Genomic DNA, 71503 nt, shown 5'->3' with positions numbered 1-71503 from the left:
ATTTTTATAATGACCTACAAACATGGTAAAAAAAGAGTTAAGTTCCTCCTAAAGGTATTGGGCTAAAAGGATGGAACCCAAAAGAACACCTTGAGGAGTTGAATTTCTCTTCAGTGGGAACTATATTGGTGAAAGTGGATTGGTTGGATTTAGAGTGTAAATGTGTCATCTAGTTGAAAGAAAACCAAACTAGATGTCCCTTCACTAATGTCACATGTCAGGAGCTTTAGTTTAACGTGTGGGAATCAACTTCCTACCTTTTCAGTTGACAAGACTTGAGATGACACAAATACCTAAAGATATTTTGGAAAAAACAGTAAACCAAATATCAGACTAAAACCATTTGACAATAGATTTCCTCTTCATTATGGTTTTCTGTAAAGCACTCTCACTTTTCACTTTCACCTTGATCATCATCTTCTTCTTCAAAACCCTTTTGATCCTTTACTTTCACCTTCACCTTCATCCTCTTCTGAGAACTTCTTTTCTAAAAAACCTTTTATCTTCTTTTTTACTTTTGAAGCTGAGAAGCTAAAGAACCCATCTTTTCCTCTCCCAAAATTCCTCTCATTGTTCTTCATTTCATCCATCACCTTCACGAGTAAAAACTGGTAATCGGGTGTTTCACCAGAACACTCGACGACCCTTAGCCCACCCCTTTCCACTTTAAACAAAGCTCATTCATCCTCTTATGATATTAGTGGAGGTCTCAACACTTGTTCTCCACCTTTCTTCTTCATTATTAGTTCTTGTATTGCTTATTTGCCATTAATAGAAGTGTCTTCCTCACAAGTTTACTTACCCCTAATCTCTCATCTTAACTATTATTTTTCACGAAACCCACCCAAATTAGTAACATATCAAAATTTCATAGTAACAAATAAATCTTTTAAAACTTATAAAATGATAAATACCGTACAATAAAGTGTGGTTCATCAGTAGTCACTACCTGAACATGATTGAAGATGGCTGTTACGCGGACATAATAATGATAAGCTCCCTTAGGTTACTGAGCCTAACGTGATTATGTCGTTAGCTACAGTGTCAATCCATGAGAACCCCACAATGTACTATATTGATTCCTACCTATATGTTGGTATATACATGTGAAATCAACAACACTCAAATTCGTTATCTTTGCCCTACCTTTATCTTCTCAATTTTAATTATGAATTACAACGTTATCTGAATAACTAAAAACAAATATTAATTTATGAGTATTAGAAATATGGTTAGTTAATTATATGGTCTTACTTAGCACTTCAAATGTTTTGAAATAACTAATTTTATAATATAATGTCAAAAGTTTTATAATTAAAAGATATCAAATTTAATCTTTATTAATTTAAAAAATATAAAAAAAAATTGTATTTCAAATCCGTAGAGCTTTTTTTTTCTCTAAGAAAATTTGAATTATTGATATGTTGGAGGTTTCTACCACAATTGCAAGATGGAGGACAGAAATCGTTAGACGATCGAAAAATAGTCAAACTAGAATTATCCCGGCCCGATACTAATTATAGTGAAATTTGCAATAATGTTTTGCATCTTAATTATCGAAACTTTTCTAATTAAACACCATAGTACAGAGTGTATATATATGAGAGTGTTGGTTGTGGTTCTCCGATCCATCATTTTTGATTAGGTTAGGTATATGTTGGTCGTTGTAGTGTGTTATGTTTATATATAGCTTCTGTCTTATCATTTCATCACTACTTTTGTTTCCTTTTAAGTTACACTTGGGGTCTTTTGTTCACATGGTGTGACACATGCCATGCTTCAAGAATCAAGATACACACTCTCGTGCCCAAAAAGAATACAATTATAAAGACTCTCATTTTTATTTTTAAAAATGTCTTAATTTTTGTAGTCCAAATTTATTAAGTTAATATTATGGTGTATTATATCTTTTAATCAACAGTGAAACTTTTTTATATAATACAAAAATTCATTAAAAAAATATCATGTGAAATGTATATGTTTCTCTAAGTGTTTTTTTATTTAAATAAAAAATTTATTATTCACATATTTAAATTAGAATACAGAAATTTACTGATTTGTATATTTAAATATATTTTCGAAGTCATAAAACTTGAAAAAAGTTTGTTACATTTTGGAACATGTAGCCTGTGATGTTGAAGGTGCGCAAGGGGAGTATGAGAACAGAGCAGTAGTGGAAGCAGAGAGAAGAAATGAGAGTTCTTGTTTTCTCAGTGTACTGAATGATGAACCACGCTTTACACTGTTACAACAATCAGATATATATATATATATATATATATATATATATATATATATGTTCATCTAACCAACTAAGTTAGAATAATTAGGAGCTAACTAAAAATTCTGTTATAGGCTACTTGTCTAACTAACTTGTTGCTACAACTAATGAATCAATTAACTAATTGCTATGCTAGTACATCAAGTAACACCCTCCCTCAAGTTAGGAGTGTGTAAGTTGACCGGTCCTAACTTGCCAAAGAGTGTGGAGAACATGGACGGAGGCAGCGGTTTGGTCAGGATGTCCGCAACCTATTCAGTGGTAGAGATGGGAAGAAGATGAATAAGACCTTCTTAGAACTTGTCGCGCACAATGTGGCAATCGACCTCTATGTGCTTCGTGCGCTCGTGGAACACCGGGTTGGAGGTGATGTGAATTGCAGATTGGCTGTCACAGTAGGTGCTAATGGGCTTGGTGAGAGGCATTCCCAAGTCCTTCAAAATGAAACTGAGCCAAATAGCCTCCTTAGTAGCAGCGGCAAGCGCTCGGTATTCAACTTCGGCTGAACTGCAAGCAACTGTCACTTGCTTTTTGCTCTTCTATGAAACCAGGGCAGTGCCGATGTAGAAGCAGTAGGCTGTCACAGATCTTCTTGAATCAGGACATGCCACCCAATCAGAATCAGCAAATCCAGTGACACAAAGATCAGAGGTGGCCGAGAACACTATGCCAGTGGCAGGTGAAGCTTTGGTGTATCTGAGGATTCGATGGACAACACTGAGGTGAGAAGTAGTGGGGTGGTCAAGGTATTGACTCAACTTTCCAATGGCAAAGCTAATGTTAGGTCGGGTGTTGGTCAAATAGAGCAATTTGCCAACTAACCTTCGATATTCTATAGAATCTGAGAGGGGAACACCTTCAGTTTTGCTGAGTTTGGTACTGCAGTCCATAGGGGTAGAAGCAGGCTTGCAGTTCTCAAAACCAGCATCCTTCAAGATGTCCATAGCATACTTTCTTTGATTAAGAAGAATGCCCTCTTTTGATCGCGCAACCTACATCCTAATAAAGAATTTCAAATCTCCAATGTTCTTGATTTTGAACCTATCATCCAAGACTGTTTTGACAGCATTAATTTCTCCCAAATCATTTCCAGCCAATATCAAATCGTCAACGTAAACCAACAATGCGGTGAATCCAAATCCAGTTTGCTTAGTAAAAAAACTATAATCAGCCTTTGACTGAACAAAACCCAACTCAACTAGAACAGATTTCAGCTTTGTATTCCACTGTCGACTTGCTTGTTTTAGACCATAAAGCGACTTTTCAAGCTTGTACACTTGGCCAGCTTTGACGTCCAACCCTTGAGGTGGTTTCATGTACACCTCCTCATCCAAATTGCCATGCAAGAATGCGGTATTGACATCAATTTGCTTGAGGAACCATCCCTTTGCCGCAGCCACAGCCAAGACAACTCTCAAGCTGCCCAGCTTCATCACAAGGCTAAATGTGTCCCGATAATCAATCCCAGGGACTTGGGTGAATCCCTTTGCCACTAATCATGCGTTGTAGCATTCAATGCTGCCATCAGGGTTGTATTTCACTTTGAAAATCCACTTGTTGCCAATTGCCTTCTTGCCGGGTGGAAGTGAAGTGAGCTTCCAAGTTTGAATTTGCTCAAGAGCTTGGAGTTCATTCTTAATAGCATCAACCCAACAAGATTGAGTAATTGCTTCACTGTAGTGCTTGGGTTCAATGTTAGAAGATATGGTTAGAGAATATGTAGTATGTGATGCAGAAAAATTTTCATATGACAAATAATTCGATAAAGGGTACCTTTCAGATTTTCGGAGTGGAAGCCGAGGAATGGTAGCATTTAGACAATGATAGTCTTGCAAATGTGATGGTGCTCTACGAATTCTTGTTGATTTTCTTAACAGGCGCAGTGGTGATGCATGTTGAGGTGCAGGTGTGTGATTTTGTGGCATATTTGTTTGATTAGGTGATGGAGATTGAATTGGTGGTGTATGTGCTGAATTGAAATTTTGTGGGGCATCATTATTATTATTGGAAGTCTCAGAGTGTGAGTTGGATGCATGTGATGCTTGATGATTAGTGTGTGCTGTGTGAGGTTGAAGAATGATGTCATATGCAAAGGGGTCAGTTTTGAACTGAATAGAAAATGCAGTATGTGTGCTTTGGTCAGGGTGTGTGCTTAAGTATGGAAAATGATCTTCATAGAAGGACACATCTCTTGAAGTAAAGATCTCTCTAGTCTTTAGATCAATTAAGAGATATCCTTTGATACCCTCCCTGAAACCCAAAAAATGCAGACCTTCTGGATCTTGGATCTAGTTTCTTTCGATTTGCTTGGAGTGTACTGGCATATGCCAAACACCCAAAAACTCTTAAATGAGATATGTCAGGTAAAGAGTTATGCAAAGCTTGATAAAGTGATAAATTGTTCAGAAATTTGATGGTAATTTATTCATGATGTGAACTGAATATGAAACTACATATTGCCAAAAGCACTTGGGGACATTTGAGTGAAAGAAAATTGCTCTAGTTATTTCAAGAATGTGTTGATGTTTTCGTTCAACAATACCATTTTGTTGAGAAGTTTCAATACATGATCTTTGGTGTAATATACCAGTTTCATTGAAGAAAGAATGCATCAAAAATTCAGTTCCATTATCGGACCTTATACATCTGATTTTGCTGTCGTACTGTGTTTTAACAAAATTTACAAAGAATTTAATGAGATCAACAACTTTAGTTTTGTTTTCATGAAAAATACCCAAGTGAATCTTGTTTTATTGTTCACTATGGTTAAGAAATATCTATGTCCTCCCGTAGAGGGAATGGCCAGCAGGCCCCAAACATCCACGTGAATTAAATCAAAAGAAGTTAATGAAACGGTGCTACTATTATTGAATGATAATCTCTTTTGCCTTGCTAGGTGACATGAGTCACAAGGCTGTACATCAGTGTCACAATGAATGAATATGAAGATTTTCTTCATTTCTTTCATTCTATGAAATGGTGCATGGCCTAACCTAAAATTTCATAGCTTTGTGTTTGAAATATTCAGTATTGGCATGTCTACATGAGTTTTATTTGATACCTGTGTAATTTCTGATCACGCAGCATCACAGTTCAAGGTATAAAGGCCACCACACACTCTAGCTGCTCCAATCATCTTCTTCGAGAGTAAATCCTGTATCTCACAATCGTCATCAGTGAAACTCATTTTACAATGCAAATGTTTTGTGTCTTTTGATACTGATATCAATTTGAAATTGAAAGATGGGATGTATAATGCATTTGTGAGGTACAGTTTGTTTAAAAATTTGATAGTTCCAGCTATATTGCTAATGATTTGTGCACCATTAAGCAACCGAATGATTATAGGAGCTATCTTGAAATGAGTTTGAAAATCTTCTAGGCAATAGGATACGTGAACATTAGCTCCTGTATCTATTATCCGAGAACCATGTTTTGATGCAGAAATGTTTAAAGCCAACACGCTTGACTTAAAATGCATGATATGCACCAAGTTACCTTGATGAGGTACTTGTTCCAGGGTTGTGATTTGGTTAGCACTGTGGATCTGCTTTGCCTCTCCCCTGTTGAGTAAAGCTAGTAGGGTTGATTTCTGCTCTGGAGTAAACTCAACATTGGAAGTTCCATTTTTTTCCTCACAGCCAGAATCATCAATGCCATCGCCATTTATTTCAGCACTGAAATTCACTACTCCCAAACCATGTTTGTCTATCTAAGATGAGGGGAAAAACCATGTTTCTTGTAACATACATCCACTGTGTGGCCTCCTTTACCACAGTATGAACACTGCATTCTATCTCTTTCTGTTTGTCCTCTCACAGAGCCTTGGAATCTACCTCCTCTACCTTTTCCTCTCCCTCTGCCTTGTGAGGTCTCAGCTGTGTTGAAGGAATTGGTAGAGTGTAATAAGATCTTGGGGTCTATGGTATCATCCATGGACTGGTTTTGCCTTTCTTGTCTAGTCATCATGGAAAACACAGCCTTTAAATCTGGCAGTGGCTCCATTAGCATGACCTGAGCTCTACCATTCGCAAACTGTTCATTAAGTCCTCTTAAGAATCTAGTTACATGATCTTCCATTCTATATTTTCGCATTTCTCCTAATCCACAAGTACACACAGATTCACAATTGCAGGGTGGAATTGGCCTGAAATCATCAAATTCTTCCCACAGTGACTTCAGTTTTGTGAAGTATTGTGTCACGCTCATTTCTCCTTGTCTTGTTCCGTATAGCTCCTCCCATAGCTCATATGCAACCTTGTTCCACATCACGCTTTGGGTGATTTCAGGGTTCAGCAAGATTTTAATCCAGGCTAAGACATATGTATTACATCTATCCCACAGTTCAAATAATGGATCATTCTTATCAGGTTTCTTTAAACTTCCATCAACAAATTTCAGCTTGTTTTTCGATTTTAGGGCTAACAACATCGCATTGCTCCAACTACTGTAATTCTTGCCATCAAGAATGGTATGGATGAGGGGAATACTAGTATTTTCGGAAGGATGAAGGTAGAAGTGGCTCGATGAATCTTGGCTAGGGTTGCTGCCATTCCTGTTGAGGTGAGCCTGAATCGATGAGATATGGTTCAAGAACGTCGCGATACCTAGAGGATCGAGGCCCTGGAAGGAATTGCCTTGGTTCATTCGGAATTGCTCTGAATTTTGAGTTGGATCCATCACTAGGTTTCAGATCGTGCACTTGATGTGTGCTTCGATTTGAATTCTGAGCTTCTCTTTCCTCAATCGTTGTTCCTTCTATTCTCACCCCTTTGGGTTCCACGCTCACCACACCATGTTGAAGGTGCGCAAGGGGAGTGTGAGAACAGAGCAGTAGTGAAAAGCAGAGAGAAGAAATGAGAGTTCTTGTTTTCTCAGTAGTGTACTGAATGATGAACCACGCTTTACACTGTTACAACAATCAGATATATATATATATATATATATATATATATATATATATATATATATATATATATATATATATATATATATATATATATATATATATATATATATATTGTTCATCTAACCAACTGAGTTAGAATAATTAAGAGCTAACTAAAAATTATATTATAGGCTACTTGTCTAACTAACTTGTTGCTACAACTAATAAATCAATTAACTAATTGCTAAGCTAGTACATCAAGTAACATGTGAAAACAAAGAAAATTTATACAATTTTTGGACCTTGAGATTACAAAAATGAGACATAAAATAATCACATATTTTCGATCATAGAACTAGTGAAAATGAGCCTCAAAATTCGAATGTAGCATACCAAAAAAAAAAATTATACAATTTTTAGATCTTGAGATTGAAAAAATGAAATACAAAACAACCACATATTTTCGATCATAAAACTAGTAAAAATGAACCTGAAAATTCGAATGTAACATTTCATTCTGTTTTATTTTTGCTGTCTATAGAAGTAAACATACTTTATTTTTTCAGTTTATTTTCATGGTCTCTACCTACGAAAATACAGAAGAAATTTATATTTTCAAAACTTCGAAAAATATAAATTTGTTAGAAACTAAAATATTTAATCTAAAACCTTTTAGAACTAATTTGAGTATTCATCTTTTTCTCAATCCCCATTTTTCACAATATATGTATCACAAGTCAATTTTAATTTTGAATACTATTAACACTATATGTAAATTTTGTTTGAAGTAGCAATAAACTAAAAGAAAAAAAAATTAGTAGTTAAATTTAAATATACGTATGACGTGTAGCTTTAAATTTCAGATACTACTACATATAAAACACATAGGGAAAAAAAATCACATAGACATATCGCTTGATTAGTGTACTAGTGTTTTATAGACTAATTCCGCTAGAGAATCAATAGGGTATTTATATAATGTGTATAATGGATTGTTTATTTAGTCTAATATGAGTTAAAAATGAACATTTAAGATAAAATACTATTAATTTATCAAACACAATACATTCATATTATCCAGAATAACCATATGAGTATCAAGAATAATAAACATCTGATATCCTACTGAATCGAACACAATACATTCCATTGTACACATGGTACAAATACTCCAATAGCTCCCTATATTTTCTCTTTATAGACAAGTTACAATCTTACTATTAGTTTTATTGTTACGCCCTATTAATAATGAAATAATTTTTCAAATTAAACTAAATTAGACTCATTTAATATTAGTAATTAAATATTATTATCCTTATTATTTGGACAAATTTATTTAGCAATTGGGGTGTAATCTTCAATTCCCACAGTTAGCAGTTAACCTCAATGTAATTATTAGCAATGAAATGAAAATTCTTTGTGACGTGAACCATGATGACTTTAAAGAATAGGTAGATCCTAATTAATTATAATTTTTTACGTTTGGAAAGCAAAAGTCACACCTCACAAGTCACAAGGACCGCACCCATTGAAACCTAGCTTAACTTGGCCACTAATGTCTCTGCCACAAGATTTGACCATCATTATATTAATTAGTACAACCGTCTTGCAAGAGGAGGATTAGACTTTGATTTAGTACTAATAACCACTAATAAATTATATGTACTATATATGTACGTAGTCCGGTATATATAGCTGTTTAAAATCGGCTATATCAAATTATCAATTAGAAATTTTATATTTTTTATTTTCAAAATACTTGACCAAACTATATTACTTAATAATTTTAATTTTAATTTGTGTATGTCCCTTTATTTGCTAGTCCTTGTCCCTGTAATATTAAAGCACTCCATATAATAAAATAGGGAGCATATCATATTTTTTAGAAAATAATATAAATAAAAAATAAGTTATGTGGGCTATAATTTTTGAAAAAAATAATATTGTAATTTATTTTTTAAAAAAAGTTAAAGAATAAGGTTAACCTGATTAGTAGAATATTTTTTCAAATTCCAATTATTTATATAAAAATATAAAAAATTTAAAATTAAAATTTGTTTAATTAATTAAAAATATGACACTTATTATTTAATAAAAATATTTAAGAATAAACTTTGTCAACCAAAAAGAAAGTTAAAATATAGTCAATGGATAGTTAAAAGAATGAGCAATGTATAGTAGTTGGTTTTCTATCGTTACAAGAAAAATTATTTTGAGAGATAATAATTTATTTGTTTCAACAGCAACAAAAATAATTATTAACACATTATCTGTAATTAGGTATTAGTTATTTTATATTTTTGTCATTAAAATATTTTAGTAATAATTATAATAATTATTGATAACTTTTTTTGGTAGTTAAATTTTTATAACTTATCATAATAATAATAATAATAATAATAATAATAATAATAATAATAATAATAATAATAATAATAATAATAACTAAATTAACTAACAAAAATAATAAGTATAATACTATTAGCACTAAAAAGTTTTGAAAACTTTTCTTTTTCTGCTTGCCAATAATCCCAAGAAAGGCATAAATATATCCAGGTTGTCATCAAAAGCTAGTGGTGCACTGGTGCGTATAGGACAAAATACTGCAAAAGTCTTACAGATGAGACGACCTAACTTATTAATTAAGAATTCATTTCATTACACTTCCGAGTCTTGTATATATATATATTGCACGAAAAATGCTTAATACGGTAAAAAAATATATTAATTATATAAAAAATATTTAGTACAGGAATCAAAAAATATATTATGTATGCACATAATATAATGTCAATCATTAATCAAATTAAATTAATATACACAAATTTTTTTATTAAATAAAAAATTAAAATTATTTTTTACATGTTAACTATTAATATTAAAAAGTTTTTTTTATGTCATATTATATAATAAAAAAAAATTTTATGTTCATTGTATACAAAAAAAAATTAGGTTTAGCAAAAAAAAATACATAATAAAAATATTTAAATTCATACATTTCTAAGTATGTCTACTTTCAACTCAAATAGATGTGTTAATATAACTTTAAATATACAAATATCTCCAACTTATTAAATATCTATTAATAAATATTAAAAAAATTTGAATAATCACATGATTAATATCATATCATGATCATCTGATAAAAATTGGATAGAAAAAATACATGATATAATACATAATATAATCATGTAATAAAAGGTAAAGTGCCTAAATAAAAATAAATTGCATTCATATATATATATATATATATATATATATATATATATACCCGTTAGTATAGCATATTATAAATTTACACAATACATATTTTATAAAAAAATAACTAAAGTATTATATGTTTAAAATCTTATTACTTAATAAATTTAACAAAATTAAATAGTCTTTTTTTTTTTGACAATCTTATTTATAATTCAATGAGCATATTATACTAAAAAGAAAAATTTATTAGTCAAGTTGAATGTAATTAATTATTTAGTTTTAATTATGTATTATAGTAAATATTATATTTTTTTATTGACTAAATGTTATATATACAAAAAAATTAATTTATTAAACATTATATATATTTTCTAAAGAATAACCCATTCTACTTTTGGAATGTATAATACACAATGCTACATTAATATAATTGAACAATACAATGAGTTAAAAAATAAAAAAATAGATAGATAAAAAAAATACTATATAATTTATCTGTATTTGAATAATTTTATAAGTTCAAAAATCATACATGTTTAACTTACATAAACCACAAACATTAAAAACACCAATAAATTTTGAACGCTTACATCACATTTTTTTTTTAAAATGCTATAAATATTATATAATTACATGATATTAAATTTCATGTTGGGAAAGTCTAGGGACCAGCATATTTATTAAAATCTGGTTAGCGCTTAGTCAGCAAAAAGAAAATGAGTGATTTTTCACCATTAAATAAAATCTAACACCATTAAATATACTATTGATGGCTAATTGATGGCTACAACTCACAAAATCTGCTGGCCCCCTAACACTCCTCTTTAATGTTAATTTATATAATTACATGAATTCTTACTTTTATGTGTTCCAAGTACATTGCCTGTGCGAATTACGGAAAATACTTAATATATCTTGTTTAATGATACATCTATACAAACACTTGGAATATAAAAAGCATTCAAATATATCTAGCAAAAATGAAAAATCTTAAAACACTTTTAATCAAAATGAGAATAACTAACTGTCGAGATCATGCGACATTTAGAATCGTCTACATTGTTGCATCTTCATGTACTTGATAAATCAAGTAATAGTAGCAGAATATAAAGCAAAGAATTTTACATCATAATCATAATTAACAATTTATTAGAATAGGTATGTTTTGTTTTCTGCTAATGGTGTCAATGCAGAACATATCTACATCTCCTTCTTTAAGGAGCATTTAAGAGACAACTCACTTTAACATCATAATATAGATCGTAAAAAATATAGTAAAAAAATTTGACATACTATAAGGAGAAAAAATGATGTTGCTATTAGATATGTTAAATGAGTAAGTTTTATAGCTTCAGCACCCTTATTATTTGGTAATGTATTGACAAATTCCTACAAGAATTTTATTATATTTTTGGAATTAACCTCCTCAGTTTGAGACATATGATGGACCCACATCTTGATTCTCTTTTATTTTTCCTTTCTTTTTATATTTTGATTCGTACAGTTTCATTTTCTTGTCTGTCCAAAAGGTCAAAGTTCAACTCTTTCTCTTTATATTGTCAAGTCAGGAACAATCGACAGATCGAGCAACTTCTTCACTGAATGTAGTAAAGCAAGAACTTTATCTATGTGCTTAACTTGAATACTCATCAACTCACTGCAACAAATTTTCATCTCAACAACGGCATAATAAAAAACTCCAACATAAAAAGAAAAAAAGAGATAAATGTCCAATCGCCCAATGACCCACGCCCAATAAAATAAAATAAAGTATGAAAGAAAAAACAACAACAAAGCTTTCATATATTAGATGATTAAATATTTCAAATAAACCATGGTTGTAAACATGACTATTAAAATTTAATTAGAAAAAAGAAAGACCCTCAGACATGATATGAGGAACAAACAAAGAAGCAATAGACATGAAAGCAAAACAACATTATAGTTATTATTTGTCGAAACTATAGATAACTAATGAGTGTAGCACATAGTCTAAACAAGCAAATTAGTTTATTATTTGTAAAAATATGAATACAAAAGTAAGACGACAAATCTTATCAGCTACACTACAACTGTTATAGCAGAAATTGAAGGGTGAAAGGTCCAGATCACAATAGAACAAAGGGTAAAATTGCATTTGAGTAAGCTTTGCATGCAATGAGAACAGAGCAATATTGTATAATTGTGCGAAACTAACAAAAAAATACTTATTAAATACATATCGTAATCATGTGATAAAAATTGGGTGACTAAAATGCACATAAAAAATACATGATATAATACATAATATAATCATGTAATGGAAGGTGAGGTACAACAACAACAACAACAAAGCCTTCTCCCATTAAGTGGAGTCGGCTACATGAATCAAACGACGTTATTGTGCTCTGTCATGTATCATGTCTACAGAGAGACCGTTTACATGTAGATCTCGTTTGACCACCTCATGGATGGTCTTCTTAGGTCTTCCTCTGCCTTTCGCCCTTTGTCCATCTTCCATCTCATCCACCCTCCTGACTGGATGTTCTATCGGTCTTCTTCTCACATGTCCAAACCACCTGAGATGCGATTCAACCATCTTTTCCACAATGGGTGCTACTCCAACTCTCTCCCTTATATCTTCATTCCTTATTTTATCCAATCCCATATGACCACTCATCCATCTTAACATCTTCATCTCTGCCACACTCAGCTTATGTTCGTGCTCCCCTTTAGCTGCCCAACACTCCGTACCATACAGCATAGCCGGTCTTATAGCGGTGCGATAGAATTTACCTTTAAGTTTTAAAGGCACTTTTTTGTCGCATATAAAACCAGATGCACTCCGCCATTTTGACCAACCTGCTTGGATCCTATGATTTACATCCTGTTCAATCTCTCCATTATCATGTATGATGCACCCAAGATACTTAAAACTTTTAACTTTTCGTAGGATGTTTTCTCCAATCTTCACCTCTATATTGGGGTTTTCCCTTCTCAGACTGAACTTACATTCCATATATTCCATCTTGCTATGGCTTATGCGCAGACCATACACTTCCAGAGCTTCTCTCCATAACTCCAACTTCTTATTTATGTCTTCCCTTGACTCTCCCATAAGGACGATATCATCGGCAAAAAGCATGCACCATGGCACAGGCTCTTGGATGTGCTCTGTGAGTACTTCCAAGACTAATGTGAAAAGGTATGGACTTAAGGATGATCCCTGGTGTAATCCTATACAATAGAGAATTCCTCTGTCACACCACCTTGAGTCTTCTCACTAGTTGTGGCCCCATCATACATGTCTTTAATTGTTCGAATATATGCGATCCTTACTCTCCTCTTTTCTAAAACCTTCCATAAGACCTCCATTGGTACCCTATCATACGCTTTTTCCAAATCAATAAACACCATATGTAGATCCCTTTTATTACTACGATACCTCTCCATCATCCTTCTTAATAGGTATATCGCTTCAGTGGTAGATCTGCCTGGCATAAATCCAAATTGGTTCTCTGTTACTTGTGTCTCTTTTCTCAACGTCCGTTCTATCATCCTTTCCCATAACTTCATAGTATGACTCATAAGCTTAATCCCTCTATAGTTTCCGTAACTTTGTATATCCCCCTTATTCTTGTAGATAGGTACCAATATGCTCTTTCTCCACTCATCAGGCATCTTCTTTGACCTTAAAATCTCATTAAAAAGTATGGTTAACCAGTTGATGCCTTTTTCTCCAAGACCCTTCCAAACCTCAATCGGAATATTATCAGGTCCTACTGCCCTGCCATTTTTTATCTGCTTTAGAGCCTCTTTTACCTCGAAATCTCGAATCATTCAATAGTAGTCAAAGTTTTAATCTTCTTCCCTTGTGCATAATCGACCAAGGCTCGGAAGAGTCTTCTGTCCCTCATTAAATAACTCATAGAAGTAGCTCTTCCACCTTTCATTAATCTTCTCCTCTTGAGCCAATACCTCTCCATCCTTATCCTTTATGCACTTAACCTGATCCAAATCTCTCGTTCTTCTTTTCCGGCTCTTTGCGATTCTATATATACCTTTTTCTCCTTCTTTCGTGCCCAAAGACTGGTAGAGACCCTCATATGCTCTTGTTCTTGCTTCACTTACAGCCACTTTTGTCTCTTTCTTAGCCGCCTTATATTTTTTCCAATTATCTGCATTGTGGCATAAAGACCACTCTTTAAAGCATTCCCTTTTTATCTTTATCTTTTCTTGTATACTCGCATTCCACCACCAGGACTCCTTGTCTCTTGGTCCTATTCCTTTAGATTCACCAAAACTTTCTTTTGCTGTTCTTCTAATAACTTCTGCCATCTCCCTCCACATCTCTTCCGCGCTTCCATTCCCATCCCACTTTGCTTCTTCTCCTACCCGTCTTAGGAAGCTTCTTTGTTCCTCACCTTTCATCCGCCACCACCTCGTCCTTGGGTTCTTCGTATGATGTCTTTTCCTCAACTTTTGCTCAACGTGAAAATCCACGACGAGCACCCTATGTTGTGTTGTCAAACTCTCTCCAGGGATAATTTTATAGTTAATGCAAAATTTTCGGTTGACTCTCCTCAACAAGAAGAAGTCGATTTGAGAGCTTGTCATGCCACTCTTATAGGTTATAAGATGTTCGTCTCTCTTTTTAAAATATGTATTTGCGATGAGAAGATCAAAGGTTGAGGAAAAGTCCAAAATAGTTTTACCCTCGGCATTGATCACCCCGAAACTATGGCCTCCGTGAATACTCCCATATCCAGTCACTTCTCTCCCAACATGGCCATTTAAATCTCCTCCTAAGAAAATCTTATCTCCCAAAGGTATGCCTTGAACCAAACTCTCTAGATCCTCCAAAAACCTTATCTTGTGTTGTTCGTCTGAACCCACTTGCGGTGCATAGGCGCTAATCACATGGAAAGCACCTCCCTCCACCATAAGTTTGATAGAGATGATCCAATCTCCCACCCTCTTGACATCCACTACGTCCTTCTTCCACTGCTTATCCACAATTATTCCAACCCCATTCCTATTCTTCACCTTTCCTGTATACCAAAGTTTGAAACCAGAAGTATCCAACTCCCTAGCCTTTGCACCAATCCATTTCGTTTCTTGTAGGCACATAATGTTAATCTTCCTCCTTGTCATGGTGTCCACCACCTCCATGGACTTTTCTGTTAAAGTGCCTATGTTTCATGTCCCAAATCTCAACCTTCTGTCGCTTCGACCTTTACCTTTTACTTTGTGAACTAGCTTATTTATCCTCGTCCGTTCACGAAAATGTGAGAACCCTTGCTCATTTAACACTACATCCGGGCACCGATGCAGCGGCTCTTGCTTTGACACCGTACTCGAGCCATACGGCGCGTTGCTTCCGGACAACGACCTAGCTTTAGCGCAATAATGTCTTTGGTTCATGTCATGGGGTTCGGCTATATTTTTATGTTGGTTGCCGAAGACCTAACACAATCCTCCTCCTTTATCCGGGTTTGGGACCGGCTATGTACCGCAAATGTAACATAGGCGGAGTTGGAAGTGAGGTACCTAAATAAAAATAAATTGCATTCATATTACAAATAAACAAATATCAATAGATGATACATATACATATATATATATATATATATATATATATATATATATATATATATATATATATATATATATATTAGACCATGCATAATTAAAAAAAAAAACTAAAATATTATAGGTCTAAAATCTTACTATTTAATAGATCTAACAAAATTAAATAGTCTCTTTCTTTTTGATGATCTCCTTTATAATTTAATGGGCAGATTATACTAAAAAAAGGTAAGTTAAGTTGAATCTAATTAACAAATTAGTTTTAATTATGTATTGTATCAAACATATTATATACATATATACATATATATATATATATATATATATATATATATATATATATATTAGTGACTAAATGTTTTATATATTGAAGTTAATAGACCACACTTTTATTCTTTAAAAGAAATTAGTTGATAAAATAAATTATTATAACTGGGTATTTAATATTTAAATTAATTAAAATTTCTCAAAAAATACGTAATAGTGAGGAATTAAAATAATTTAGGATGAAAAAAATATATGACTCCCTTGAAACACATCTTAAAAGTTTTTACTCACTTATATTATTACCTTTTGTAAAAGTAGTTGTTGTAATCATTTTTCACTATTCTTATATATTTAGAGATTGCTTCCTAGGTTCTTATATTTAGAACTACAATTTCTCAAAATTTAATCATTAGAAACAATAAACTAAAAGATGATAAAAAAAATACTAAAAGTAATGAAAGTTATTGGAATTTTTAATCATTCATGTATTTAATAGAGTACGACTCTCTTTTAAAATTATTATATAATACTTCATCTACTATTGAATTACCTAATAGGAGAAAAAGAAACAAAAAAAAAATGTTTAATATATCATAATTCATTTATAAATTGCATAACCTAATAAATGCAAAAAGAATAGCAAGACAGGGAGTTAAAGGAAAAAGTCTTAATACAAAACATATACATAAAACTCAATAAATAGAAAATAGTTAGAATGCTTAAAATATATTTTATACAAATAATATAAATATTTATTTAATATTTACTCATAATCATATTTATTATAATTATTATTAGTAGTAGTAAACAAAAGATAATATGAGAGACATGGTATTTTAAGTTTTTAAGTGGTTCAATAACTAATAGTTTCATTAAGTCATCAACATCCCAAGATGTGAACTGCAAACTAGGAACTTGATGAGGAGGAATTTCCATAGGAATTTTCTTGTATTATTCCTTTTAGGTGGTTCTAAGTGAACCTTTTCATTGCAATTAGAAGAACTTAAGGCTCCTATTAAACGATTCCGTTAGTAATTAGAGGACCAATCACATCTGTTTGTATCTTATCACTATCAAAATGAAGGTGCAAAATTAAGTATGGAAAGAAATGTGCAAAATTAAACATATAAAATGCTTAGAATAATGAAACTACTCTTGGTAAACATACATGCAAATTATATGTTTATTGAGTGTAAAATATCTGTAAATATAGGTACAAATTATTGCTAGCCAGAAATGATAATATTTGCAGGCTACATAGCATTGCTCAATTCTAAAAATGAAGCAGATTTAAATTAGAAAAAAAAAACAGCACACACAATCAAGCAGAATCACAAACATAATAATACAAATTCAGTCAACATGTCATTGCCCTCACATTTCTTAGAGATATAAGGCACATAACAGCTCTTACCAACATATTATCACCATTCCGAAAAGGATCTTTGAAGATTTTTTGAGGATTGGACAAATTAAAAAACTAAAATTACTCTTTAAGCCTGTGACCATACAATTAGATAGCAAAAGTAATAGAAATATTAGTTTGAGAATTCTTACTATAAGAATATTTCACTATCTGCACTTGTTGTTTGTCCAGTGTCAAATCCATCATAGTTTCACTTTGGGATCTCAGGATGTTCAATAGGCCTCGGTATTATCTGAAAAGTTTAAAAGTTGGATTGCTCATGAACAATGCTGCTGCATAAATAAGTTCCAAACAATGATTGTGAATCACATACCTTTATTTTACTCCTTACACGTCACTAATGTGCTCTATGCTTTCCTAGTCTTGCTGCATGTGCTCTAAATTATCGCTGCTCAATTTTTGCTACTGATCTATTATATTCAACCGTTTTCTCCTTTGAATCTACCACCACTACATTGATAACCACCACCTCCATATTCTGCTCCACCACCATAGTGATCGCCATCTCATCCACCGCCTAACTCCTATCTCAATGTTCATTGCAATGCCACCGCCACCATGATGATGGATTCAAAAAAAATAAGTGAAGAAACAACTATACAATTCCACTAAACAATAAATGTTGGGGTTATAAATATATCTTTTTGTTGCCATTCAAATTTTAAATTTTAAATTTCTAAGTTTTTGTTACTTGTTAGGTGAAGAGAAAATAAATATAGAAGTAGAGAATGGATGAAAAATAATCAGTGATGAAAGAGAATTAATTGAAGGAAGAAATAGTCAGAAGTCATGGAAAATAAGAAGTAAAATTTACTTGAAAAAAATAAATAATTGAATGGGAGACTACAAATGAATTAATTGATGTATACAGAACACTATAAAATATTCAATTCTTAAGTCCTCTTTATCAAGATATTTTGAATCACTACCCGGAATGGATAAGGTTTTGTGTCTTAGAGTTTCATAATTGAACACCTCACTGAAACTGTAGAATTTGATGAAGCAAAAAAAATGATTTTAAAAATAAAAAAATTCAAAATATAGTAGATCTGAACAAAAATTTGAAAAACATCAAACGAAAAACCTTGAAATTGAAAATTTCTGAAAATTGAATGTGATCAAACCTTGTTTTCAAAGAGTTTGTTGGGCAGTCCATTACAAATTATCCAAAATCCCTATAGTTGTAGCAGATTTGCGTTTACCATCCCTGCCATACATGCCTCCTTGGTTACAATCCCAAGCCATGTGACTCATCCCACTATAGTTGTAGCAATCACAACTATAACCATGCTCTCCACCGCCACCACCATGATCACGATGACAGATTGTAAAAATAAAAAATGGGCGAAGCAACCAGAAGAATATAATGAATAATGGAAGAAGGGTTATAAATATGCTTGTTTTTTCTATTCAAAATTTAAATTTGAAATTTTTTGTTCTTCTTATCTTACTTGATATTAAAGGAAGGAGTTGAAGAGAAAGAGTTGTCAGAAGAAATAAATGTATGTAGCAAAGAATGAATGAAAAAACAGAAGGACATTAAAGGGATCAGAGAAGTTGAAGGGAGAGTTGTTAGAAGACATTAAAGACATTGAAGCTAATATTACTTGATACATAACCCAAAATCCCAAATATTGATGCAGAAGAAATGAGTAAATGAGAGACCACAGATGATACACCGCATAAGGATCACCATAATGAATCCAACTCTCAAGCTCTCTCCTGTAAAACACGTTGGATTTCCACTACCTGACAACCCTCTATTAATAGTTTAGTATTAGATATGTCATGGTCTGAAAATCGGATCAGACTGGTCACTCCGACTGGTCTAACTGTAAACTGCTAGTAATTATGATCTGATTAATCTCTTAAAATTGCTGTTAAAAAATCGGTGAATTGCCGAATCAGCTGGAAATCGATTAGTTGTTGACCGGTTTGAAAGAAACTGCGTTGTTTTGACAAATTTGGCTTACTGAACCTGTTTTTCACTCTCACTCTCATTCAGTCATTCCTTTCACTCTCAGCCTCAGTCCCCCTTCTCCAACTCTAGCCTCTCTTCGAGTCTCTGCCGCCGCCCATCCGTCGAGCTATTGTCGCCGTCCGTCCGTGAATCACAGAACTCATAGCCCTTTCTCCCGAGCCCCTCTCTCCCTTTCTTTCTTTCATTGACATAACCAAAAAACATTAGCCATCTAAGCCTACACCACCGCCGCAAGGAGTAGCATACTACCGCCGTCCGTCACACTCAAAGTTCGTCGTCCATCGGCCCATCTAGCTTCACTCGTGCTCCAAGTCTCCGACCCCTGTTCGCTGTCACTATCGCAGCTGCTTCCTCGAGCTCAGCCACCGTTTCCTCATTCACCAATGGTGGGGTCGTCGCTTGTTCTTCCCTTACTCGTCGTCATCCTGCTCGCCGTCGTCCATCGCGTTCAATCGCTCTCCATTATACTCTGCCCTGCTTATATCGAAGGTTAGTGCTCTTCATTTTTTTAATGCTCTATTCAGAATCATATTGATTATTGAATGATTATTGAATGTTGTGTGTTTTTATTGAATGATTATTTGATTATTGATTACCTCTGAATGTTCTGTTGTGCTGCTGTTTTGTGTTTTTTTTTTTGCATACTGATGTATTGCTGGTTTCTGTTTTATTGTTTTGTGACTTAATTAGTTAATTATGCTTAGGCTGTTCTATTCAAAAATCATATAGATTATTGAATATTTTGTATTTTATTGAATGATTATTTGATTATTGATTAGCTCTAGATGCTCTGCTGAACTGCTATTTTGTGATTTTTTTTTGCATACTAATGTGTTGTTAGTTTGTGTTTTACTGTTTTGTGACTTAATTAGTTAATTATACTTAGATTGTTCTATTCAGAAATCATATTAATTATTGAATATTTTGTATTTTTATTGAATGATTATTTATTAACTCTGAATGCTTTGCTGTGCTGCTATTTTGTATTTTTTTTGCATATTAATGTGCTGCTAATTTGTGTTTTACTATTTTGTGACTTAATTAGTTAATTATGTTTAGATTGTGGCTCTGGTTCTATTAGGTCTCAAGGATTTGGATGAGTGTCAAACTCCACACTACAAAAAAAGAGTTTAAAATGGCATTGATATTACGGCGGCTTTAAAGAACCGCCGTAATGTCCAGATATTATGGCATTTTTTGTTGCTGCCATAATTGATTTTGTATTTGTGGCGGTTCTGATGATTAGGGCGGTTTTGAACCGCCGTTATCACAAATGTATAAAATCAAAACTTACCATCCCCTTCTTCATTTACTGCCGCTCTCTGATACACGATACACGATTGATGAAGGCTCGTTCTCTGATCTCCCTCGCTCGTCTCGTCCTCCGCTAGCTACCGCTGCTTTCGACCTCCACCGCCGCTTCCTCAGATCTCAGAACACCACAGCCAACTGCTCCTTCACGCTGCCGATCTCGATGTCACCGTCGACTGCTCCTTCTCGCCGCTGCTACGCAGATCCTCTCCTCCCACAGCATTGCCATCGCCTCCACCTCCTCCATTGCATGTATTAAGTTTTTAAATTAGGGATTAATTTGTTCAATAATTAAGCACTTGAGGTTGAAATTTCATTAAATACTTAATTCTTTTTCAGATTGTTTGGCCTTGGCTGTTGGATGCGGCAATAATGCACGAGAAATTTCTAACGTTTTCTGCTGCATGTTCACGATCTTTGCTGCAGTGTTGAATTTTGAGCCATTGTTTTATTCTCTGGGTAAATTTCCTTCTCTTTTTTTCCCTTGCAACTCTATAACTGACTCAGTCGGCTGTTAGGAATTAATTAAAGTGGTTACAGTTAGCCCTAAACCCCTTTATATTGCAACCTTTATATATATTCGAGCGTGATATGAGTGTTTGGTCCATTGGATGGGACTCAAGGCTTCTTGCTTGTGTTTATTCTGTGAGTAATATATTAGACTTATTATCTTGGTTTAATTTAATTATTATTATTAGTATGGCGATTTAATTTATAAATAATTTAATGCTCTTCAACCAGGGAGTGGTGTGTTTTGGAATCGCATATTATGTACAAGGAGTTGTGACCAGGGAACGTGGACCAGTTTTTATGACTTCTTTCAGTCCTCTAATTATGATTATCACTGCTGTATTGGGTACCATTGTCTTGGCTGAGCAAATTCATCTTGGAAGGTCAGTTCCATATGAAAGTCTATAATAGGGTTTCATTAATTATGTTTAGTTCTTGCTGAGACACTAGTCAGTTAATAAATATACTAACTTGTTAATTTACAACGTAATTGGAGCTATTGTAATTGTTTGTGGGCTATACTACTTTGCCGCCAAGCATATATAGATCACTATAATGCTAGCTAGATAACCACGTTCACATTATAGATTAATTAGCTTATAAGAAAAAATTAAAGAACTAGTAGAATTTATTATTTTTTGTTAACATTTTAAGTCATTAATTCAATTATTTTAATTTAGTAATTTAATAATATTTATTCTGTTTTTTCATTTATTTTGTTTTTCAAAAGAACTAGCAAGACTTCTCTCAATGACTAATGGTGATCCTCATAATCAATCTAGCACAACTGTGTTAAAGGGAACTATTGGATATGCTCCTCCAGGTATAATCTGTTTCATCCAATCTTATAAGGACTTTTTAGTTTAAATTTTTATTCTTTCTTTCCATTTTCAATGTTTTTAAAATTGTGAAAAGGAAAAACTAAAAGAGGAAGTGAAAGCGAAAAACATAATTTTATTGTTTTCACTTTTTAAATGTGATATTGGCATGTTGTTTTCAGAGTATGAAATGAGTTGTGAGGTGTCAATGCAAGGTGATGTGTATTCTTTAATGTTGACTGCTCTATACGTTTGTTTCTCTTTCACAATGACTGCATTACTGATTCGTTGCTTATGAGAATGGCAGTTTAGGCCTTTCTTATTCTTTTTCTTTTTTTTCCCTTTCTTGCCTTTTTGTGAACGGGTTTTGTTCCTGTATGGATACCTGGAGAAGGAGAGCTTAGTCTCTGGAAGTTGGTTCCGAGCTATTACCTTCGGGGCCGACTTCTCAAGTACCGTGATAAGCCGAGCTTTTCTCCAAGAGTGAATCACGTAGAGCTTTGAGCAAGAAACAAGGGGGGAGTATACCTGCAAAGGCACTCCGAAGCTTAAGTTAGTATTGAGAATTTCTTATTCCTTTAGAATAGAAGATCATACCTTTTTATAGATGATAGTGTATAAGTTGGTTACGTTCCTGCTTTATTGCCCGTATTCAAGAGCAATAATAAGGGTGAATGTTAGTTTAGACGTTTCATTTTGTGAAGTAGTCCGGTGAGCTGATTTGTAACGTTACTTTCCAATAAATGACATTGATTGCCGACCAGTGACTGTAACGCCGAATAATAACGTAAATTGCCGAGTTATGGTTTATAATGCCGACTTTGTAGTGGTCCCGATCATAGCCCCCAAGCTTAGCCTGAGAGTATGTTTTAATGAAGCAGGTTGAGCTTTAAATGAAGCATAAGTCGGCGGTTGTGTATTTGTCGGCGAATGTGCTGGACCTGGAGCCCCCAGCTCAAGTTGTTTTATTAAAAAATGGTTAAAAAATAAAAAATAAATAAATAGGGAACAGTTTTTTAAATGTAGAGAGAGAAGTAATGATGGCATTAAGTGTGCTGTCGTTTCCTAGGCTACTCTTTGGGCGGTTGAGGTGACTGAGTGGACTTTGTTACTGAAGGGGTTATTGTAACTCCTTGGAAACTGTTACTGGAAATCCACTTAGTGCAGTGTCTTCATTTCTTGGGTTAGTGAGATAAGGTTGGCTGTTGGAGTTTTTTCAAAGAAGAGAATGAGTAAAAGAGGTATGTGAAAAAACTTTTGTTATTTGCTTCTTCATTGAGTTTCGTTTCTTCTTCTTCTATTTCTGTTTGGTTGCCATTTGATGGGTTTTGAGAAGGAGAAAAAAGAGAGGATAGATTGGTCATATGATTGGGTTAATGAAGATGTTAGGAATCGTGTGTCATTGTTCTTGGATCAGGAAGTTGTAGATGAGGTGGATAAAAGTAAAGTTGTTAGGTTTGGTTCTGGAATTCAACTGGAGCTGCTGCCCTGTTCTGAAAGTGATAGGGTTTTTCATAGGGGTGAGGGTTTTGAATACTTTTTTATGTATAGTTGTGTGCTTGAAGAGTTGAAGGTTAAGCTTCCATTTAGTGATTTTGAATGTCAGGTTTTGAAGCAGATGAACTGTGCTCCTTCTCAATTACATCCTAATGGGTGGGCCTTTCTTCGTGCATTTGAGGTTTTGATGGATTTTTTGGAAGAAAAGCCATCTGTAGAGTTATTTTTCTCGCTTTTTCAAGCGAAGGGTGTGTGGAAAGGTGGGTGGGTGAACTTGAATAGTTCGCCGAGGTTTGCTATATTTAAGCTGTATAAGTCATCGTTTAAGGAATTTAAGGAAATGTATTTGAAGGTAAGGAGTGTTGAGGGGGATTTTCCTTTTTATGTGGACGAGCATTTGGGAGAGAAATTTCCGATTTGGTGGTGTTCTGAGCCAAATAATATACTCGGCCCGGAGCTTATCAAGCCTAGGGATGAGTGTATTATTGAATATCTTATTGAAGCTATTGATAGGAAGGAATTGATCTCGGTATTTGAGTTGTTGAAGTGGGAGGAAAATAAACAGGCTGTTGTGGATTACTTAGGTGAGCTTGTTTGGTTTAATTTTGTATTCGGTCTTTGAAATGCATTGGTGAGAAGTTGTTTTTATTTGTTTTCAGGTGGAAAATATCCTGGTGTGTCTGCGGCGGAGCTGAGGTCTCGTGTGAGAAGTAAAAACTTGGATAAGGAGGGCTCAACGTCAAAAGTTGAGAAAGTTGTAGGTGTGGGTGAGGTTGATCAACCAAAGCCGGGGAGGAGAAAGGTTATTGCTAGGAAAAGGAAGGGCGGTGTGGTGGATTTGTCAGACGTTTCTGAAGATGAGAAAGATGATGTTCTGGTGGAAGAGGTTCATAGTTTTTATGATAATCAGAGAAGGTTACATGATTTTGTGGAGCGGAGTGAGGGGTCTTCTCTCTGGGGAAAAGATTATCCCTTCATGGTTACTGCTGATGAGGTGTGTCAGACCCCGTCCGATGTTATTTTGGCGGAAGAGGTGGGGGATGTGGCGATTGACCAGTATATGCAGGTATTTTATGTTCTTGAGCTATAGTGTTTGAATTTTGTTTTGGTTTTATGGAAAATTGTGATAATGGCTGATTTTCAGGTTGTGGGCCTTCGGTTGGCGAGTTTAGGGCGGAGTCGTGAGAAAATTCATCGGAAGTTTGTTGAGAAAAAGGAGGATCCGAGTTTGAAGGAAGAGTTGGCTATAAAGGTTGCTAAAGTTTCTGAGCTGGAGGTGAAGTTATGTGATGTGGAGAAGCATTTGAAAGAAGTGAAGGAGAGTTATGCCAAAGATGTTGAGGATTTAAAGAAGAAAGAAGCTGACTTATCTGCTATGAGTACTCGTATGATTGAGGTTACTGCTCGGTTGAAGGAAGTGGAGAAAAATAAGCAGGGAGAAATTCTTGATTCTTTCCTTGAAGGGTTTGAGAGGGCTGTTCTTCAGGTTAAATTTCTGGCTCCGGAGGTGGATGTTTCGGCAATGGATCCAGGCAAAATAGTGCAGGATGGTGCTATGGTTGAAGATGATGGTGCTGCTGAGCAAGGAGATGAAAATGTGTAGTTTGTAGACATATTTTGACCATGAGTCTGGCTTTTTGAACTTGTTAACTTATGTTTTGCTACTGTGTTTGAGGAACAAACTTGGAAATTTCTGTTTAGTTATTGTTTCTGCATGCTATGACTATAATATGATGCTGATATTTGGGTTTATATCTGGTTTGTAATGGTGCCATTTTGAGATGGTGAAATACCATGAGATTTAATCGAAATGTGGTAGTTTGGCTAGTTTGGAAGCCGATTTGTAAGTATGAGAATATTTGTGTTAATGACAGAAATTGGTCGGGTATGTGGTGATATTTGAATCATAGGATTCGTTGAGTTTAATTCGGACATTTATCTGATTGAGTTGGGTTTGGATTCAACTTGGATTGATTTTTTTGGTGACCGAAAAGATCGGAATCCGAGTAAGATCGGTCATTTATCTGAAATAATGATCTGAACCCGAGATTGGATCGGATATATATCTGATGTAGCAATCTGAATCCGAGTTTGGTTCGGATATTTGTCTGATATAATGATCGGAATCCGAGATTGAATCGGATATTTATCTGATATAAAAGTCTGAATCCGAGTTTGGATCGGATATTTGTCTGATATAATGATCGGAATCCGAGATTGAGTCGGATGTTTATCTGATATAATAGTTTGAATCCGAGTTTGGATCGGATATTTGTTTGATATAATGATCGGAATCCGAGATTGGATCGGATATTTATCTGATATAATGGTCGGAATCCGAGATTGGATCGGATGTTTGTCGGATATAATTAAGATCGGTCTTTTGATTTTTGAGAAATTTTGAAAAAGTAAAGAATAATGTTGACTGGAAAAGGGAATTTTATTAATGTAAGACCTTTGAATTTAAAGGCCCAGGTAGGCTAGCCTCGTTAAAACCTCTCCAAGCAAAACCCTTGTGGGAGAAATCTTGGTAGTAGGAAAAAGAGTACTTGCCTGTCCCTGGTATTAGCTGTAATATAACTTTAAGGAAGATACATTCCAAGTGTTAGGGAGATCATTACCCTCTAATGTTTGTAGTCGATAAGCTCCGTTGCCGATTACTTTTGTGATTCTGTAAGGGCCCTCCCAATTAGCTGCTAGTTTGCCATGCGCTGTAGGTTTCCTAGCTTGTTCTGTTTTTCTGAGTACTAGGTCGTGGACTTGGAAAGATCTTGGTTGTAGTCTTTGATTATATTTACGGGCGATGTGCTGTTGCATTGCTAAATGTTTGATTGCTGCAGATGATCGGAGATCTTCAATGAGATCAAGTTCGGCTTGCCGAGCTTTGTCTTGTGTAGTTAGGTCGGCCAATTCTGTGCGTAGTGAGGATTGGGAGATCTCCACAGGTATCATTGCGTCTGAGCCGTAGACCAAGCGGAAAGGTGTTTCCTTTGTGGTTGAGTGAATTGTTGTATTGTACCCCCATATGATTTCTGGGATAAGCTCGGCCCATAGACCCTTTGCATCGTTCAGTTTCTTCCTTAGCGCGTGTAATATGACTTTATTTGCGGCTTCAGCTAGCCCGTTTGTTTGTGGGTGTTCTACTGACGAGAAGTGCTGTTTGATTTTTAAGTTCTGCAAAAATGATGTGAATTTTTGATCGGCAAACTGGCGACCATTATCAGTGATAATGTGCCGAGGAATGCCGAATCGACAGATAATGCATTTCCAAACAAAGGAAAGAATTTGTTGTGATGTAATCTTGGCTAGAGGTTGTGCTTCTATCCATTTGGAAAAATAATCAATTGCTACTACAAGGAATTTTACCTGTCCTGCAGCTGTGGGGAAAGGTCCGAGGATATCAATTCCCCATTGGTTGAATGGCCAGCTAACCTCTGAGCAGTGTAAGAGTTCGGCCGGGAGATGTGTTATCGGGCTGTGTTTTTGGCAATTGACACAATTTTTGACTTTTGTGTGACAATCTTGCCTGATAGTCGGCCAGTACAATCCAGCTCTGAGGATTTTTGAATGTAGACTTCGGGCTCCGAGGTGTGTTCCACAGACCCCTTCATGTGCCTCCGCAAGCGCAAGCTCTGCTTCTGATCTGCAAAGACATCTAAGTAGTGGACGAGAGAATCCTCGTTTATATAGGCAGTTATTATAAATTGTAAAAAAGGAAGCTTGTCGTCGAAACTGTCGAGTGTGTCCGACGTCGCCTGGCAGGATCCCTGTTTGGAGATATTGTATGTATGGAGATCTCCAGTCTGCTTCCTGTGTCACACTTAAGACATGGGTTATTTCAATGCTCGGTTTAAGTAATGTTGATTGATAAAATGATGACCTGTCTGGTTGAGTACTGGCGAGTTTAGACAGAATGTCAGCTCGGCCGTTACTCTCCCTTGGTATGTGCTGTATTTCATATTTGTTAAATTTTGAAAGTAAATTTTGGACGACATCCAGGTATTTAGAGAGCAAGGGATCTTTTACTTGGTATAGCTTGTTTACCTGTTGGACGACAAGGAGGGAGTCGCAGTATACCTTAATTTCGGTGATGTTAAGGTCGGCAGCGAGTGTAAGGCCGGCAATTAGTGCTTCATACTCACTTTGATTGTTGCTTGCTTTAAATGAGAAGTGGAGGGAATGTTCGATGACGTTGCCGTGGTCATCGTCAATTATAATACCTGCGCCACACCCGTGTGGGTTGGAGGATCCGTCGACGTATAAAGACCATTCAATGTAATCTTCAGTTATCTTTGGGACTGAGAACTTGGCAATGAAGTCGGCCAAGAACTGTGATTTGATGGATGCTCGGCTTTCGTATTTGATGTCAAATTCTGACAGTTCCACCGACCATTTGACTAGTCGGCCAGCCAATTCAGGTTTCTGTAGTACTTGTCGTAAAGGTTGATCTGTCCTAACATGGATTTCATGGCTCTGAAAGTATGGTCGGAGTCTTCTGGCTGAGAAGACAAGTGCGAGTGCTAGCTTTTCAATGGTCAGGTAACGGAGCTCTGCGTTCTGTAAGGTCTTGCTGGTGAAATAGATTGGGAGCTGCTTCTGTTCCCTTTTTGCAACAAGAGCAGAGCTTATAGCCCAGTTAGTGACAGACAAATATAATAATAGTGGCTCCCCTTGTAGGGGTGTGTGTAAAATTGGTGGTTTTGAAAGAGTCTCTTTTAAGGTTGTAAATGCTTGTTCACATTCATCAGTCCATTGAAAAGCTCTTTTTGTTTTTAAGGTTTGGAAGAAACATGATGATTTAGAAGCTAGGCAGGGCAAGAATCTAGAAAGTGCAGCAAGTCTCCCTGTTAACCGCTGGACTTCCTTGATGGTTTGTGGGCTTGTCATGTCTAAAATTACTCGGCATTTCTCAGGATTTGCCTCAATACCTCGGCTAGTGAGCATGAAGCCGAGGAATTTACCACTTTGAACCCCGAATGCGCACTTTTCGGGATTTAACCGCATGTTGTATTGTCTTAGTTGCCCGAAGATTTCTGTGAGGTCGTCAAGGTGGTTGTTGCCGATCTTTGTCTTGGCGACCATATCGTCAACGTAGACCTCAACGTTCTTGCCGATTTGTTTGGCGAAGACTTTGTCCATTAGACGTTGATACGTTGCACCTGCATTCTTAAGGCCAAATGGCATGACTTTATAACAATAGTTTCCATATTCAGTAATAAAAGCTGTCTTGTTTTGATCGGATTGATGCATTTGGATCTGGTTATAACCAGAATATGCATCCATAAAGCTAAGTTTCTCAAAACCAGAGGCATTATCAACTAAACAATCAATAGATGGTAAAGGGTAGGAATCTTTGGGGCATGCTTTGTTGAGATCTGTGAAATCAACGCACATGCGCCATTTACCGTTATGTTTTTTAACCATGACGACGTTCGCCAGCCATGTTGTGAATCTGATTTCTCGGATGAAGCCCGCGCTGATGAGCTTCTTGGTTTCTTCTAGGGAAGCTTGCTTTCGGTCGTGTCCGAGGTTTCTCCTTTTCTGTGCTACAGGTCGGATAGATGGATCTAATGCTAACTTGTGGGATATGATGGATGGATCGATGCCTGGCATATCGGCTGGGGTCCATGCAAATAGGTCGGCATTTTGTTGTAAGAATGCTTGGAACGAAGATTTTTCTTCTGAAGATAATGTTGATCCGACGTATGTAAATTTATCCGTGTTTTCTGTGAAGTAGATTTTATCCAGGTCTTCTGTTGGGGTTGGCCTTTCCAGTGTTCCTGCTCTAGGATCAAGGTCTGCCAACATGTGTTGGTTGTTAATGTTGCCGATGTTGTGGATTTGGGCCTTTGTGTTACGATGAGGTTTTTTGAGGCTATTGTTGTAGCACTCCCTGGCCTCTCGGGCGTCACTATGAATGGTTGCAATTGTGTTATCCTGCAAAGGGAACTTAACGCAGAGATGAATTGTAGATACTATAGCACCGAACTTATTTAAAAAAGGTCGGCCAAGTATAATATTATAGGTACTGAAGCAATCAACAACTAAGTATTGAATGTCCGAAGTTTTTGATGAAGGGAACTTACCAAGTGTGGTTTGTAACCACACAGATCCCATTACCGGGACTCGCTCACCTGAGAATCCTACTAAGTCACCAGTGGAGGGTCGGATGATATTATCGCTCAGTTTCATTTTCTGAAAGGTCGAGTAAAAGAGGACATCGGCGCTGCTGCCTGGGTCGAGCAACACCTTTTTAATGAGGAGATCTCCGAGCTGTAGGGAGATTACGACTGGATCATCCAGATTTGTTATGCTGTAGTCATGATCGCCTGTTTGGAATGTTATCTGTGGAGATGTAGGTGGCGATTGGTCGGTGTTGATGGAGAGGATAGCTCAGTAAGATCTTTTCCTTGCCGAACTTGTGGCTCCTCCACCTGCAAAACCTCCGGAAATACAGTTAATTGTACGTGATGGTAATTCGGGATGGTTATGGTTTGGTCGGTCTCTATCTCGGTTATGTTGTGCAGCCGAGCCCTGATCTCCTGGGGCAGATAGTCGCCGCTGCATGTGTCCGCCGATGAATTTGTCCAGATGACCTTGCCGAGCTAATCGCTCTAGCAGGTCTTTGGCGATGATGCAGTCGTCGGTATTATGTCCGTGCTTCTGGTGGAAAGAGCAGTATTTCGAGCGGTCTGTGCCTTTTGAATCTGGGTAGTTGCCAGCTTTTCGTGGTGGCTTGATTAACTTCGAATTCAAGATCTCCTTGATGATGTCATCGCGCTTGGTGTTGAATTTGGTGTAGGTCTCATATCGTGGGATTGGTTTGAAATTCTTCTTGCTGTCCCGTGGCTTGTCGTCGTCCTTATAGTGAGGCCTTTCTGTTTTCCGAGCTTGTCGAAGTTCTTCAATGTCAATCTGTCCCCTAGCTTTTTCGCGGAATTCGGCCATAGTTTTTGGTTTGGCCACAGCAATGGTTTCTTGGAACTTTCCTGGTCTTAATCCACTTTTGATGGCGTGCAGTTCTACCTCGGGGTGGAGGTCAGGTATGCTTATGGCTATCTTTGTGAAGCGCGTGATGTAGTCCTTGAGGCTTTCATGTTGGCCTTGCTTGATTGTGTTCAGGTAATCGGAATCGTGGAGGTAGATGGCGGATCCAGCAAAGTGTTCCTCAAAGGGTTTTGATATGTCTCGGAATCGAGAGATAGAACCTGCAGGCAAAGAACAAAACCAATCAAGTGCAGGGCCGTCTAAATAAGATGGAAAACAGCGACATAAAACTTTATCAGATGCACCGTTTACTATCATTATGGAGGTGAACTTTTTGATGTATTTCTTCGGATCACCTAACCCATCATACGGAGTTAAGGTGGTTGGCAGGGTAAACCTTCGGGGTAGCACGAAGTTCATCACTTCTGCCGTGAATGGTCCAGGGGAGGTTTCCTGATCGTCATCTCCGATGTTTTTCTGAGTATCTTCATTATGTTCAGGCTGCTCCCCTTCGTTCCGAGCAGTGTCTGAGACATGTGTTGGCCCTGACTGCTGCTCGGCTTCTTCTGTCCGTTCTTGTCGATCATTGTTTTCAGTTCGAGCATTATTCAAGTTGGCGATTTGATTTGCCATTCTTTGGTTCTCTTCAGCCACGACTTGTCGCAACTCGGTCACCATCCGGAGCAATTCGGATGGCGAGGGTGGAGGTTGTTCAGTCATGACTTCAAGATGGGAAATTTGAGGCCGATAATATAGGAAGAGAGTTTTATATTCTCGGCCCCACGGTGGGCGCCAATTGTTCCTGTATGGATACCTGGAGAAGGAGAGCTTAGTCTCTGGAAGTTGGTTCCGAGCTATTACCTTCGGGGCCGACTTCTCAAGTACCGTGATAAGCCGAGCTTTTCTCCAAAAGTGAATCACGTAGAGCTTTGAGCAAGAAACAAGGGGGGAGTATACCTGCAAAGGCACTCCGAATCTTAAGTTAGTATTGAGAATTTCTTATTCCTTTAGAATAGAAGATCATACCTTTTTATAGATGATAGTGTATAAGTTGGTTACGTTCCTGCTTTATTGCCCGTATTCAAGAGCAATAATAAGGGTGAATGTTAGTTTAGACGTTTCATTTTGTGAAGTAGTCCGTTGAGCTGATTTGTAACGTTACTTTCCAATAAATGACATTGATTGCCGACCAGTGACTGTAACGCCGAATAATAACGTAAATTGCCGAGTTATGGTTTATAATGCCGACTTTGTAGTGGTCCCGATCAGGTTTGAATATGAAGATTGACATATATAATGCTAAGTCAACTAACTGTCTAACTGTAATTATTTAGATTTTCTTTATTTAAAAAATAAATGTATTTTCGTTGCTGTGTGAATGAATGCTTATGTTGTGTTTAATAAAATGACAGGGTTCAATTATAGCTTTTACTATGGTTGTTATTATACTGAGCCAGAACCTTTTTTTAATTTATATCATAATAACCTTGAAGCAACATTTGTATCATCCAATTTCTTGATCCTTTTCTTTGATTTGTTTTCCTTAACCTCCTCATTTTGTTATATTGTTGTTGAGAAATGAAAATGGTGTTTAACTTAACAATTTATTTGTCTCTAGTGGGTGCTAATTTTCTAGAAAGTGCAGCCGGAGAGCATCGAGTTCAAGAACATCAAGAAAATGAAGAACAAGGCATGCATAATATTCTGAATGACTATCTTCTCATCTGCAGGAGAATGGGGGTAAGTATTTTCAAATTTCTCTCATTGCATAGGCAGTATGGTTTGTGAAACTCTTTGATCTTTGGCTAATTATGATACAGGCAGAGGCAGAGAAACTGCATATTATTGATAAGGATTGCATTGAAAAAGGGATTGTAGAACTTATCTGCAAGCATAATATCAAGAAGCTTGTGATGGGAGCAGCTTCTGATAAGTACCATTCTAGGTAAGAAGATTACTTGTAGTATTCTCCAATCTCGATAAGTTGATATTAATGTAGTATTCTCCAATCTCCAAGGTTTTTGTCATTACTAATCTTTCTAGCTGATTTATTATGATTTCTTTGTCATTACTAACCTTTCTAGCTGATTCATTATTTGATGCTCCAAGTTAGCTCTCATATACAAGCTAGAGTTTGATTACCTAGAGTTTGATTTTGGTTTGTTGATTCAAAATCTGGTATTTGGTCTCAATACAAAAAATATTGGTCAAAATGGCACTAATTTTGTGGCGGGTTAAAAAAACAAAGAATGCTGGTTCTTTTGTGTATTTTAATTTTCATTGATCTTTTGTGATGTTGCTGTTGTATTTTATAGATGATGATTGAGCATATATGTGGATGCTTTTTTGGATCTATATAGTCTTTTTGTAATTATATACTACTTTGAGAAGGTTCTTTCTCTTTGTTGCTTAGGTTTCTGGTGGTCTCATTCATAGTTGACCTTGAATTGTTCATTATGGTAAATTATTAGGTGCTTATGCATTGTCATTTGCTTGCAGGAAAAGGAAGCGTCCTTGATTTTGAGTATAGATGCCTTTTGTAAATTAGTAAAGCAGCATGCTAATGTAGCTCAGTTAGGTACCATGTAAAGACACTATTTCTCCTTATCTTCATTCCATACTTATTCATGGATGCCTTACCTTATATGCAACATTTTTGGTGTGATTAAGCATTAGGGAAAATGTTTTGTACTCCAGTAATCGCATTCCTTGTTTTGTAAATATAATTGTCTGTTGGAAATTGCAACATATTGCTTTATTTTATTTACTATCCAGTTTGTGTGGTGCAGTAAATGCTTTTCTTATATGCTTGACTGTTCTTTTCCAAGTGCTTTGTATTGATAAGGATTGCTAAAGGCTAAAATGCCAATACTTAAATTTGCAGGTAAATGACCCCAAGGTCCGCAACCTGTTGCTGGGGGGCCAGAGAATTATATGGAGGTTTGTCGATCTCATGAAGCTATTTCTTGATTGAATCTGTCAGTCAGAATTTTGGGGGTCCAATTCTGTTAGCACTCAGATATTGTTAGCTTGATACATCAAAGTTACTTTGAATTCTTGTCTCAACCTTCTCTAGCCTCATTTTTAACATCTACAACACACTCTTTCTTAGCATTATATTCCTACTTAATAGCATCCTGAAATGTTGTAGGTTCCCATCGTCCATAAAAGCATCAAAATTACCGAAGTACGAGTTCACTCCAACTAAAGGATCTCTGACATCTGGAAAACAAAATAGTCATCAAATTGATACTCCTGCTCAGCCCCAAACTCAAGTTGACATGGTATATAATGGGTTTTCTTTACGGTCCTTTTTGTTCAATTTTCTAATCTGTCTTGAATTGTCTTTGATAGAACTTTATTTCAGAATCTTTCAGCAAAGTTATACTCAGCACTGCGGTTGCTGCGGGCAACTATTCTTGGTGAATCTGGAGACAATGTCTTGGCTCACCACGTATTATGGTTAGTTACACAAGTTCTCTGTATAGAGCTCATTTAATCTTGTGCAGTAATGGATTATGAATAGTTTAATTCAATTGAAATTTTGTCTTTGAATGCTAAGCATCTGATGAGCTGCTGTTTCTGTTATATATATATATATATATATATATATATATATATATATATATATATATATATATATATATATATATATAGTAATTCTCTGTTGAAGTACTAAGAACAAAGGAAGAACTCCTTGAACTCAATGGCATGAGCAAGTAAGTTCATTCTACGAATTAATCAAATGTACTGGTTAACTGAGTCGGCATTCACAGATGTTTCTGTTTAACACAGGGCCAAGGTAAGCAATTATGGTGATCAGATACTGGAAACCATTGAAAATACTATTAATGAGTATTACAAGTTGGATAAAAGCAGCAATGGCAGTGCTGATTCTGCAAAAAGGAGACGAGATGCAAATGGAGGCCTAGATAAAAATCTTAAGGATGATGATGAGTTGACTAAAAAAATCAAATTTGTTGAGCTTACAGTGATGATGAGTATGAACAATGAAAATGTTGGAATGATCTGTAGCAAATTTGTTGAGCATCTCTAGGAAAACTCCCAATGTAATAGAACTAACAATATTTCTTAGTTTGATACTTTGTATAGGAGTTATTACTTTTTATTTGTAATACTAAAAAATCATATATTATGTTTAATACTTTTGAATTATATAATATTTTGTCTATAGATTATGATTTTGTTATTGTGGAATTTTAATAAAAAAATTATTTATTTAACAAGATAAAAATAATAGTAAAAACGGCAGTTAAAAAATGTCATTTTAAACGAAAAGAATGCCATTAAACCATGGTAAAAACGGCGTTTAGAAATGCCATTTTAAACGAAAAGAATGCCATTAAATGCAGGTAAAAACGGCGGTTACAAACCGCCATTTTAAACGAGGAGGATGCCATTAAACCTGGGTAAAAACGGCGGTTATAAATGCCATTTTAAACGAGGAGTTAAACCCAGGTAAAAACGGCGGTTACAAACTGCCATTTTAAACAAGGAGGATGCCATTAAACCCAGGTAAAAACGGCGGTTACAAACTGCCATTTTAAACAACAACAAAACTGCCGTTTTATTTGGTTAAAATGGCGGTTAAAAACCGCCATTTTAACCGCCAAAAAACCGTCGTATTATCCACTGGTTATTACGGCGGTTTTCAGAAAACCGCCGTAATAACCAGAATGGCGCCCAGAATTCCGGCGTTTCTTGGAGGCGCCATTTTCGGCAATAATGGCGGTTGTAACCGCCGTAATTACCTTAAAAAACCGCCATTTTAACCCTTTTTTTTTGTCGTGCCACCGCCACAAAAGAGTACTCATCTGGGTGAGGGTGGCAAGGATTCAAGAGACCAAGCCCTTCACCAATTATACCATCTTTCTTAAGTGGCAGCATATGGCTTGCTATAAAGAGTGCCAAACCTTCTCCATGATAAGTCTTGTTTGAGATAACAACAAAGAAAAAATTGATAATGAAATTATATCTTTGTTCTGAATTATTTTTCATAAGATGTATAGATTTGGTTGTGAGTCTTTCAAATCTCTTGGCATTATCTGTTTTCCTGTGAGTTGGATATGATCGAAAGATCATGAGTTGCATTTTCATCAGGATTTAGCTCAGGAGATTAAGTTGGGTTGAAGTTTTTGTTGAAGTTAAAAGATCGTATATGAGCATTTACAACTTATATTATTATTATTACAAGTAACACAACAAAATGAAAATCACAATCAACTATTGTAAAATTTAGGTAACTGAAATAGGATAAAATAAAAGCAAAAATATATAAAGACTTATTAAAAAGTGCCAGTGAAATACTACTTCTGGTACATTTTTATTTGATGACATTATTGTTGGGTCTATACATAACCACTAATTTAACATTGTCATTACATTTTGATGAATGTACTTCTACTATAAAAAAGAAATATTGTCGAGCTTTTGACATTGTTATTTCATGTAATGCATTAAATTTGAATTTGGATGTTGTCTGAAGTTTATATTAGACTATAATTATATTTAAGAATGTTTATTTATAATTTATTTATTATTTTATTATAAAATAATTTTTTCGATTGAACTACAGTTGGACCAATAAACTATTGATTAAAGCGGTTCGGAGAGAGAGTAGTATATGAAATATAGTGGCAAAATATTGTATATAGGTACGAAATACCAAATGGATCAGTTCAATAGTCATATCTCTAAATGGATTGTAAACCCTGTTAAATTAGTAAATAATTAGTCAATAAATTAGTTTTTAACAAAAAAAATTAGAAATGTGAATATTATATTAAATTAGAATAGAGCTCATGAAAACGAAAATTTTGACATTAATTTCGAAGAAAACGGTCCAAGATTGGACCGAACGGGCCGAACCGGATCCAAACCGGGCCTGTGGGCTCAACCGGCCCAGCAATTAAATGAACCAAAACCTCTCTTCTTCGTCAATCAGCAGAACAGTGCTGAAACATAACAGGGAGAGGAGAAGAGAAGTTAATTTCCCGAAACCCTTGCGGTGATTTCAAAATCCCGTAACTCCTTCGTCTGAGTTCCGATTGCCGCACCATTTGCGGTCACGCATCCATCGCATCGAGCTCTATGTTTCTACCGAAATAATTTTATAGGTAAGCCATTAATCACTCTCAGTCACTCCTTTTTCCCAATTTTCGAAAATATTGTAAGGGTATTGAATTTCTTTACTTTTTGATGTTTTAGGATCCAATTAGCTTAAGAAAAACGTTCACTCTTGCTTATATGAAGCTTGGATAAGGTGAGAATACCATAAATTCGATTTAAATTACTAAATTTATATTTTGAGTATTAAATTGGCTATATATGTTTTATGAATGTGTATTAGGTTGTGAATAAATAATTAGAGTTTGAAATTGTGGACGTTGGAAATTTGGTGGAGGCTGGGCATTAGTATTTTGTTGAGCTTTAAGGCTGTGTTTGTGTTGGGTGAATTGCATTGGTCGCTACGTGGGAATCGGCCAAGGTATAGTTTAGGTTTCTTGCATTTAATATATAATGTTCTGTGAAAACTTAGGCTAGATGACCTTAGGATAAGTTGAAACGCATGAAAATATACAATGTGTAGTGTTCTTAACATTTATGGTGAAAGATGGATATGTGATGGTAATTGTGGATGTATGGACAATAATGTGATAATTGTTGAGTTGATGATGATGTGGTTATGTTTACATTGATTAAATGTATAAAGAGATTATTGAGGTGTGGAATTGAGCTATGTTGTTGTGTGATGGATGATAAGAAACAGTGAGAGATCATGTGGCTGGGGTATAACATGTAATAGAGTTGATTCCAAGTGTGAAATGGCTGATTTGTGAATGAAAGAAAACAATGAAATGGAGGTTAAGGAGTTTTGCAAACTTTGGTTTTTAGCCGAACTTCGACGAGGCATAACTTTGATTTCAGATCCTCAATTTGTTTCAAACTTGTTTTAAAGTGAAAATTGGGTTCATGAAGTTTATGCCATTCGAAGAACGGGTGGAAAATATTTTAAATCGAAGAAGTTATGGGTGTTGGAAGATTATACCTAAAAACTGGTTTTTTCACAATTCTACAGCTTTGCTACTGAATTTGTTTTTTTTAAAGAACATACGTCCACGCGTACGCGTGGCCCACGGGTACGCATGGCATGGATTTTTGGCAATGCGTACGCGACTGGTCTTATGCGTACGCGTAAGGAACTAGCAAGCGTGTCCATGCGTACGCATGACCCATGCGCACACGTGACATGAAGTATTCATTCACGCGTATGCGTGACAAGGGGACGCGCGCGCGAGCTGCATTTTGTTACATTCCCACGCGTACGCATGGCCCCTCTTCTAGCAAACATGATTTTTTGGGTTTTAAACTCTGTTTCAAACTTCTGAACCTCTATTTTCATTCTTTTCGTCATAAATAGTAGTATTAAACCTGATAAATCAGATGAAGTTAAGAAATGGGGATAACTTGAAGGTGAAGTAAAGCTGAAGAGTGATGAATTGGTTATGAGATGTTACGAATGATCATGTATGATAATTGGCTTGAATAATCAAATGAATGATATCATGTGTGATACTTGACTTGATTAATTAAATGATCTGAGATACGAGACTCCTTGGACAAAGTACCATAGCTTGCCACCACGGTACCAAGTCGAAAACTCGATACTCTGTTGACCCTACAACGTAAGGGTAACCGGGGACTTATAAATTCTCGGGAATATTAACCCCCATTGATCAATATTAATTATTTGAGAAAAAACTATGCATAGACTCTTGGGGATGCACGGCGGGGGACAGTCTAATGGTTTAGCAAACTGGACTTATCGGGTTGTATTGATAACTGACAGATGAGACTCATTAGCCATAGGACAGACATGCATCATATGCATACTACTTGAATTACTTGTTTGTGCATTAACTAGGTGTGCCTAAGTGTACTTGCCATGCTAAATGTATATTTGTTACCTGCAATATTTGTAACCTTCTTATGCTTGCTTTTATCTGTTTATTTGTCTATGAAATGCTGACAGAGGTGGAGGTATGGAGGAAAAGCAGTATGAGACTTAGATTTAATATTGGGTTAAGTTAGGCTTGGTTACTTTTAGAAAGCCACCTCTTATGGCTTTTGTTTAATACTTTAAGATCTATAATCTGAGTGTCGGCATTCTAGGATTGTCACTGGCATTCCCAGGACCTTATATATTATGTGTGTGGCACCTTTACCATACTGAGAACCTCTGGTTCTCACCCCATACTATGTTGTTATTTTTCAGATGCAGGTCGAGAGAGATCTCGTTAGGCGTCTAGACTCCTGAAGCGAAGTGGTTACTGGGTTATTTTGTTGTACAGTGATGTATATATATGTACTTAGCTTTCTCTCTGCATAACTTGTTCTTTTTTATCCTCTTAGAGGTTTATGGAGAAATAGGATTTTGTTTATGTACCTCTGGGTTTTGGATGTGAATATTCTCTGGCCAGCCTTAGTTTCGCGGGCTGAGTTAGGAGCTTGTTATTTTGTATCTTTGGCACTCTATTCCTACTTTTATTATCTTATGTTTGATAGTTATAGTTTTCTTAGCACGCAAGTTAACTCGTTTCTTGAGCGTTGCGCTTTTATTTCGCGATTTTTATTTCATCTATTCTTCAAGACTCCTAGTATATTATAATATTTCCGCTATTATATATATATATATATATATATATATATATATATATATATATACATTATATAATAGAGGTCATAATACCACACCACCTTTGTTTTACGGCTTAAGCATAAAGTTCAGTGTGGTAGGGTGTTACATGCATCATATATATATAATTTAATAAATAAGATCTATTAATTTTCATCTAATGAAGACCATTATATAAATATTTATCTATCCAGATTATTAATGTCTTTTTAATAATTTTATAACGAAAAACAGTTTAAATTAAATTATAAAAGATTTATTTCTCATTATTCATAATAATAAATTTTTAAATTTAATTAAAAAACTTATTATATTAAATTTTTAATTGAATAATATATATAATAATAATAACAAATATATAATAAATTAAAATCATGGCTAATAACTCTAAAATCATGATAAATTAAAAATGCAACTCCCTAATTAACTACAAATATTTTTTCGTGGACAATGTATGGTTGCTACCATTATTTTGAAATTTAGCCACAGTTTTTTTCGTGACTAAACCCCTTGTTTTTTGTAGTGTTATAACAGAGTACTTACGTCATTTGATGAAGTCCAGCATTCATTCGATCGATTGATTTTGATCTGTTTGAATGGTTCTTCAATTATGATGAACGATTTTAATTCATGTATATTTTTCTTTTTATATTTTTTTATATAATTTAATAAGGTATCCTCCTTGAATATATTTATAAAAATACCTATATTATCCCGGCTCTCTCCAAAAAATAGGACATTATTTATTTAGTGTGTGTGTTTTTTTAAAAAGAATTTTAATTTATTTTAAAATTATTTTTCATGACAAATATATTATTTTATTTCCAAGAATAATTTATTTCTATGAATATTTTTTGCCAAAAATATAAAATTTTATATATTCTCTTTATAGCTTTTGAAAATAAAAAAAAAAAGAAATAACTTGCAGTTCAAGAAATTATTTTCTTGACAAGTAGTTACAGTTATGTTTTATTATATTCTTTGTTTACTTTCTAACTCCAACAACAACAATCAATCAGTTTGTTCATATATAACTAATATAACTTACCCTTTCATTGTATTGTGTTTGAAGAGAGAAAACGAGTGAGGTGCAAACATTATTTGGCGCACAATGAAGTATATTTTTATTTTTGTATGTGTAAAGGATTAGGCTTTATTTTAATTTGAAAGAAAAAGTGAGGAATGAGATGAGAGGAAGAAGGCATATGAAGGGAAATTGAAAGGAGAAATCAATAAATAAAGGTGTAAAGGAGATGAGAGGATAGAGAAGATAGAAGAAGGGACAATGATGAGTTGAATGAAATGGGATCCACATCCACTACTACTCAGTCTCAGGCCACCACACCACTCTCTCTTCTCATTATGATCAACCATCAACCACAGCCACCACCGCACGTGCTTTCTCAATCAACATCTTCAACGTTTTTTATTTATTTATTTATTATTTTTTTCTATTTCAAATACCAAAAGTGACTCAATATTATTTTCATTAAAAACCCTAATCAAAGACAATATATATATCTTTTCAAATTCTAATTTTTTATACAATTTATTCGAGAAAAGCTTAGTTCAGTTAACTTGGAAAAAAGATGTGAATTGAGCTAGTAAAAATATTAATAATTTAAAAATTGGAATAAGTCTATCTAATTCAAGCTGAATAATAACGCGTAAATTAAATGAAGAGCAATGTTAGAGACCAGCAATTTTTGTTATTAGTAGCCATCAAATAGCCATCAATGATGATTTAATGGTGTGAGATTGGTATGAAATTTTATCCAATGGCTCACATTTTTTTGTTGGTTACATGTTGGCCAAAATTTAATAAAATTGCTGCCACTAGATTTTTCCTTAAATGAATTCGAGTTAAAATAGAGTATGAATTAATTCGTTTAATTTTTTTAATATATAAATAAATAAACAATAAACACTAAACACATTATTTACATTTACACACACTAAATGAAGAAAATTATGCATGATGCTGGTTTAATAATAATATAAGACTCAGTTTATATTATACACTATTCTGGTTATTATAGATTTTAAGATTTGTTATTGTAATTTGTTCTTGAGGCTTTTAGTTTTAGTTAGTTTAATATAGAAATATGTAAATGAAATGTTGTACGAATATCTAGGTACTAAAATCTTAAAACTATCTAGTACTTTAAAAATACATACAATTTAAAAAATATAAACGTTTTTTTAACTCGTCGGTTTAAATGAACAAGTCGAACTGACATTTTTTTTTACTCCTAAAAAAAGTAAGTCAACTCATTTTTTCAATTTTACCTTGCTTTCGAGACTATTTATCTCAAAGAGGAATGTTAGGGGGTCAGCAATTTTGGTGTTTTGTAATTATCAATTGGCCATCAATAGTATTTTTAATGGTGTGAAATTACATCTAATAATGAAAGATTACTCACTTTTGTTTTGATGATTAAGTGCTGGCCAAAAAACACAAACATTACTGACCTCCTAGAATTTTCTTATCTGAAATTCGCTCATTTGCTCATTTTGATGACTCTAACGTGGATATGAAAAAAGAATAAAATATTATGAATGTTTTATTAGTTAATTTTTTTTAATCTTCTGCTTCTAATGTATTACTTTTTAACTTTTTTCAAATTTATTTACAATGGTAATTCCATAAAAGCTTGCTATATGAACATTTACCACATGAGTTTTGCTAGGGAGCCAATAAAATATTTGTACAATGTGTATAATGGGTTATATGAGTTACAAAATAAACTTTTGATCTTTCAGATCTAAAGTTCTGATACCATGTCATGATACCACTCATCTCAAAAATTTTTGCTGATGGAAAAAGGTAGCACTAATAGTTATATCTCTAATATTTTCTAAACTTCTATTGTACATATTGTACAAATATTCCATTGGCTCCCTATACTTTCTCTTACCATATATATCATTACCTTCAATATTAATTTCTTTATTGAGTATTAAGAATGGATAACGTGATTCACTTTTAAAATGTTAAAAGTTACAAGACACAAATATGACAAAAAAAAAAAAAAAGAAACAACATTTATAATAACACCAAATATTTGAGAAAAGAAAAGATTTAACCTTTATTATGTTTATACTGATTCTTGATAAACTACTAAGTGTACCTTTTTATTATAAAAGTAGATAATTCTTATATCATTTTAATTATTTTATCAATCACTTTTAATACTAAAAAAATGCTTAAATTTTAGTGATGCATATTACATTCTCATGTTATTTCTCTCCCTCAATTTCAACTCATTTTCGAAAAAATAGAGATTTACTAATGGTTTTTGAATATAATAATGAATTAATTACACATAGGTTAAAATGATGGTTTATATTGTTGAAGGTTAAATATTTGTAGAGAATTGAATAGGTATATATGAAAAGAAAGAGATAGTGGGCATATTATTGGTAGTGAATATGATTATATTGTTGCTTAAAGGTTGCAATGGTTGGGGTTGTTATCTCTCTCCTTTATCCTGTGTCAGTGTATAGAGTGAGAGAAAGAGAGGAACAAGTCATATCTCAAAGGAATTCCATCCCCATGCCATACATGCTCCACTTTCATCTCCGCTGCTTATTAACATAACCTATTCCTTTTCTTTCTTCTTTTCTAATTTATTTATATTAAAAAAGAAAGGAGGTAAACCCCACACATATTTTATTTTATTTTTCTTTTTTCATAATATGAGTGAGAAAACGATCATGGAGCCTGACCACCATCAAAATGGGATCCGCACCAGACCTAATTTTCCACTCCAACTCTTAGACAATAAGAAAGATGATCTTCAGCAGCCGCCGCCATCAGAGGATGGACCCGCCGCTGCTGCCAAGAAGCTGCCGCCAAAGCGAGCTTCCACAAAAGACAGGCACACCAAGGTCGACGGTCGCGGCCGACGCATCCGTATGCCGGCTGCAGCCGCTGCCAGGGTGTTCCAGCTGACGCGAGAGCTCGGCCACAAGTCTGACGGGGAGACCATCGAGTGGCTCCTCCAACAGGCTGAGCCCTCCGTCATCGCCGCCACCGGAACCGGTACTATCCCTGCAAATTTCACTTCCCTCAACATCACGCTTAGAAGCTCAGGATCCACCATCTCTTCCCCCTCTCACTACTTCAGAGGCGCCACCGCCACCGCTACACCGTACCTTAGCCACGCAGCCAGCTTCTCCGCCGCTAGGAGCCGCAGCGAATGGGTGAGGAACGTGGCGGTGGAAGATTATTCTAGAAGACTCATGTTCTCCGGCAGTGACAATAGTAATAATAATAACAACAACTCTGCTGTCTTGAATTTCAACAACGCTGTTAATGATATTATGCAAAGCAAGCAAGAGGCTCGGGAAGAGCCCTGTAGCGGTGACGGTGGCGGCGGAGGAGATGCTTTGGGGAGGAAGAGAAGGCAAGAGGAGGTGTTCTCACAGCACCAGGGTACTCAGATGATGGGTAGCTACTTGTTACAGTCGAGTTCAGGGTCAATTCCGGCGACTCATGCTTCTATTCCGGCGACTTTTTGGATGATGGGCGGCGGTGGAGTTGGTGGTGGCAGTGGTAATAATGGCGGTGACCCAATTTGGGCAATTCCAACGGTTGGTAACAATAGTAGCATGTATAAAGGGGCTATGTCTGGTGGCAGCGGCAACGGTGCCGGCGGCATTCATTTCATGAATTTTGCTTCTCCAATGGCTCTATTGCAAGCTCAACAACTAGGAGGAGGAGGAGGAGGAGGAGGCGGCGGCAGTGCAGTGCTGAGTGAAAGTAACCTGGGAATGCTTGCAGCTCTTAATGCATACAGGCCTATTATGGCTAACGGCAGCGGCGGCCAACATTCACCCCATGGAGATGGAGGTGATCAACAAAGTCAACCCTGACCTGAGGATCAAATGGTCGTTACAGATTTAAAGCAAGTATATGAGCTCATCATATATATATTCTACGTTGTTCGTTCTTGTTATAATTTTATTTTCAATTTTAACTGCTACATTAGTAATTTAATTAGTAAGTAATAGTGGTTTCCACTTTCTCTAAGTGTATTATATATAATATTAAGTTTTCTTAATTTTAATTTCCATTATGCAGGCACAAGTTTAGTTGCTTAGCGAGTTGAATGTTGTCGGTTTTGGTGTGATTTTGCTGAGGATCCATGTATGTTAGTTAGGGTTTGAGAAGAAAGCATACATATTTATATACATATGTTTTTACCATGGCAATCAATTCTGATCTTCGACTATTTTGGCTGTGCCAAATTTAAAGGTACCGTCCCTATTATTGGTATTTATTACTTCATTATCAGCACCTAGATTGTGGAATTGTAATTTGTTTCTTATCATATGGCTTAGTAGTCTAATGTCTATCCATAGGTAAGGTTTAATTTATGGATGTTTATGGTGTAGTAATTTAACAAAGAGATAGACATGCGATATATATAAATTTGGCTCATTAATTGTTTTCATTTAGAGCTAGGAAATTAAATTATGGTAGGTGATCGATCATACTAATTATTATAATAATGTACGAATGGTGGTAAAAGTATGAAGATATGATATGGTACGAAGTCGTAGTCTTTTTACTGCAACAATAATGGGGTTGAAAAAGAAGATGATGCCCCTCTATGCAGAAACTGTCACATGCATGGTGCATTATCCCTTATGGCTGCTGCTGCTGCTGCGTGCAGTAGTTGTGAATTATGTGTGTTGTACTGTGTACTACTGCATAATATATATTTATAGGGACCAATACATGCATTATATATATATATATAAAAATGGCCATGCCCATAATTAATAGGTTGTTATTAAACTAACTCATCAGATGCAAGTATTGGTCAAATTATATATTCTTTCTCTTTCTCCTAATATAGGACGACATGTATCTAGTCTAGTGAGACAAAGTGATCTTATACAGAGATTTAATTAAAGAGTATATTTATATAAGCCGTGTAATCATATATATGAAAAATTTGACAAATTCTCATTTAGAATATAAATTGGCAAGATCCTAAAATTGAATTTATCATGAGTTTTTTTTAATGCGTTTACTAGTTTATTATGAGTTGAGTTTTATGATTTAACTTGTTTGTTGGACATGTGATGAAGTTATATATATGAGTCATTGGACATTTTGTACCTTCTTCCCTCCTCCATTATTATATATGAACTACTGTAGTTTTCATGAATTGTAAGATTAGGTTGTGTTTTTCATGAACGATAATAAGATGAATATAATGGCATGTGAAACTTGCAATTCAGCTTCAGCCCCCACCAGCTTTATCATTGCTTATATCAAAATGTTAATGGGTTAGGCTTTTAGATGGCTAAGCTTCTTTTTAGATTTTCCGTTTCGCCAACTAATATGATACTTTGATTAATCTTCAGACAGATCCATAGGGTGCTTTAATTTGGTTTGCATTATATGAATTGGAAGTATTATACTTTGATTAATCTTTGATGTTATGAGAAAAGCTCTTAAATGCCTAAAATAAGAAAATAAATATTTTTAGTTTATTACAATTGAGATTAAATGAGTCTAACTCAACTCTAAAAATTAGTTTAAAGTCAATGATAAATTCTTAAGAATAGTTGTATGAAGCGTAAACATTTAATTTGTAGACAAATGACTCAATAATATTGAATCATATAACATATGATTTAAGTCTAATAACCTCAAATTAAAGCTAACTCAAGAGTTAGAGTGAAAAATGTATTGCACATAATGAATTACTAATCTTATTTTTTTTACAGATATTTTTAAATTGAAATGGAGAAAACTATAATTATATTTTGATAAAGAAAATGATTGAACTTTCATGAACTATCATGTATGATCTAAAAAATGAACGAGTTTTTTTTTTTTTTTTAAATAAATTCAGTTAGATAAGTTTTAACATTTTTATTTCACTGTTATAACATATAAGATATCTTCTTTTTATTCTTAACTTAATTCCATAACTAATTAAGTAACGTTAAATAACATGCATAGTGAATAATTATGGATGGACAGCTCGTAATCGAGTACACTTGTAGGTAGGAACTAATTAAGATATATAAGCTAGTACCTTAAATAGGAAGTTAATTAAAAGAATCGAATCTTTTGGTTTTAAAAAGCTACTAATTCATATATATAAGTAGCTATGGAGAGTTTAATATTAATCAAATCTTAAAAATGTTTTATGCATTTATTTAATTAAATATATTTTTTTGGAAAGTTTATTATTTACAGAATAAAAATGTTATAACATGTTTACACTGTCGATGATGCAAATATAAATTAAATGTTAATTCTATGTTTTTATGGAGATATAATTATTTATCTATAAATTTTATACAAATTTAAAAAAAAAATTGTATAATTTTTTTTTTTTTTTTGAGAAAGATGGTTTCATAGGCAGTTTAAAATTTTAGTTAAGAATTTTATCTTTTGTTTTCACAAATATCATCAACCTATTTAAAAGATAAAAAGATTCCGGCGTAGTACTAATTAAATCAAACTAAATACGTCATACCCACAACTAATCTAATTAAAATGTTTAGATATTATTATTATCCGAATATTATTACTATGTTGTAGATTTTGTTTTGAATATCGAAAAGGAAAAGTATAGGTAATTAACAACATTTTTTAATAATATGTGAATAATATGAATTAATAGAGTTAAAAGAGTAAATTAATCTTAAATTTAATTAATAACATTAAATTAGGATGTAATATATTTTTATTTGATTGGTAATTGTTTATATTGTTCAAGATGATCATTGTTTATCTATCACTCCCCCGAAAAGGAAAAATGAGCTAAATGACACCTCATAATAAGGTTAATTACTATATAGACAGAGAGAGGGAGGGAAAGAGAGTGATTGAAGAAAAGATATATATTCTCCAATCTCCATCCATCTGTGAATTAAACAATAACTACAATCTGATTTTCTTATATCAATCATCAAAAAATTAAAGAAATGCAAAGAAAGTAATCATGTCGGTTCTTCAAGGGTTAGTTGGAAAATATGATTTTGAAAAGTTTCAATTGAGTGAGCACAATTATTTCGTATTGTTATTTTTGCTATTATTCTATCTTTTTAGGCATAATTCAGAATATTAACTTTTTTTTAGATAAAAGAGTATACTATTAAAAATAATGAAATGACTACTTATATTACTATACAACCTGTTTTAGAGCTGGAAAGTAAGGAAAGCGGCACCCCTTTTATTTGTTGAAACACTAATGGAATTATTATATCAAATTGAATTAATTAGTTGTTTGGAGAAGCCAACTATATAGCAATAATGGGAGTAATTTTTTGTGTAATGTATATGAGAAGATTATTTAATATATAGTTCGAATTTTAATTTATTAGTGTTTTTCATTATTGTTGTGTACACTCTTTTTTGGTATTTAAAATAGAATTCAAAAAGAGATAGAGTATAAAAAGTCTCATGTTTTAGATTTATAGTGAATTTACGTTCCCATGACAATGAGAATATGAAAAGTTGTCTATATCTCACAGAAAATATAATTATTAGAAAAAAAATCCCTAATCACAAATTCACAATAATGATGAGAGTATATATATAAAAGATTTTATTAAAATAACAAAATAACAAGTTTGATATAGATTTTTTAAAAGTGAAAAATTGAAGTCATTGATTGAGTACTTCATGTGGTCATAGTTTATACCTTTATGTTACGTACTTCTCATCCATCATCGGTAGTCGGGATTTTTTTATTCTAAATTAAAAAAAATATTTTTAAAAAAAATCAGACTTTAATTTTGGAATACATTTTTTTTATATTTAAATTGAGTTTATTGCACTCCTAGCAAACCTTACTAATTTTGTAAGATTTGTCATATTTTGATGATGATAAATTTTTTTATCATGGTATATACTTTTTTTAGAAACGATTAAAGAGTATATATTTTTTCTAAATTAAAAGCATAAAAGCAATTGAAGAGTATAAGAATTTGAAGTTTGTCGGAATTACGATGAAATTTATAATTTTTATACAGTTCGCCGGGATATGACAAACTTGCTAAAAAAAATTAAATTCAAAAAATTAAAGTTTGAATAATTTTTAAATTTTTTTTTTATTTTTTCAATAGAAAAATTCCTTCATAGTCGTTACAAAATGTTCAATATTGTATGGAGTCCTCTTTAACAATAAATACATATGGTTAAAAATATTAAATGTGTGGAACCCACCTACCGGTTTACTTGTATTAGTTGCGATTTTCTTCAGACTTCAGAGATGATAGTGAAAGATAACATTAAGCTAACGATCAACTTGAATTTATGTTAATTAATTATGAATAAAAAATTGATAATTAATCATATTGGTGGGAGATTATTGGAGAGTTAGTAGCTAGCTTTTAGATTTGATGAGAATAGGTAGCTAGAAATGTAAAAGTTAGGATAATAAAAAAATTCTTCTCTTCTATTCCACAAACCATTTTTACTATCCAAATCAAATCAAAGACTATCTCTTCTTCAGTTGATGAAGGAATCAGATTTTTTCATATAATGAATCTGTATACAATATCTATTAGAAGCATTCACATGCTAGGTGTGTATTAAAAATTTTAACTATTAAATTAATTATTAATATATAATATATTAAAATATAAAATATACATTAAAAATAAATTAAATAACAGTACAACATATATATTTATACAAAAATAATAACGACTAATTTTTAGTATGCTCATAATATTTTTAAATATTGATATATGAATAATGTTTAACCAATAAATCCAATATATTATAGTAAATTTATTATTTTAGGAATTTGCAATATAATTTAATTTAATTATCCTCACACGCATCCATTAATTTGGAAATACAATAAATATAAGATTGATTTATGCTGCTCTACACAAAAAGTTTCCACAGGATAGTTCAAAGCAATTAACCAAATCTTTTTCAATAAAAAAAAGTAAAAATTCGTATAAACTGTTTTAATAAAATTATTGTTAAGTACAAGCAGAATCTGAATTGATTAAAAAATAGGAGTGCATATATAAATTTGAGATTGGCAAGCAATATTTTTGAGCTTATATTATGTTCTGCAAATTTTCTTTATTCTTGATCAGAAGATACCATCTTTTAACGGCAATGTTTTTATAATCACTGCGTACGTGAAATTGACGAAAACAGACTATTGGATACAAACAGAAAATCATTAAGGTTCATCACCAAATACAGTTACATTCATCAGAGTGTGGGGTCTAAGCTATAAATATATTATTATTTCAAAACACACAGACATACTCAACCACCCATCTACACTCAGTTTCTATTCTATGTTAAGATCCATTTTTAATGATATTCTTCGCTAGAAAGAACCATATATTGTACCATTATAATACATAGTAGCAATATTGTTGCTAGCTAGGTGCATATAGCAATTTTAATATTTTGGAAGGTTTAGCAAGCAACCATAGATGATGATGATAATAATATATCATGGTTTTAATTTTTAAGCTTATGCTGTTTTTTTTTTTTTTAAACATCCATAATTACAACAATTATAATCATGACTTTAACCGCAATTTAAAGACTTTTATATATATATATATATATATATGGAACGTGCGGATAATAATTAGGATTTAGTTATTATGTGTTGTGATAAAATTATGAAAGAATAGGAAAAGAAAATATGAAGAATTTTATTGTATGTTGATTGAATGAATTGAATTGTAAATTATGAAAGTAAAACTATATATATATTGGCTTATGAAAGATGAAAGTAAAAAAAAAAAAGATAAAATAAAATAAGAAGATAATATAAAGATAAGATAATAAAGATTAAAATTGTAACTGAATTTATGTATTCTGTTAGGTTGAATTTGTGGGTCACGAGACTTCTTTATTGTTGTCATGGATTAAGGTGGAATAGTAGTTTAATACGCCATCGCAAGCTGGTGGATGTAAGATGTCAATAATCCACAACTTGCATAAGTTCCGATGAAATTGTTGAGGAAGACACGTTTGACGTGGTGACGCAAAGGAAGATGCGTACGGCGGAGCTAGAGCTGCCGACGGCAAAAAAAAAAGGAGATGCTGTGTTTGAGGGAGAGAGAGCAAGCAGTGATCTTCAAAAAAAAAAAAAAGGAACCTAGAGTGCGATAAGATTGATCTTTAGAATGCGCGAATGGCGTAATAAGAATGGTCTTTAGAGGGCACATAGAGCGCAATAAAAGAGGACGCGTAGAACGCAATAAGAGAGGGCGCGTAGAGCGCGATAAAAAAAGAGCGCGTGGAGCGCAATAAGAGTGCAGATGGAACTTCTAAAACAGAATGTAAATTGAACCGTTGAAACAGAATGCAGACGAAACTGTCGGAAGAAAGGAGGCGCAGATGGAATTGCTGGTAAAGAACCGGGGTAACCAAAGCTGAGGTAGGATTCACTAATAAGGATTGGTTGGATCTTCAATTAAATTGGAAGATTGATTATTCATTGTGGGAGGAAATCGAAAAAGAAGCAAGGTGATTTCTCACCGAAAAGATGATAACTTATATATCCTCCTCTTGAGCTCTGCTGACATCCATGAATAAACCAACCAATTTAGATCCTAAAACCCCTTCAACCTCCCCTCCCACTATGAATAATCAACATCCCTACTCTGTCCTAAGTCAAGGAGAAAGGGCACACGAGCAACTTCATTAGGAACCTCTTTTGGACTTTTCGTCAACCTAACACTCTTCTTTCATGGCACTTCCTTCCAATAAAAAAACTCGTCCTTCAAACCAACTTGAGCTTTTGTCAAGTCCAACTACTCATTATCTTTGTTCTTTCAATACTTTTTCTATTGTTAACAATTTTTTAAATCGAGATTCATTTCTGAACACTTGGATCATTGATTTTGGTGCCACATATCACATTACATCAAAATTGTCTTGGTTTATTTCTTACACACAAATTTCTCTTATTATTGTTCATTTACCAAATGGTTCTCAAATTACTATTTCTTATAAAAATATTGTTCACTTTTCACCATCCTTGGTTCTTCATGATGTTCTTTATTTACCTCATTTCAACTTTAATATTATCTCCGTCTCAAAAATTACTTCAGCATTCATATGTGAACTCACTTTTTCATCTTCTTCTTGCACTCTACATAGCAACAATTTGGGGACGATTAATTTGGACAGAATGAGAGAGGATTATATGTCTTTGAACCCAATTTCGGTAAAAATCCATCCACTACACATTCCATAAATTTCATCCAATCCCCACCCATTACACCTTCAAATATATGGCATTTTCGTTTAGGACACCTTTTTGGACAAAGACTTAATCATTTATATAAATATTTTTCTTTTATCTCTATGCATCATGACGAGGCTTGTGACATTTGTCATCTTTCTAAACAAAAGAAACTTTCATTTTCTCAAAGTTTTAACAAAGTCAATGCAAGTTTTGATTTTTTACATTTTGATATTTGGGGCCGTTTCGACAAAATTCTATTCATAATCATAAATATTTTTTTACTATTGTTGATGATTTTAGCCGCTTTACATGGCTTATTTTGTTAAAATCAAAAGGAGAAGTGCAAAATCATGTAAAGAATTTTATTACTTTAGTTGAAACACAATTCAACTCTAAAGTCAAAACTGTCCATTCTAATAATGGATCAAAATTTATTTTACATGATTTTTATATTTCAAAGGGCATTATTCATCAACATAGTTGTGTTAAAACCCCTCAACAAAATGGACGAGTAGAACGCAAGCATCAACATATTTTAAATATAGCTCGTGCTCTTATGTTTCAATCTAATTTATCATTATCCTTTTGGTCTTATACTGTTAACATGTTATTTATTTGCTTAATAGAGTTCCATCATCTGCAATTATTTTTAAAGCACCATTTGAGATTTTATTTAATCATCCACCAAATTATCATGACTTTAAAGTTTTTGGATGTTTATGTTTTATTTCTACCCTAATGACAAATAGATCAAAATTTGATCCAAAAGCTAAAAAGGGTGTTTTCATTGGTTTTCAAGATGGTTTTAAAGGATATATCATCTATCTTTTGGATGACAAAAAGATTGAAATTTCTTGAAATTTTATATTTTATGAATTAGTCTTTTCTTTGGTCCACACAAATGGCCCAATTTTTCCTTCTAACCCAACAGCAAATTCTGAACCAAACAATTTTTCAGTCAATACACATAACCCAAAAACACCAACCCTTCCAGTTGAACCCTCACCCATACCCATTGAACCAACTCCATCTAATTCTTTATTTCTCCAACAACCTATCCTTTTTTCACACTGTCGTTTCCTAACCAAGTTGAACCCGTGACCACCGAATCTCTTTCAACACACACACCCTTCTCTCCTTCCGCACTAGACACCAGTCCACCATCACCTCCTCATCCGCCGTCACCTTCTTCACCACCTGAGCAACCCCATCCTCGTCATTCTGACCGGCTTCACCGACCTCCAACATATCTCGCTGATTACTTGTGCAAATTCTCTCTCACCTCTACAAATCAATCTCCCTCAAAGTGCAAGTATCCTTTATCTTCACTCATGTCTTTTTCTTCTCTTTCATCTTCACATAAAAAGTTTCTTTTATCTCTACATTCTAACGTTGAGTCAAAGTCTTTTAAGGATGTCAATCAACACTCTAATTGGCGTAGTGCTATGAAAGATGAGCTGGATGCTTTTGAGCTAAACAAAACTTGGCGTCTTGTTGATTGCCATGCAAGCGCTAAGCTGGTTGGCTGTAAATGGGTCTATCGCATCAAACGCAAGCCTGATGGTTCAGTTGATTGATATAAAGCACGCCTTGTGGCTAAAGAATTCACTCAGACTGAATGTGTTGATTTCTTGAAAACTTTCTCCCCTGTTGTCAAGCCTGCCACCATTAGATTAGTTTTGGCATTGCTTCTATGAAGTATTGGTCCATACATCAGTTGGATGTCAATAATACTTTTTTACATGGGGATCTTTCTGAGGATGTTTATATGACTCTGCCACCCGGATTTACATCTCCTCGACCGAATCAATACTGCAAGCTACTAAAGTCATTGTATGGTTTACGACAATCTAGTCGTATGTGGTATGACAAACTTTCTCATCTTTTGCTATCTCATGGATATCAGCAGACCTTATCTAATTATAGTCTATTAGTTAAATTCACTGGTGCTCAAATTTCGATCCTTCTAGTCTATGTTGACGACATTGTTCTCATTGGTAATTCCATTTCTGAACTTGGTGTCATTAAGTCTACTTTGCACCAACAATTTCGAATTAAAGACTTGGGCCCACAAAAAATATTTTTTTGGGTATTGATGTTGCTCAATCAGCGAAGGGAATTTTCTTATCTCAAAGAAAATATTGTCTTGATCTTTTGGAGGATTCTGGTTTATTAGGTGCTAAACCTGCCTCTGTTCCAATGGATAGTACCACAAGACTATATCAAGACAAAAGTCCCCTGCTATCTGAGTATCTGACCCTTTTGTATATCGCCGTTTGGTTGGGCATCTTATCTATCTCACCACTACTCGACCGGACATCATGTATGCCACTCAACAATTACGTCAATTTATGGTATCTCCTACTGAATCTCATCTTCAAGCTGCCAAGCATGTGTTACAATATCTGAAAACTAGCCCCAGCAAAGGACTTTTTCTTCCAAGAAAATCAGAAATTCAGCTTCTCGATTTCAGTGACTCTGATTGGGCCGGATGTCCTGATACTCGGCAATCTTTAATAGGTTATTGTTTCTTCTTAGGCAGTTCTTTAGTCTCTTGAAAGACCAAGAAACAAACCACCGTTGCCCGCTCATCCACTGAAGTAGAATATCATGCACTTGCTAACACAACTTGTGAACTTCAATGGATACTAAATGTGTTACGATTTTTATGCATCTCTCCTATCCGCCCACTAGTTTTATATTGTGATAATTAGAGTGCTCTTCATATTGCTGCTAACCCGATTTTTCATGAACGAACCAAACATTTAGAGGTTGATTGTCACTTGGTTCGACAAAAAGCTCAAGCTGGAGTGATGAAACTTCTCCCCGCTAGCTGACATCTTCACTAAGCCTTTGTCTTTTCAACCCTTCCATCTTAATCTGAATAAGCTTGGTGTTCTTGACACCTTTCATCCTCTAGCTTGCGGGGGCGTATTAAACCACTCTTCCACTTTAGCCCATGACAACAATAAAGAAGTCTCACGGCCCACAAATTCAGCCCAACAAAATACACAAATTCAGTTATTATTTTAGTCTTTATTATTATCTTATCTTTATTTATCCTTATCTTATCTTTATTTGCTTTTATCTCTTATAGGCTAATGCTCTCTATATATATTTAGTTTTACCTTAATAGTTTACAATTTCAATCAATCAACAGTTAATAAAATTTTTTCATCTTTTTTTTTTCCTTATTCTTTCATAATTTTATTATCTTTACGTATTCTTTATGTACTCTTTCCGTTTTATGATTGCGCCGACATCGGCATCCTTCTCTCCAACGTCACCGGCAAGATCCTTGCGAAGGTTATCGAGTACTGCAAGAAGTACGTCGAGGCTGCAAACGCCGAAGAGAGTGTATAAATTAGGACCAGCTATGATAAATTGTATTATACTATTGTTTCAGTGATTAGTCTGTGTTAGTGCTTAAATTCTTGTTTTTAATGCGTCAAGTTAGTGTTCACTGGCTCTCTCCAACCGTCAAACCTGACCTATGGATTTTATTGTGAAAAATAACATTCATTTATTAGCTTTTAAAGTACTAGAATCAACTTAATATTATTATTATAAAAAAACGCGTAGAGCGCGATAAGATTGATCTTTAAAAGGCACGTATGGCGCAATAAAAGTGGTATTCAGAGGGCGCGTAAAGCGCAATAAAAGAGGACACGTTGAGCACAATAAAAGAAGGCGTGTGGAACGCAATAAGAGTGCAGATGGAACTGTTGGAAGAAGGCACAGACAGGCCATAGTGACTATTCCATGAATAATTGTTGTTTCCTGTTAGAACACAGGTACACGTTGAATTTTTACTTTGATGGATGTAATAGAGATTAGTTGGATTCTGAGCTAAATTAGAAAATTGATTATTCATTGTGGGAGGAGGTTGAAAAAGAAGCATGGTTCTCACGGAAAGATGAAACTATGAAAGAATAAGAAAAGAAAATATGAAAAATATTATACTTTGTATTTTTTGATTGATTGAATTGTTATGATAAAATTGTGAAAGAATAGAAAAAGAAAAGATGAAGAAATTTTATTGATTTTTGATTGATTGAATTGATTGAACTGTGAAGGTAAAATTAAATATATATAGTGCATTGCCTAAAAAAAAAATAAAGATAAGATAAGAAGATAACATAAAGATAAGATAAGATAATAAAGACTAAAATTAGAACCGAATTTATGTATTTTTTTGGGTTTGACTTTTTTATTATTGTCATGTGCTAAGGTGAAAGAATAGTTTAATATGTTGGTCTTAAGATATGTTAAGTTTAAAATTGTAATGCATTTATGATATATTAATACACTATGCGTTAATGTATTTATTGATTTATTTTTTATTTATTAAATATGTGTAAAAATTATAAAAATAAAATTAATTAGTTAAAATGAAAAATAAACTTATATCTAAATTAAAAGATTTTGAGTTTAAATTTTGAAAATAATACAAAATTATTTTTTATACCATTTTTTTCATATTTTATTATATATAATATATGTTAGAATATATTAAAATTAATTAGTATTTATTAAAATTATTTAAAATTATTTAACATATTTGAATATTTATTATAGGATATTATGTATTTATTATTTCGATTCTCTTAGTACTTATAAATATTCTTCTATATTATATCATTCTACACAATTTAAATACACACAAATATTTTTTTACTATTTTTTCTTATTTTTCTAACATATTAAAATATGTTAGAATTAATTAGTATTTATTATAATTATTTAATATATCTATTAAATATTTATTATAAGATATTATATTTTTATTATTTTATTTTTTTAGCACTTATAAATACACTTTTATATTGTATCACATAAATCATTTTTCAATTACTTTTTTATTCTTTCTAACCTGGTATAAATGTATTATTAATAAGTTTAAGATATGCCTTTGACATATATTAGCTAAATTGGAGCTAGGGAAGTTCGCATACATCTGATTCAATGTTCAATATATAAATGTCACAGCAGTGCATGCACCGAACTACCGAAGTTTGTGGAATTGTAGCAGCTTGTTACTGCCGTGGGTTTTTTCTTTTTGGGTCTGGGTCGGTGGTCCATTTATGTGGATATAAAATTAATATGAATTACTTCTTTTTTTTTTGGGCCAGCGAATATGAATTACTTCCAACACTTTCTTAAACAATGCTGTATAACTATAACCCATGCGAAAGCCCAATGGGCCTCTACACTTAAGTAAACACCTCATAAGTTTGTAGACCCGACAAAAACTTGATCAAACCAACTTGGGTTGGTTGAGTAGTCAGTTCACTCATTCGCTTAAACAAGTGACAAACCTTTAAATGGAGTTCACCTTAATTCTTGTTGCAACTTTTTTAAAAGAAATATTTGATAAATTTTTTAATTTCGGATGTTAGAAAATAATAATTTTTTAATTTATTTATAAAAATATATAATTAATTATAATCAAATATTCACATTAGTTATTTTATATTATATAACTTATATAAATAATCTCATTTATTATTATAAATACTAAATGAAATAAGTCATTAAATAAAATAAAATATATTATTTCTTTGGGTCTCCAGAATTTAATCAAAACTAATAGCCAGGTATAAATAGAGGTTCAAATTTTTTATCTTTAGTGTACTAAAATTACTTTGCAACCTTATCCTATTAAAAAAATTACTATTCAGCCTAAAATACATATTAAATAGATTTTAATTGAGCGAGAGTAAGAACTATAAGAATTAAACTCTTTCCGTCGTGGTAAAAAACTTTTATATTTCCGTTCTCATATAATTCTTTTAATGATTTAACCTAAATAATATTGTGGATGAAAAATTCAAGAATGTTAACATTAGATACTCCTAAATACGTACATTTGAGAAAAAATTATCAATATACTACTGATTAATAAACTTATTACAAAAATATTATTTTTAAATTATATATTCACGTGTTACTTTTTCAATTGTTAATTGTAAAATTTTTAAATAAAATCAGTTATCAAATCAATAAAATTATAGAGAGATCTTAAAGTTTAATTCGAATATATATATATATATATATATATATATATTAAAGTTAGAAATGAGAGTCGAACTCATGATCTTCAGATGAGTATAAGAAGATTATGTCATTTAAATTATAGCATATTGGCTATTAAAATAATAATAATAATAATAATAATAATAATAATAATAATAATAATAATAATAATAATAATAATAATAATAATAATCCTCTATTGTGGTGCAGAAGGGCAAAGTCCAAAAAGTAAGGGGCATGGCAACTTTGGCGCACTTTAGAATGAGATTATTTTCCGCGAGAGCACGCAAGAAATCACTCTTTCCCCTTCTCTGTTCCTCACTTCCACACATGGGTGCTTCTGGAAACAACCTTCTCCAAGTTCTCTTCAGGAACTTCGATGTTCTTGCTCTGTATCTCTCTGCTTCTCTTCCTCTTAATTATTTCTTAACCAATACTCTTATTTTTATTTTAATTATTATGTTTGGCATTTTTGTGCAGCCCCTTCGTCACCCTTGTTTACCCCTTGTAAGTTTTCTCCTTTTCTTCTTTCACCAATCTATATTATTATTTATCATCTTATTTTTGCTGTTTTTGCCTTAGACATGCTTCCATTAGGGCCATAGAGACAAGGTCTCATACTCATTATCAACAATGGCTTACCTACTGGGTTCTTTACTCTTTGATGACCCTCTTTGAGATCACATTTGCCAAAGTTCTTCAAGTGTAAGCTCCCTCCTTAATTAATTAATCAACTAATTCATTATTGCCACATTCTTGCCATATAATCTTCTCATACCGTGTAAGAAACATAGAATATTAAAAGTTTGATGTGTTAGTCAATTGTTGGTCATCTAGAATTTCTTATTTATAAAACCATATGGTAATGTCAGGCTTCCCATTTGGCCGTATGCCAAGTTGATATTCAGTTGCTGGCTGGTTCTGCCTCAGTTCAACGGCGCAGCAACTGTTTATGGAAATTACATAAGGCCCTTCTACATGAACCCGCAAATCCGAGTCCCTCAAGCTTCTCAAATGTGGTGTTTCCCGCGCAAGAACAACATATTCAACCAACCAGATGATGTTCTAACCGCTGCTGAGAGATACATGAATCAGCATGGTACAGAAGCATTTGAAAGACTTATAACCAAGGTAAAATGTTATTTGTACACCAAAATCAGCCATTAAAATTAGCCACCAATGTATTTGTGTATAAATACATGTGTGGTTTAATTTATTTTCAACGAATATTTATATTCCAGTATATATTTTATACTGTGTACACCGTAGTATAACCCTTCATATTATTTTGAGAGTAATAGAAATTAGAAAGTAAGAGAATGAAACTAAGTCTAACAACTTATAACTAGCAGTTGGCAAAAGGAATATTGTGAATTAGAAACAACAAAATCTTAACCATTGTAACTCTTATGCATCCTGTATGCTTGTATACTTGTAAGTGAAATTATCACCATCACATTTTCTACAATGACTTTTGCCACTGCTATGTTTATCCAAACAAAGCTGAGAATCCATGAGTTTTCCAAATATAATTTAACCTTGGAACAACATTTTAGTCATAAATATATTAACATTATTTGCCTTGTTTGTTATGCAGAATGAGAGAGTAGCCAGAGCAAAGAGGAATCGAAACCATGTGATCTATGATGATGACTACATGTATTGATTAAACTCTGTTAATGTTTCACTCTCCTATTGTTAATATTATTTCTACGTACCAACTATTGTACTAGATTATATATAATAACCCTTGTCATGGGTCTCAAGTTTTTTCGTGCAATTACTTGGCCTAAAAAGTATTGCAAAGGGATGGAGAAAAGGTAACGAAAAATTATTTATCAATTCAAGTTTTCTATTACATAAAAGTTGACACGACTAAATAATAATTTTGAACAAAATTAATGAGATTTATCTTTTTTTTTTTAAATAAGTATTTCCAAATATATACAGTGTGCTAAAATATATTCGCCCAATAAATTCTCAAGAATTAGATACATAATAAATCGAATTAGACTAATTTAATTTGCTATGTATATCTTATACACTTAAATAGAATTAGATTGATTAGATTTACGAAGAGATTTAATCTAGATCTCAAAAATGATGCAATATTTTTGTGCATTAGTAAAGCAAATCAAATTGGTCTAATTCGATTTATTTGGATGCATGTTAAATTGAATTTGTTTGATTCAATTTATATAGATATATTTAAGATAAACATTTAATTAGTTTGACATCTGCGTAAAATTGATCTCCAATCAATTTATTAGTATAAATTACCATAAAAACATCAATAAGTTCTTTTTATTCTTTTACTTAAATGTGGTATCTAAAATGAAAAAATTGGTAAAATAAAAAAAAAAAATATTAGACGTCCAAGCATTTTTAATCAAGGTTTTAACCAAGTCTCTGTGATTCTTCTCTTTTGTATATATGCGGGCACTTCATTGTCATCTTCTTCTTCTTTTGCGCACTTCTTTTTTCAATATCGTTGTCGTCGTCACTGTCACCGTCGCCGCCACTATCGTTGTCATCGCCACCGCTATCTTGTTGTTGTTGTTGAATTTTTTCTTCTCATCCCTTTTTATTATCATTATCATTGTCTTTGCCGTCTTCATCTTCTTCTTTTGTTATAAACGTTAAGAAAACTAGAGTATAGGAATTTTGATGTGTAACACACCAATTTTAGTATACAACACAAAATTTTTGAAGGATCACGTGCTCAATATATTGACACACAACCAATAAAAATATGCACAACATATAAATTTTTATATGTAGCACACAAATTTTTAGAGGACTATATATTTAGAACATTGACTCACTCAACAAATAAAATACATTCACACCATCGTTCATCATGGTCCTCCCCGCTGCAGTTCAGCCCGACACTCCTCCACCTCCGTCGGTCAGTCAGATGTGCCTCCCCCTCTTGTGCTTAGCCCAACGCGCCTCCCCTACTCAGTACTCACTTCCTCGTTTCTTTACTTCCCTCGCAGTCCCTATGTTAATGTTCAATTGCTCATTATTCGATAGTCAATAAAAATATAATAACAAAGAAGACAGAAACCCCGCCCATTATTCACTTTGCCGCTTAACATTGACGCACTCGCATCCACACACTCTCACTTGGATCTGTCTTCTCTCATCTCACCCAAAAATGACGATCTTCTCGAACCACATGCACCTTTCGTCAGCGCTCCTCCATCGGCTCAAGAGGCACGTGACCGCCGGAATGCACTGATCTTTCACCACCATGGAAGGGAACTGCCTAGGATCATCCTCATCGGTGGCCGTCACCGGTAATTATCGAATCGTTGAAAGAGCAGCAGGAGTGTTAGTCGTTGCGTCGTTTTTACCACGGTCTTTCACAGAAGCTACTTCAATAGCCAATTTAGGATAGTCATTTTAGTAGGTATGCGGATGGTTATTTTATTGGATTGAGTTTAGTTATATATAATTAAAATATGTTGGATATTCAAATTCACTAAATATGCAGATGATTATGTTTATCTTTAAGTGGATGGTTATTTTCACTAGGGATAAGCGACGTCGGTAATGGTGTGTGTCAAGTTAAGCAGTGATGGCGAGGAAGAGTCCGATGGCGCCGTTCGTTGCCGATCTGGAGGAGAGCGACGCCGATGAGGATCCTTGTTGACGAATCAGTAACGGTCAGAAAAATTTCGGCGGCGATAATGGAGTTGGTTGGCAACCAAGCGATGACGACGACGGTAGAGTATTTGGGGGAGCAGCTTGTTTTAATAAATTAAGATATAATAGATGATTAAAATTTTTTAATTACTGAATGAAATTTTTTGATTAGGTAATTTGAATAAAGTATTTTTTTAAAAAACTTTATTAAGCTAGATTTTTAATTTATTATTCACATTGTTTAAATTTTTTGTTGTCTACCTAACATAATCCTTTTATTCGGATATATCCCTAAGAAGGGAGCAGCGTAGTACCGAGAAGCAGCGGATTCCAATCCTTGGTCCGTCCGTTGGGAGAGGGAGTAGCGAGGAGGCATGTCGTTTCAAATCCCGAAATTGGACTCATTTGTCGCCTAAACCTTCTAACTTCTAACAAAACGACAAACCCACCGATCCCCTATTCCCTTCACGCAGATTTCAGTTGCTGACGTGGCACCCCCTCCACAAAATACAGTTAGCTTCCCCCTCTCTCTCTCCTTTCTCTCTCCCAAAAAAAAGAAAGACAGAGACAAAAAGAGAGAGAGAGAAATTCTCGCGTGTTCTTACCATCTTCCCAGCTCTGCGAATTCTGACTCCAGACAGGAACGAAAAATTCAAAGGAAAGAGAGGGGGGAAGTTAAAAAATATCTACCTTGCATTGTCGTCGAACGACGCCGTTTCGGAATCGCAGCTTCAGGTTCGGCGAGCTCTCTCTCCGCCCCCGTCGTAATCCTCGAGAAATGGCTCGGTCTTCGAGGAACCCCGGGGATTCCTTGCAATGCTGCTGGCTTTGATTCCCGTTACGTCGTCGTTTTGTTCTGCATTTCGGGCATTGCACCCGTTTCGCCAGACGGGAAAGAAAAGGAAAATTTGAGGGGCGAAATTCCCAAGATTTCATTGGGATTCGAGGTTTTTCGAAAAATACGCGTTTCTAGGGTTTCTTTGAGCTGGTCTGAAGCTGACTGCGATTCTGCCGAGGCGTTTATCTCTGTTGGTCCTTCTTTTTCTTTTTTCACGACTCCGGAGGTGGTTTTGAGCTGCCAGGTTCATTTTTCAGCTATGGGGCAGGCAAATGCAGCTCTTTGTTTTGTTTGCTTGAGGGTTTGGAAGTGCTGAGTTGAATTGAATTGGAGTTTTTCATGGGGATAGGCTCGAGGTTGGTTTACGGTGTTGTTTGTTTTGATTTGAGGTGTTGTTCAAATGGGTATTGGATTCATTCCTTGGAAGCACATGTTATTGCAACTTGAATGGCTGATCCTCAGAAAGCTGGTCCTGTTGAGAGGGATATAGAGCAGGTTTGGAATCACTTGCTCTTCATATTTTGGGCTTCGGTTTTTCCGGGAGCTATAATGAATGTAGTTGCCGTTAGATTCTAGTATCACATTTTATTGAAATACATGATTTATTAGTGTGCCATTGTTATTTTGTTGCTTAAATAACTTGTAACTGATCTTCTTTGCTGACTGAGGAGATAATGAAGCTTGAAGCTGTGGTCTTCCCTCATGCTTCACGGTTTTGCAGTAGCAGAATCATCTTTTTATTTTTAATGCAGGCAGCTAACTCTTTATGTTCCTTTTTTAGGCACTTACATCGCTTAAAAAAGGATCATATCTGCTAAAGTATGGGCGAAGAGGGAAGCCGAAGTTCTGCCCATTTAGGCTTTCCAATGTAAGTTGCTCCGCTATCACTTGTCTTGAAAGTTTACTGATACCCTGTAAAAATTATGTGAAGAAATCAACTTCCTTTTTCTATTAGAATTCATTTATTGGGAAGTGTAAATAGAGCAACAATTAGTTTCTTCATTGGCCTGTTCGCTTATTGTGTCCCCAGTTCGAGTAGGGTGTGAGTCTTTGATCTGATTCTCAATCTCTTCTTGAAGAACTGTGCAGTTAGACCTGAGAATAATTGACCAATGGTTGCCTTGGAAAAGTTTTCTCTACTCTTAGCAAATTATGATAACCAAAATAAGTATGCTATGGGTTGACTAAGTTTCTTCCATAGGGATTGATATGAGACAGGCTCAAATTCCTAAATGTGTTGAGTATAGGGCTCCATAATAGTATGATGACAACAATGACATGATAAAAAGGTAAAAATTAACCAAAACTTAAAATGTGTAGTCCTGTTGTAAATAACAGTTTAGGCAGATTGCTCATTTTTTAACTCCACTAGCACAAACGTTCTAGGATGCCAAACGGCCAATGTATAGTGTTTAAAACAATGCTTCTTCTTTTTTTGTATTTTAAATATCTAACATAAGGTGTGTTTAAAACAATGCTTGGAAGGAAAAAAAGTTCAAGCTTTGTTGTTAGATTCACTATGTCTGCAATTTATGATATAAAGCTTTATACTCTTGAATATTAAATTTAAACTTCTACATTTTTGCTAAGGTTACATACGATGAGTTTACTCACTTGTTTCTAAGTTGAGTCCAATCCATTTGCTAGTCAAACTCAAATATCAATTCTAGATATCTGAAGCGTGATGTTTTTCAGATAGAATTATAAAGAACAAGAAAAATCAGTACAAATTGTTCTATTCTTTTCAATGCTTGTGGTTTTGGGTTCAGGATGAGTCTCTACTCTTGTGGTACTCTGGAAAGGAAGAGAAACAACTTAAACTCAGTACTGTTTCAAAGATCATTCCAGGACAACGAACTGTAAGTTTATAAAAAGATGCAACTATTTCCTTGAGTTATTACTTGATGCCTTCATTGCAAGTTTAATATGGCCATGATATGCCTGTGATTCAGTCCAACATTTTGTTGCTCAGGGAAATTGCAATTCCTTCTTTGTACGCATAATTGGAAAAAACAAATATTTATAACTCATACTCTGACTTATGTTATTTCTTTCATGGTTTTATTACTCAATACTCACAACCTTGATTTGTAAAACCTACAGGCTACATTTCAGCGGTATCCTCGGCCTGAAAAAGAATATCAGTCATTTTCCCTTATATACAATGATAGATCCTTGGATTTGGTGCGTGCTCTTTTTTGTGTAGTTTTTATGCTAGCAGAGCTACTAGTTCTATCTATAAGCTTTTCTCTTTATCTTGCTCTTCTCTTACTGAAGTGGTTGTGAAAAGCTAGTCTGATAGTTTATGTAGTATGTTGATTAAACTAAGGATTAAGTACATTGTAAATTTTATGATGTGAATCCACTTTTGATCTATGGGCAGATATGTAAGGACAAAGAGGAGGCTGAGATATGGTTTGTCGGTCTTAAGGCATTAGTTACTCGAGGTAATACCAACAGTCAAACGTGGAAATTCGAACCATGTGAAAGTCCATATCCTGGAAGTCCCCGTGCTGGCACACGCAAATCTGCTCCATCAAGTTCACCATTTGTCAGTGGCAGTGGCTTCAATCTTCAGTTGTTTCATAAGTTCAGATAAACTATTAGACATTTACACTTTTTCTATTTTTAAAACACAGGACCCCAGATATACCAACGGAGTTGCTTCAGACAATTCTAATCAAAATAGATGGGTAAAGGCTTTCTCGGAAATAATTTCTTATACTGGAGCTAACAAGAGTTCAATTCAAGTCGAGTCGATTCCGAATTCCACTTTATCTCCTGGGTCTGTGGATGAATCAAGTAATCGAAACTCTGCATCTGAGGCAGTTCGAGTTAGTTTATCCAGTGTTGTTAGTTCATCTAGCCATGGTTCTTGTCATGAGGATTTTGAGGCCTTAGGTGATGTTTTTATTTGGGGAGAAGGTATTGGTGATGGAATTGTTGGTGGTGGTGTGCGTAGAGTTGGAACCATATCCAATTCTGAGATGGATGCATTCCTCCCTAAGGCTTTGGAATCAAAAGTAGTTCTAGATGTTCATAGTATCAGTTGTGGCCACAAACATGCTGTTCTAGTTACCAAGCAAGGAGAAATATTTAGTTGGGGAGAGGAATCAGGAGGTAGACTTGGACATGGTGTAGAAGTGGATGTTCTTCACCCTAAGCCCATTGAAACTCTTAGCGGCATTAATATAGAATTAGTAGCATGTGGAGAATATCATAGTTGTGCTGTTACGTATTCTGGGGATCTTTATACTTGGGGCGATGGTACTCACAACTCTGGCTTGCTTGGGCATGAAAACAATGTCAGTCACTGGATTCCTAAGAAAGTAGGTGGTAGCTTGGAGGGTTTACATGTATCATATGTGTCCTGTGGCCCATGGCACACAGCTATTGTTACATCAGCTGGACAGTTGTTTACATTTGGGGATGGAACTTTTGGTGCCTTAGGCCATGGAGATCTCAATAGCACAAATATTCCTAGAGAAGTGGAAGCTTTGAAGGGGTTGAGAACAACCAGGGTTTCCTGTGGTGTTTGGCACACTGCTGCAATTGTTGAGGTGACACACAAATCTAAGGAATCTCCTACACACTCTACTATTGGAACACTTTTCACCTGGGGTGATGGAGATAAATTGCAACTTGGACATGTTGGTAGTGAACCTACACTAGTTCCTGAGCGTGTGATTGCATTGGATAATGAAAACATTTGTCGAGTGGCTTGTGGCCACAGTCTTACAATTGCATTGACAACCTCAGGACATGTATATACAATGGGTAGTACAGCTTATGGACAACTTGGCTGTCCTGCTGCTGATGGAAAAGTCCCCACACGTGTTAAAGATCAACTTGCTGACTGTTTTGTGGAAGATATTGCCTGTGGTTCTTATCATGTTGCAGTCCTAACTTCAAAAGCAGAGGTTTATACTTGGGGAAAAGGTTTGAATGGGCAATTAGGTCATGGAGACAATGATCACCGGAATAAACCCACTCTTGTTCAGTTTTTGAAAGACAAGCAAGTGAAAACTGTCGTTTGTGGTTCAAACTTCACTGCTGTTGTGTGTATTCATAAATGGGTATCAAGCACTGACCATTCTCTATGTTCTGGTTGTCGTAATCCATTTGGATTCAGAAGAAAACGTCATAATTGTTACAACTGTGGGCTTGTTTTTTGCAAAGGATGCACAAACAAGAAATCTATAAAAGCTTCCCTTGCTCCAGACTCCAACAAGCCATATCGGGTTTGTGATGATTGTTACTCTAAACTTAAGAAAGCTTCAGAAACAGTTTCCTTGGTGCAAACTCCTAGCTTGAGAAGTGTAAGTTTGCATGACAACAGTAAGGTCACTAAATTACAGGAAAAGCTATTAAGGCTTTCATCCTTTGGTTCTTTTACTCAATCAGAAAGCAGTCCATCAAAGCCTCCAGAATCACATGATACCCATGTTTTTCCATCTTTGAATGGAAAATTGCATGTGGGGATTTATGGTCCTATAAAATCATCAAATACTCCTTCTCTGGTATCTAAGAAACATCTTTCAGTTTCTGAGCCTGCTGCAAGAATCTCTTGCCAATCAACATCACCACCTTCTTCAAAGTGTAGCCCACGACAATCTTGTGAAGATAACCATGATGATCCAAAGCTCAAAAATGACATTCTAACTCAAGAAGTCATTGCTTTAAGGGCACAGGTAAGCTTTATCAAAAGTATCCAATTCATGTTAATCCTTGTATCAAACTTTCTGCATAATCCTGATGAAGTTTTGATTGTAGATATGTTCCATTTTCATGGTCTATGTTGTCTTTTAATGCTAATATGCTATTCCCAACCTGAAACAATTTGGAGGGGCTCTCGGTGCCATATGTATCTTTACATGAATAATATTGGTCTGTTTTGGAATGGTCATTGCAAATAAGGGACCCACCTTAATATCGAAAGAAACACAAGGTCAACAAAGAATGATTATAGTATGGCATAATTTCTTGTGTAATAAGTTTTGCATAGGTAGTAGCATTTGGATAAGTTGTTTGGATTTTCATATAATAATTGAATTTCACTTATAATTTCTCCTATACACAGATATACCCTCACTTATCTAATAATTGAATAAAAAAAAGTATTGTAGCTTTGAGCTTTGAATTTTGATTTTGATGTTTGCTTTTCGAAATCTAAATGTTTGAAATGATTTAAGTATATTCATCTGGATCCAATCAAATATACTGGCTAGGTTGAAGAGCTTACTCTTAAGTCGAAAAGTCTAGAGGCTGAACTCGAGCGAACATCACAGCGATTGAAGGAAGTGACAGCAGTAGCTGCAGATGAAGCTGAAAAGTGTAAATCTGCAAAAGAGGTTATAAAATCATTGACTGCTCAGGTTGTCTTCTGTTAATAGTTTTTCCCTAATTTTTATGTTCTATTGTAGCAAACATGGTGGTTGATATCTTATGATTTGTTCATGCTGGTGAGGATCTAAAACTAAACTTCTTTGGGACACCATGTTTAAGATGAGAATAAATAGAGATATTTTGGGGATAAGGTGAAGTAAGGAACGTTAGGGGAGGCTATCATAGCAAATTTTAAATTTTGTTTAAAATGGTTGGGGATTGGTTGTATCTGGTATCTGCTTATGTAAACTATGATACTTTAAGCCGTGGAGTGAAAGATTAATAATGAATCTTTGGGAGGAACAGAATATAACATGGTCCATCTACACAATTCATATCTTATTTTGAGTGAAGTCTTGGTTCTTGATAAATTCATTTACAACTGGCTGAGATTATATAACTGAATTTTATAGTGTGTAAAAACTTTCATGCACAGCACCACCCCTTATGTTAACTATTCTCTTGATTGGATAAAACGAAAATGGTTAGGGAAGCAATAAAACAGCAAAAACAAAAATTTCTAATTTTTCTCTCTTTCAAGTTAATAAGAATTTAATTATTAAATGCATGGTTATATTCCTTTTCACTTGTGATGATCAACAGAAGCAGGACTTGGTGATCACTATGAAGCTTAAAATGTATTGTGCTTTAGTCCTTGGTTAATTATTTCTGAAGCTGTGGATGTTAAATTGTGTTACAGTTGAAGGAAATGGTGCAAGGACCTCCAGAAGGACATAAAGCAAATGCTGACACGATAGCAACTTCCTATGCTGAAACCACTAATAACATTCGAGATCTATCTTTGGTTGAGAACCATACAACAAACACTATAAAGGAATCCAACAGCAATACAGCAAATAGAACATTATCTAATGGTGCCAAAGCACAAAGTGGAAAGGCAGAGCGGGTGGTGCAGGATGAACCAGGTGTGTACATAACTTTGTCTCCGCTGCCAGGTGGAGGTAATGAACTAAAGCGTGTTCGCTTCAGGTATTCATCTTTTCCATTCTCAAATCTCTTAAATGTATGAAGCTTTATTATATGCTTTCATTGCAATAACTTTGGGTCCAAAATTTCCTGTTGAATGTCATGTTTATCCATCGCTGCTGCTTGTTTACACGTCCCTCTTATTATAGAGTTTCCTCTTTAGAACTTTAAATTTTATTGTCATACCTTTCAACTCAAAAGCTCTGTGATTGATAGTGATCATAAATCCATTTGCATCTAGAACTTGTACTGTACTCAATGGGAACAGCATGATATACTGCTGAAGCAGGTTGAAGAAAACTATCAGTAAATTGTTCTGTTCAATTTTTCAGATGTGGCAATCAAGTTGTCTACACTGTCTATATCCTTGTACATGCCCAATATAGCCACAATCATGTGTTTTACTATGATATAGTTCAGTCTCTTGAGCGTTTTGATGCATTTCTGAGCTTTTTGTTTGACAATACTAACATTCCGTTTTATCTATCACCATCTGTTTTCTGGTACATCCTTCAGTCAATGTATTTGGATACAGAGTATGCTGCTTTGTAAAATGTTCCAAGATAAATCTTATGTTTCCTTTCACGGGGTCTTATATTCTAGATGAACTTAAATTAAGGAGGTAGTTTCTGATAAGTATTGAGCGTCATGTTAGAATATATGTTAAATGCTGAAGAATATTTCCATTTTATCCATCTTTGGTGGTAATCAATTTCCAGTATACTAAACTCAAAATTTGTTTCACAGTCGGAGGCATTTCACAGAAGAAGAAGCTGAGAAGTGGTGGGCTGAAAATGGAGTCAAAATACTGGAGCGGCATAACATAGTTTCTTCATAGAATGCAAGAGAAACTGTTCCCTTGAAGTACTGTGACCTCCTGGAAATAGTACATTCTTTTCCTTTCTCCCTCCTCCAAAATTAACAACGATCTTTTGTCCAAAATTGACGGCTAGTCTATGAAATTAGGGGAAGATAAATCACAAAGGAAGAACATTAACTGTGCCCAACTGAGAAACCTGAGAAGAAAAAGATAAGAGGGGAAAGTCTCTCTCTCTCTCTACATATTGATCAGTGGTGCATTTCTTCTTTTCCCATTGTTTTTCTGTCTTTTTTGGGGGGTTGTCAACAATGAAAAGTGTACTTGCAGCTTTGTTCTGTTCTTTTTTCACCTATTGTATAGCTATTTCTCTTAGGAAACTAGTAACTTCTCACTGGTCATTTGGTCAATGTGTGTGTGTTCATTCCATTCCTAGCATTGCTGAAGCCATGGCAGTCCACTCAATCCTATAAACCCTAAACGCATAAAAGCCGTGACAAAAAAAGAAACGCAAAATTCTATTAAGGACCCCAAGATGCATATTTTTTTTTTCAGGTAATGCTAAGTAATTAAATTTTTTTAGCTAATATTAGTCGACTCTTTTTTCAGTGAGACAATGCTTTCTTGTTGTTTGTTAGTCAATTCTTTTAAAATTAATTTGTTTATCTTAAATTCTAAAATTCAAATTATAAATATTTAAATCTAAATTATAAATTTAAATTTGACTAATTAAAAAATAGTTTTTTTTAAATATTTTTTAAAATTAAAAGAGGGCCTAGCCCAAAGAAAAACAAACCTGATATAAGTACGCGAAGCGAATCATAGTCCATACATCATGCATGACGCATCTTACCCAAAAGAAAAATGGTTGTAGCCCAATCATCGTGGAAATAAAACGTTAGTAACCACTAACCACTGACGTGTCTCAAGAAAAAAACCACTCACTGAAAATCAAAACTCAAACACAGCAGTAATGTGGCAAAATACCAACCAATTTATTTTTTTATGAAATTAACTTTGATATAATTATGCATGACGGGTATATAATACAATAGGATTTTTTAACGGTCATTTATATATATATTGAATTGTGATAAAATAAAACGTGTAAAAAGTTATATCACTCGTAACTTATTATAGAATATATATATTTATAATCCATCCACGGAATCACAATAACACATTAATGTGATGTTGGTTTTAGAGAGTTTTTGCAAAGCATCTGGGATGAAGATTAATGTGGAGAAGTCTAAAGCGCTTTGCTCCAAGAATGTCTCTGCAACAAGGAAAGAGGTTTTCACTGGGGTATCCTCTATCAGATTTGTCCAGGATTTGGGCAAGTATCTTGGAGTTACCCTTAGCCATTCTAGGGTGACTCGTTCAGCTTTCAATGGTGTCCTGGATAAGATTCGGAGTAGGCTAGCAAGCTGGAAAGGGAGTTTACTCAATCGGGCTGGTAGACTCTGCTTGGTTAATTCTGTTGCCACTGCTATTCCCACGTACCAGATGCAGGTCTCTATTTTTCCCAAAGGAATCATTAGTAAATTGGAGTCTATGATGAGGAATTTTCTTTGGAAAGGACAAGTTGATGGAAGAGGATTGAATCTTGTTAGTTGGAAGGTACTGGTTACTCCAAAAAAATATGGAGGTTTGGGGATTAGAGATCCTTATTGTGTAAATATTGCTCTTCTTGGGAAGCTAGTTTGGACTTTTTTCCAGCAGCCAAATAAGCTATGGGTCCAATTATTGGATGCCAAATACCGATCATCTCTATATGACTGTTTTAGTTATCCTAAGAACAAGGACTCTCCCATTTGGAGGTGTCTTTGCAAGGCTTGGAAAGTGTTGAAGGATGGATTTGCTTGGTGTATTGGAGATTTGAACCAGAATTTTTGGTTTTCTAGCTGGAGGAGAGAAGGACGGTTATCTAATGAGATGGATTATGTCCACATTTCTGATTCGAATCTCCGGATACAGGATATTTGGTCGGTTGGTAGGTGGCATTTGGATACTCTTTATTCTCCTTTATCTCAAAATCTGAAAGATAATATTCTCTCTTACAATCCAGATGAACAAGCAGGTCCGGAAGTGGGTTGGTATTGGAGTGGGTCTGCTGCCAAAGT

At 34.3% G+C, this 71503-nt stretch overlaps 6 protein-coding genes across 9 annotated transcripts; 5 read left to right on the top strand and 1 right to left on the bottom strand.

Moving 5' to 3' along the window:
- Positions 1-5357: 5357 nt before the first annotated feature.
- Positions 5358-6961, bottom strand: LOC107633961 (uncharacterized). The gene is made up of 2 exons (XM_016337549.1): positions 6101-6961; positions 5358-5993 (listed from the first exon to the last, which is right to left on the bottom strand). The coding sequence occupies exons 1-2, from the start codon at positions 6959-6961 to the stop codon at positions 5358-5360; spliced, it is 1497 nt and encodes a 498-aa protein (XP_016193035.1).
- Positions 6962-23572: 16611 nt separating this feature from the next.
- On the top strand, positions 23573-25351 carry LOC148572609 (uncharacterized). Its single transcript, XM_088507649.1, has 3 exons — positions 23573-24345; positions 24388-24814; positions 24893-25351. The coding sequence occupies exons 1-3, from the start codon at positions 23573-23575 to the stop codon at positions 25349-25351; spliced, it is 1659 nt and encodes a 552-aa protein (XP_088363775.1).
- Positions 25352-32319: 6968 nt separating this feature from the next.
- Positions 32320-34792, top strand: LOC148572608 (ATP-dependent DNA helicase Q-like 4A). The gene is made up of 7 exons (XM_088507648.1): positions 32320-32475; positions 32556-32680; positions 33592-33675; positions 33887-34019; positions 34103-34217; positions 34409-34454; positions 34531-34792. Exons 1-7 carry the CDS (start codon positions 32320-32322, stop codon positions 34790-34792), a joined length of 921 nt encoding a protein of 306 aa, XP_088363774.1.
- Positions 34793-42861: 8069 nt separating this feature from the next.
- On the top strand, positions 42862-44668 carry LOC107633962 (transcription factor TCP15). Of its 2 annotated transcripts, none has more exons than XM_021117451.2 (2): positions 42862-44361; positions 44538-44668. In XM_021117451.2, exon 1 carries the CDS (start codon positions 43151-43153, stop codon positions 44327-44329), a length of 1179 nt encoding a protein of 392 aa, XP_020973110.2. In that variant the 5' UTR covers positions 42862-43150; the 3' UTR covers positions 44330-44361; positions 44538-44668. The 2 variants fall into 2 exon arrangements, with proteins under 2 accessions (XP_020973110.2, XP_088366089.1); XM_088509963.1 differs by having other exon boundaries at positions 42862-44365.
- A 13271-nt stretch (positions 44669-57939) lies between these two features.
- LOC107634784 (HVA22-like protein c) lies at positions 57940-59482 on the top strand. The gene is made up of 5 exons (XM_016338206.3): positions 57940-58094; positions 58183-58209; positions 58285-58407; positions 58575-58833; positions 59300-59482. Exons 1-5 carry the CDS (start codon positions 57940-57942, stop codon positions 59366-59368), a joined length of 633 nt encoding a protein of 210 aa, XP_016193692.2. The 3' UTR covers positions 59369-59482.
- Positions 59483-61670: 2188 nt separating this feature from the next.
- LOC107631886 (Regulator of chromosome condensation (RCC1) family with FYVE zinc finger domain-containing protein) lies at positions 61671-69808 on the top strand. 3 transcript variants are annotated; one of them, XM_016335465.3, is made up of 9 exons: positions 61671-62686; positions 62973-63059; positions 63961-64050; positions 64295-64375; positions 64575-64742; positions 64831-66882; positions 67420-67566; positions 68277-68566; positions 69311-69808. In XM_016335465.3, the coding sequence occupies exons 1-9, from the start codon at positions 62639-62641 to the stop codon at positions 69399-69401; spliced, it is 3054 nt and encodes a 1017-aa protein (XP_016190951.1). In that variant the 5' UTR covers positions 61671-62638; the 3' UTR covers positions 69402-69808. The 3 variants fall into 3 exon arrangements, with proteins under 3 accessions (XP_016190951.1, XP_016190952.1, XP_016190953.1); XM_016335466.3 differs by having other exon boundaries at positions 61751-62686; positions 67420-67542; XM_016335467.3 differs by lacking the exon at positions 64295-64375 and having other exon boundaries at positions 61896-62686.
- The last annotated feature ends 1695 nt before the right edge of the window (positions 69809-71503 follow it).

Source organism: Arachis ipaensis, chromosome B3 (assembly GCF_059453495.1).
Source record: "Arachis ipaensis isolate K30076 ecotype BB chromosome B3, ASM5945349v1, whole genome shotgun sequence".
Taxonomy (NCBI): domain Eukaryota; kingdom Viridiplantae; phylum Streptophyta; class Magnoliopsida; order Fabales; family Fabaceae; genus Arachis; species Arachis ipaensis.
The sequence above is the reverse complement of the archived record's forward strand: the minus strand, read 5'-3'. Positions and strand labels throughout refer to the sequence as shown.

What these genes read in the sequence shown, in the direction of transcription:
- LOC107634784 (XM_016338206.3), top strand. Translation starts at nt 57,940, where the DNA reads ATGGCAACTTTGGCGCACTTTAGAATGAGATTATTTTCCGCGAGAGCA. An exon ending in GTCACCCTTGTTTACCCCTT is followed by an intron (nt 58,210 to 58,284) that starts GTAAGTTTTCTC and finishes TTTTTGCCTTAG; the next exon opens with ACATGCTTCCATTAGGGCCA. An exon ending in TTTGCCAAAGTTCTTCAAGT is followed by an intron (nt 58,408 to 58,574) that starts GTAAGCTCCCTC and finishes TGGTAATGTCAG; the next exon opens with GCTTCCCATTTGGCCGTATG.
- LOC107631886 (XM_016335465.3), top strand. Translation starts at nt 62,639, where the DNA reads ATGGCTGATCCTCAGAAAGCTGGTCCTGTTGAGAGGGATATAGAGCAG. An exon ending in ATGATAGATCCTTGGATTTG is followed by an intron (nt 64,376 to 64,574) that starts GTGCGTGCTCTT and finishes ATCTATGGGCAG; the next exon opens with ATATGTAAGGACAAAGAGGA. An exon ending in CTCCATCAAGTTCACCATTT is followed by an intron (nt 64,743 to 64,830) that starts GTCAGTGGCAGT and finishes TTTAAAACACAG; the next exon opens with GACCCCAGATATACCAACGG.
- LOC107633962 (XM_021117451.2), top strand. Translation starts at nt 43,151, where the DNA reads ATGAGTGAGAAAACGATCATGGAGCCTGACCACCATCAAAATGGGATC.
- LOC148572608 (XM_088507648.1), top strand. Translation starts at nt 32,320, where the DNA reads ATGGTGTTTAACTTAACAATTTATTTGTCTCTAGTGGGTGCTAATTTT. An exon ending in TCATCTGCAGGAGAATGGGG is followed by an intron (nt 32,476 to 32,555) that starts GTAAGTATTTTC and finishes ATTATGATACAG; the next exon opens with GCAGAGGCAGAGAAACTGCA. An exon ending in GGCCAGAGAATTATATGGAG is followed by an intron (nt 33,676 to 33,886) that starts GTTTGTCGATCT and finishes GAAATGTTGTAG; the next exon opens with GTTCCCATCGTCCATAAAAG.
- LOC107633961 (XM_016337549.1), bottom strand. Translation starts at nt 6,961, where the DNA reads ATGGATCCAACTCAAAATTCAGAGCAATTCCGAATGAACCAAGGCAAT. An exon ending in GAGGTAGATTCCAAGGCTCT is followed by an intron (nt 5,994 to 6,100) that starts GTGAGAGGACAA and finishes CCCTCATCTTAG; the next exon opens with ATAGACAAACATGGTTTGGG.
- LOC148572609 (XM_088507649.1), top strand. Translation starts at nt 23,573, where the DNA reads ATGGGTTTTGAGAAGGAGAAAAAAGAGAGGATAGATTGGTCATATGAT. An exon ending in TACTTAGGTGAGCTTGTTTG is followed by an intron (nt 24,346 to 24,387) that starts GTTTAATTTTGT and finishes ATTGGTGAGAAG; the next exon opens with TTGTTTTTATTTGTTTTCAG. An exon ending in CGATTGACCAGTATATGCAG is followed by an intron (nt 24,815 to 24,892) that starts GTATTTTATGTT and finishes GCTGATTTTCAG; the next exon opens with GTTGTGGGCCTTCGGTTGGC.